At 37.4% G+C, this 72,089-nt stretch overlaps 2 protein-coding genes and 1 pseudogene across 2 annotated transcripts in view; 1 reads left to right on the top strand and 2 right to left on the bottom strand.

Moving 5' to 3' along the window:
• Window positions 1-2,610, bottom strand: part of LOC131904862 (E3 ubiquitin ligase TRAF3IP2-like) — a 4,749-nt pseudogene extending 2,139 nt beyond the window's left edge.
• An 11,152-nt stretch (window positions 2,611-13,762) lies between these two features.
• Window positions 13,763-58,133, top strand: LOC131904861 (selection and upkeep of intraepithelial T-cells protein 10-like). The gene is made up of 7 exons (XM_059255861.1): window positions 13,763-13,856; window positions 18,637-18,912; window positions 22,302-22,497; window positions 24,785-24,873; window positions 28,892-29,014; window positions 30,239-30,336; window positions 57,940-58,133. The coding sequence occupies exons 1-7, from the start codon at window positions 13,781-13,783 to the stop codon at window positions 58,087-58,089; spliced, it is 1,008 nt and encodes a 335-aa protein (XP_059111844.1). The 5' UTR covers window positions 13,763-13,780; the 3' UTR covers window positions 58,090-58,133.
• A 9,462-nt stretch (window positions 58,134-67,595) lies between these two features.
• LOC131904860 (putative selection and upkeep of intraepithelial T-cells protein 1 homolog) overlaps window positions 67,596-72,089 on the bottom strand; it is a 17,442-nt gene continuing 12,948 nt past the window's right edge. The window contains exons 7-8 of the mRNA XM_059255860.1: window positions 68,653-68,775; window positions 67,596-67,636 (exon numbers count right to left, since the gene is read on the bottom strand). Of these exons, the coding sequence (XP_059111843.1) occupies window positions 67,596-67,636; window positions 68,653-68,775 (164 nt within the window). The remainder of the gene's footprint in view (window positions 67,637-68,652; window positions 68,776-72,089) is intronic.

The following is a 72,089-nucleotide window of genomic DNA, read 5'->3' as shown; positions in this document are numbered from 1 at the left end:
AGATGTAATGTTCTAAGTATAGTACCCCAAACGAAATTTGTTTTGCTTCTTGTGTGTGTGTGTGTGTGTGTGTGTGTGTGTGTGTGTGTGTGTGTTCAGAAGCCAAAATCAATTATCTATCTCAATTACTTTCCACTTTATTTAGGGAGCAGCGTTTCTCACTGAACCCCGAATTCACTGATTTGGCTAGCCTGGCTGTCCAGCAAGCTTCTGAGATCCCCCTATCTCTGCTCCCACTCCTAACGCTGGGATTACAGGTTTTTGGCTCCACACTCTGCCTTTCATTTGCGTTCTGGGGATATGCACAGACCACTCTGTTGTGAAGGCTCCTCTAATATGTTATGACAGCCCATATATGACTGTTAGCATTTTTTCCTCATTTTTTTATGATAGATTTCTCCTCCCAGGATTTTATCAGAAGTGAAAACAGCCACAGGGTTTTTCTCATTTAAAAAAAAAAATCTCTCACTTTCCAGAATTCAGTTCATTAGTTCTTTATGTTTTTAGTTCTTTCATGGGTATTGCCAGCCCATTATCCTTTGGTTTACCACATTCTCACTTTCAGTATGGGAGTAACTATTTCTCAGAAGTTGAACTTTGGAACAATTTCCAATCATTCATTGTTGCTTCAAGTATTAATGCAAACTGTCTCATCTCTGAGAATAAGACACAATTTATTCTGCAGCCAAATATGAGTGGTCATGACCCAGGAATAAAAATTTAGGTGAAACTGCTGGGAACAGTTTCATGAAGTAACAGGACAAAGAAAATCATAAATCAAGATACTTTAAAAATACATTAGTGGGAATATCAGATAAGTGGGCTACAAGCAAACTGAGAAACTTCTCTAGCCCTCAGATGCTGCCTGATGAAATTCTTAGCCATTGAGTTGGTGGAAGCTAGAGGTCTGTTTGTATATTCTTAAATTTTTATTTTATTTTGTTGTATCTCTGTGTGGGTATGTGCATGTGAATACAGGTGCCTGCGGAAGTGGAACTGGAATTACAGGTGGTTGTGAGATGCCTGACATGTGTGCTGGGAGTTGAATTTGAGTCCTTTGCTAGAAGGTATGTGCTCTCAGCCACTGAACCATCTTTCTAATATCACTGTCAGCACATTTTTAAAAAAGGATTTTACTGATAGCCACAGAGTGTTAAGTCTAACACAGTCTGGGCAATAAATGCCTATTTAGATGGCTAAAGGAAGCTCAAGATAATTGGTTCTGGACCTGCAGCATGCCAGCTCTCTATAATCACAGAAATTTTAAGCAATCCACTTTGTAGATGTTTAACACAGGTGAGTTCCACCCCCCACTCCCGGGAATTTTAATTCACACAAAAATGGTACAAAAAGTCCAATCTATCCAGAGAATCCATTCCAGTCTTACTACTTATTCATGCAATGCTCTTTATAGTGAAATAAATCAATCAAGGATTATGCAAGGCACCCGTGATACAGATTTTTCAAGTCTTCTTAAATCTGGGAAAGTTTCTAAATCTTTCCTTAAAGGATTATAGGGCAAACATATTATAGAATACCTACCAGTTTGGTTTGTATGATTTTTTTTTTTGATTAGATGAACAATAATTATTTTAGCCTGGGCCATCAGATATGATTATCCCATGTTCTTACCCACCAGATATTAATATATTATTTAGAAACTTTTGATTGTTTGATTAAAATGGTGTCTACCATATATCTCCATTATTACCTCCCTACTACTTTTATTTGTAACTATGGTTTTTTTGGGAGGTTCTCCATTGTTACCACATAAAGTCTCATTTCACTTTTTAGTTTTATCTACTAGTTTTGTGCCTATTATATTTCTTGCTAAGTTAAGTATTAGCATCATAGGGGCAAATGGAGATTTCTAATATTATAAAACAATAATTTAAGGATATTTGTTAAGCAATGTCAGGGAAAACTTTATTCAGGACCCTCATGATAAAAAGACAACCTCATGATAATGGGGTTTTGAGGGAGGTGAGCATACACCCAACTGAATATAACAAGAACAAGTAGGGAGTTTATAGTCCAGGACAGACTGATGTAGGTGGATGGAGAATTTCTCAGAGTGAGCAGGCATGGGGAGAATTCTGGCTGAACTGTACTAACAGGATTGATTCTTGCTATCAGACATCACAGTGGATGGCATAAGAGGGACCAGAGCAGATATTGAAACTATCAAAGAGGGAAATTCCTGCTAGACTGGCCTGGAAGATTTCTTTTTCTAAAACTTTCATAAGAAAATGCACAGATGATAATAGGAGGCTTAGAAACCTGAGTGGATTTTTGTTAAGTGGATGGCCCTGTTCACTAATTTCAACATTTTTTATTCATCTATAAGTTGACATTCTACTCTAAGGAAATAATTTTTCTTTTCCCACTTATTTTTCTTCTGTTTATTTAAATCTGTCTGTTTATATCAATTTGAACTCATGGCTACTTTATTTAACAGATATAATCCATTGTTATGACATTTATTTCAAAACTCAAATTGTACCCTAATTTAGACAGAGTGAACCCCAAACTCGTGTCTCCCTCTTATTCTTACTTCACACTCTTCTTTTCATACTCTGGCCCTGGCATTAGTTGTTTGTCCAAAAACATGTGGGCCTTTGAGTGTAAGGGTATTTTGAGAACCTTTTGTGTGCTAAATGCCCTTAGTAATACTGAAATGTGTTGTTCCTAGGCTCTCTCAACAGATGTAACTATGTATGTATCTACCATCTATCTTCAGTCTATCTATCTATCTATCTATCTATCTATCTATCTATCTATCTATCTATCTATCTATCATCTTATATCTATCTGTATACCTAGATATTCATGTTGATTCCATATATACTTATACACATTGAAATCAATGACTTCATCAGTTGCTTTAATTCTAATTCAATGGCACAGAATTTATTTTTCTTTTGTATGTGTACCTTCTTTCTCAAATTATGAAGGATACTGGCTCCTCTTATTCCTCCAAATATTTGTTTAGTCCTTGTGTATGTAACCAAAATTCTGATATCCAAACCATTTACTGTGATGCCCTTCAATCCCCAGATCACCAAGTGCTTGTCCCTTGGTGGCTATTCTTCCTTTGGCCCCGTCCTCTTTGTCAAGTGCATGTTACTGAAACACTGTTGTTATCTTTCCTAATTGCTCTGTTGTTCTCTATTACTAAACACTCTTCATCCAATTGCACTGAATCATAATCCTTAGAAATATTTGAAAATTAACTTTTATCCATGCCTTCCCACATGTTTGATATTGTCAGTCATTTCAAGGTTAGCTGTTCTAACTCCTGCACCTAAGGCCGAGGGAATACTGCAGAAGAGAGGGCAGAAAGATTGTAAGAGCCGTAGGATCAAGGAGTTTGCTGTGAGACTGTGTCTCCTAGTATTGTCAGAAGCCACACCCATTGAATTTCATCAATATGACTGCCTAAGCATGAACTGGACAGCAACATTAGCCATGCCAAAGTGGTTGGGGGAAAGACGATGAGGCCTTAACTCTATACAAAAAACTATAGGCATCAAAGGAATGTTGGAAGTAGGAGAAATAGTCTTATCTGTCAGAATATATATGTACATACACATGCATACATACATATATCTATTGATCTATATTTATCTCTCTTTCTATTTGTCTATCATCTATCTATCTGTCTGTCTGTCTGTCTGTAACAACAATTAATGAAAATAGAGGCCATGGATTTGAAAGAGGGAAAAGAGAGGTATGTAGAAGTATCTGGAGGGAGTCAAGAGAAGAGAGAAATGATTTATGTTATAATTTCAAAATAAAATAAAAAATATTAGCTTTTTAGTGTATGATCATATATACATTCTGTTGTTTTTCTTTGTATTTCCTTGGTGACTGACAGTCATATTTATATGTCTCATTTTTCACTGACAAATCTTCATTCATAAAGTTAATATTAAAAAATTTCACCAGTGATTTGTAGCTGAACTTTCTTGTCAGGCTTTCTTTGGACCATCAACTCTCAAACAATGACATGGAGACTTATTATTAAATTATTAATTATGAAATCTTCATCTTTAGCTTAGGCTTGTTCCCAACTAGATCTTATAACTTAAATTAATCCATTTCTATTAATCTCTGTTCTGCCACATGTCTTTTTACCTCTCCTTTATCCTCTATATCTGACTTGCTCCACTTAATCCCTGCCTCTATGGTTCTTCCTCACCACCCTATTTCCTCCCTCTGCCTGGAAGTCATGCCTATCCTCTCCTGCCTAGCTATCAGCCATTCAGTTTTTTTTATTAAACCAGTCACAATGACACATCTTCACACAATATACAAATATCCCACAATAGTGATTAATATTGTCTATTAAAATTTGTCTATTATTAAATTGTAAGCTACATATATATGTACATACATATAATATATATGTCTATAAAAACCCCATGGCCACATACATATTGTTAATATTCTCTTCCACATGCCTATGCTTTTTTCTCTTTTTATTAAGAGATTTTCTATTTGTTTTACATATCAACCACAAATTCCCCTTTCCTCCCTCCTCCCACCGCCCAGCCTTTCCCCCCACAACCCACTCCCCATTCCAACCTCCTCCAAGGCAAGGTCTCCCCTGGGGAGTCAGCCCAGCCTGGTACATTCAGTTGAGGCAGGTCCAATCCCCTCCTCCCTGCACCAAGGCTGAACAAAGTGTCTCAGCATAGACACTAGGTTCCAAAAAGCCAGCTTATGCACTAAGGACAGGTCCCGGTCTCACTGCCTGGGGGCCCCCTAAACAGTTCAAGCTAAACAACTGTTTCACTTATCCAGGGGGCCTAGTCCAGTTCCATGGGTGCTCCTCAGCTATTGGTTCATAGTTCATGTGTTTCCACTAGTTTGACTAGTTGTCTCTGTACTTTTTCCAATCATGGTCTCTTGCTCATATAATCCCTCCTCTCTCTCGTCGATTGGACTCCTGGAGCTCCACCTGGGGCTTGGCCATGGATCTCTGCATCTGCACCTATTCTTTTTAAAACATTGAATAAAATCTATTTCTTAAATATACATAGGAAATCATATGAATTTATCTTAGCATTAATTTTCATTGATAACTTTTATTATTTTCATCTTTGTTAATGTCTTTTATTTTCAAATTGTCTTCTTAAAGGTTGTATAGTTATTCATTTTATATTTTATAATTATAACACATATAAAATTAGTTTTATTTCTACATTATCAAAGTTAAAGTTAATTTTTTATTTTAAATATTTTTGCATTTTGTTTTCTACTACTTGTAGTATTTTGAATGTTTATTAGTGAGAAATAATCATTTTTAGTACTTTAAATTCTTCTTAAGCTTCACAAAATTTAGTTTATTGTTTTCATGAATTAATAGAAGATGAACATTATAATCTGCAACCACAATTGTGGATTAGTCTATTTGTTTTTAGTCTGGGTAGTTTTTTGCTCTACATCTTTTGAATCTGAATAGGAGCAGACACATATATTGCGCTGGATTTTTATCATTGTTCAATTTTTCTCGATTTCAGTTGATATTATTTGTATTGAAGTCTTTATTGACATTAACATAATAATGTAGCAATACATTTACATAAAAATTTTCCATTTTCTTCTTTTAACTTTTCTGTGTATAATTAATATTTTTAATTCTTATCTCATTTCAATTTAACTTATTTTCTTAAATGTTATCATGTGTATACATTGTATATGGCACTATATTACATGAGTACATTTTCATAAAAGAATATATTATACATTGGGCATTTTTTCCACTTTCCATTTCTTCCCCCTTTCCTCCATCTGTTTTGTTCCCTTAGGGAATTTTACTTCTATTTTCATGTCATATATACATACATGATTTTATGTATCTATCTGGAATTTAGGAACCCAAAATGGAGACAATATATAATGTTTGTCTTTTTGAGACTGGCATAATTTGCTTAATATGATTATCTCTAGTTGAATCCATTTTTCTACAAAGAATATGGCTTTATTCTTCTTTGTGGCTGAGAAATCCTATTCTCTATACACAGTACATTTTCTTTATCCAGTCCTGTGCTGTTGTATAGCAGTGGCTGCTTCTGTAATTTAGTTATTGTGAATAGTGTTGCAATCAATGCTAATATATAGTTACCTTTGTGTTATGTTGAGGTTGAGTCCTACCAGTAAATTCTTATGAGTGTATAACTAGGTCATATGATAGAGCTACTTTTAGCTTTCTGAGAAACTTGTATATTTATTCCACAGTAGCCAGAGTGTTTTACATCCCCACCAGTAGTGGATAAATGATTTTTATCCCCATGTTCCTATCAACATTTGCTCATACTTTTTCCTTAGTGACTGTCACTCTGACTAGGGTGAGATGGAATCTCAATGAAGTTTTAGTTTTAGTTTGTGTCTCTCTGATTGACAGGGTTTAGTTATGTAGACCAGGGAAGTCTGTAGCCCAGCATGTGTCCCTGACTGAGCTGAAAATCTCTAGCCTCATCCATTTCTCTGTCATTGGGTGATCCCTGTATCTTTCTTAGGGGCCAGTTTTCTAGGTAGCCTCCCTGGAGTTGTGAGTAGCAGTCTAGTCATCTTTGTTTTACATCTAGTATCCTCCTATGAGTGAGTACATACCATGTTTGTCTTTCTGAGTCTGGGTTACCTCACTCAGGATGATTTTTTTCTAGATCCATCCATTTGCCTGCAAACCTCATGATGTCATTTTTCTGCTGAGTAGTATTCCATTGTGTATATGTACCACATTTTGTTTATCCATTCTTCAGTTGAAGGGCAGCTAGGTTGTTTCCAAGTTCTGGCTATTGCAAACAATGCTGATATGAATATAGCTGAGCAAGTGCCCTTGTGGTATGATTGAGCATTCCTTGGGTATATGCCCAAGAGTGGTATAGCTGGGTCTTGGGGGAGATTGCTTCCCAATTTTCTGAGAAAACGCCATATTGATTTCCAAAGTGGTTGTACAAGCTTGCATTCCCGCCAGTGGTGGAGGAGAGTTCCCCTAGCTCCACATCCTCTCCAGCATAAGCTGTCTTCAGTGTTTTTGATCTTAGCCATTCTGACAGGCGTAAGGTGGTATCTCAGAGTCATTTGATTTGCATTTCCCTGATGATTAGGGATGTTGAGTAGATCTACATGAATAACCTGGATGTGAGTGGTGGTAATGAAGTTTTGAGGGAAAGAGAGCTTAGGGGAGCGGGAGATCCCAGCTGGATGAAGAACAGAGAGGGAAAACAAGAAATAAGAGACCATGATAAATGAAGACCACATGAGAATAGGAAGAAGCAAAGTGCTAGAGAGGTCCCCAGAAATCCACAAAGATACCTCCACAGTAGACTACTGGCAATAGGTGAGAGAAAGCCCGAACTGACCTACTCTGGTAATGGGATGGCCAAACACTCTAACTGTCGTGATAGAAATCTCATCCAATGACTGAGGGAACCGGATGCTGAGATCCACGGCCAAGCCCCAGGTGGAGCTCCAGGAGTCCAATTGGCAAGAAAGAGGAGGGCTTGTATGAGCGAGAATTGTTGAGACCAAGATTGGAAAAAGCACAGGGACAAATAGCCAAACGAATGGAAACACATGAACTATGAACCAATAGCTGAGGAGCCCCTAAATGGATCAGGCCCTCTGGATAAGTGAGACAGTTGATTAGCTTGAACTGTTTGGGAGGCATCCAGGCAGTGGGACCACAACCTGTCATCAGTGCATGAGCTGGCTGTTTGGAACCTGGGGCTTATGCAGGGACACTTAGCTCAGCCTGAGTGGAGGGGACTGGACTTGCCTGAACTGAATCTACCAGGTTGAACTCAATCCCCAGGGGAATCTTTGCCCTGGAGGAGATGGGAATGGGGGGTGGGCTGGGGGAAGGGCAGGGAGGGCGGGAGGAGGGAAGACAGGGGAATCCGTGGCTGATATGTAAAATTAAATTAAATTATAAAATAAAATTAAAAAAAAAAGAAAATCTCTAGCCTCCTTCCTCAGCCCTCTGAGTGCTGAACTATCAGACATATACCATCATACCAGGCTTAGTAGGCAGTTGTTGTCTTGGTGTCTTACTTTGTGCCCCGTTTTGTGCTTGCTGAGTATCTTAGTATTCTTTCTCATTTTAGTAGTGTATTTAATTTATATCATTCTTTACATTTATTTATTTATGTGTGCACATATGTGTGCATGTACACACACACTCTCCTACACATGTTCATGTCATGTCGTGTCTGTGGTGGTCAGAGAACAACTTGAGGGATTCTGTTCTCTCCTTCTTCCATGTGGGTCCCTGGGATTGAACTTTTGTCATCAAGCTTTGCTGCAGCAACTTTACCCTCTAAGCCTTCTCATTTTGCCCATATATTTGTTTTAAGAACTATCTGTAGATTTACAATATTCAACTTTGTCAATTTCTAACTTAAAATTATATGATTTATTGTGTAACATAAAAGATGAATACATAGTGATATTTTTCCACCCCATTCTTGAAGTTACTGTAAAGGTAATTTTTACTTTTACATATGATGTCCATCCCTGCCTGTTACCTTCCTTTAGACAGTCAAAAGAAACCTGCCCTTTAAATCTACTTGGAAATATATGTATATCCTGACTTTCCTGAGTTCTGGGATTAAAGGTGTGCAGTACCATGCCTGACTACAAATTTATTATTTATAGAAATTTACTCCTTTAATCTAGACTTGAATTTACTGCTATTGTTCTCCGTTATTCTGTGATCTGTATTTTAATCCTTTGGTAGAGTACATCTGCAAGCAAAGAGTTCCCTCTTCTTCTATTTTTTGAAGATGTGCTCATTTGTCCTGTATATTTTTCAAATTTTACACTTTTGATTTTTTTTGGAAGATCTATTGCTCTCTATTTCAGTCTATACTTAAATACTAAAGTAATAGTTATGGTCATAATAATTATTCTGAAGCTAAAATGAGTTTCCTCTGGGATAGCATATTTTAATTTCAAATATATATATAAAATTTCTCATTAAGTCAGAACACAACTCACAATCTGAGCAGAAGTGTTCACATTTAAACTCAACACAGTGGTAAAATAAACATTTAGTATTAAAGTTACTTTTGCAAACAAATCTTTCATTTAAGTAGGTGGAAAATAACTTGTTTAAAAAGGAAAGAATACACGTTTTTTTTTTCCTATGAAGTCTTGACCAGAATTAATTAGTGAAGTACAAGATAACTATATTGTGACATAAACCACACTCTACTCATGGAAACATTTGTTAAGAGATTAGAATACAGATATGAACCAGTGTGGGAGTAATGAGAGAAAAGAGCTCACCATGGAGCAGGAAGCAATTTTTAAATAATAAAAAAAGATTGATTTATTTGTGTGCATATGTATCTGTGTTTGTGTATGCTATGCTGATGCTAATACTTTCATAAATCAGAAGAGGGATTTAGGTTCCCTGAGCTGGAGTTGTGAGCAGGTGGTTGTGAGCACTAGATATGGGTTATAGGAAGTGAACTCCCATCTTCTGGAAGAGCAGCAAATGCTCTTAACCACTGGATTATCTCTCCAGCCCCAGAAGATCATTGTAACTACTTCCTTGAAACCAGTGTTTAATGAAGACTGCCTTTTCTACTAGATAAACAGCTCCAATTGTATAATGCTAGAACATGAGAGGAAATTAAAAGGGAATGCGGTACTTTTTATAAACTCTTAATATATTGCATCTAATCGTGCTGGTCAGGTATGGAATGACTTCATTTTTATTCTTTGAAGACATTGAATTATTTTGTTGTTATTGTTTGAGACAGGCATTCACTACATAACCCAGGCTGCTTTGGAATTCACTATGTAACCCAGGACCAGCTCATACTCATAACAATTCTCCTTCCTCAATCTTCCACTCTAGGATTGCATGTGTGAGCCACCCTATTCAGCTTACAGCTCAACACCCTCCCCCTTCCCCTGCTCTTATCTTCCCTCTGTGTGCGTATTTCAGGTATGTTCCATGATCTGGTTCATACTTCTGGCTTGAAATATAAAGTCAGCTGAATAAATGTCAATAATTTTAAACTTGTTCATTCTCTCGTACTTTTTTTTTTCACAAATTCAATTTTTATGCCATCTTTCTGTCATATTTCTGGATCCTTCACCAATGTTCCATGAGGAAGAAACAAAAGCAAAACAAATGAAAAACTGAAATCAGAATCACTAAATGCTATCAAGGAAGGAAACAAATTAAAATCAAGAGCCATCAGCAAGAGTACAGCAATAAAAAAAAGTGAAAAGAAACCAAAGATTCCTAGAAAACTGTGTTGAGGCTCTTATATCAGCAGAACACTCCTTCATGGAGTGGAACAGAAACAGATCTTTTTCCTGCTAAGGTACTAGAAATACACATTCTTTTTGAGTGATGTGGAAAGGCAAATGTGTCTGTAATGGTAATTCTAATCAGCCGCTACAGAGTGACCCAGGAACACATTTGTGGATTTTGGAGATGACATACAATGTAATTCTTTGATTGGGATAGTGAGCACTCTAGAAAAAAGTGAACACAGAAGTAAAAGACAAAAGTGAATAAAACTTCTCTTATATCTTAGAAACATTTACATGGAATCAAATTTCAGTGCAGTCACTCTGCTTTGATGAGGCTTTGCTTCAGCTCCTGATCTCAATTGCTTGACCTAAGTATAATGTGAGGATACTTAGAAGGTGTCTTCTTGAACAGCAAACCTATTTTTAGTGATGGAGCTACTCTTTATAGTGTCTTCTTGGGATTGATAACTAATGGCTATCTTTGGAGAAAGTCCTAACTTTTCCTTGTATACCCTTTGTATGTGTGTGCCTGCTTCTCTGTTTTCACACTCAGGACTCCATAGTGGTATCTTATCACCATTAGCTCTGACATTAACAAGAGTTCCACATACATCATCACTAGAGACATCAGAAGATTCTCTAATAAGATACAGCATAGTCTAGCCCAAAGTGAGCAAACTCACTTCATCTCTGTGTTTGTTTCTCATTTTCCCACATAGGCATTTAATTACTAGACAGCTAGATAAGGTTGTATAGAGTCCCAAAGTCTTCCACAGTATCAAAATTAGAGATCAGTTGAAGGTTTGCTTGCTGATTTTTTATTTTTATCACTTTTAATTTATTTAAATATTTAATATGGTGCAACTTTCTGATTAGATTCTGTTTTTTCCTCTTCAGTCGGTGGGGAATTAGAGACAGGCATGGTTCCACAATTATCTTGGAGCAATGTCCCTTCTTTTTGTTTTAATTCTCTTTGTTTTTATCTTTATATCATTTCTAGATATACTCAAAAACCCCAAATCTCCTATCTTGAAACCATTATATCCTGAACCTTTTCTAGTTTATAACTTAAAAATATAAAAATGTAAAACTCCTGACATATATGTATATGCTGTATGTACTATCTATCTATGTAATGTGTTTGAAAACATTCTGAATTATTTATACAGGTTTTCAAGTGTTACTTGGTTCAAGAGAAGCTTCATTATAGGCTAGAAGGAGATATGTGGCATTGTTCCACTATAACTCAATACCTATGTCACCTTTTCATGCTGCAACTAAAAGTGTTTCAAAGTGCCCAGATAATATAATAAATAATAATATTGCTTCATGTTTTATTCTCAGGGAGAGTCAAGTCACCTTCAAACTCATACTTGAACATTATTGGTGGAACACTAATGTTAAAGGTGAGCTTAAACAAACAATCTTACCCAGGGGTGGGGTGCCGCCTTCAGCTTTCTCTTGAAATGGAATGTACATGTCAGAGTGGAAAAATAAGCTGCTGGGTGCATCCGTTCCCCAGAGTTCTCACAGAAAGCCCTACTGACTGTCATCTGTCCATAGCACATCTCATAGTGACCATTTTAATAAAAGGGACACAGCCGATTGATGCTCAGATACCTCATGTAGTCAGATGATATTCTTTCTACATTGGTTGTCTTTATTTATATGTCCTCTGCTTTCTTTGGTCAAGGATGTGAGAAACTTTAAAGCAGCTTTTAAATGGCCCATCATAGTCGTTGCTCATTTGCTTGGTCATATGCTCTGAGCAGTATGCTTCTCTTTATTCTTGACTTCAGAGTCATTTTATTCTGTCAAGATATTTTTGTTTTTACTTCTCTTTCATTTCTTTGCTATTTTTAAGTATTTAAGCAAAGAAATATACATTGTAGATCTTTATTACTTCAGACAGTATATTTCTTTTAACTTTTATTAGCTGAAAATTAGTAAAGGGAAACAAATAGAAGAGTACTGAGGAGCACTATGGCAAATGCACACTATTCATCATTTTGAGCGCCTGATTATAATGAAGAATGTGATTATGATAATAATGAAGAATGTAATTATTTTATTTTAAAGTATAGCTAAAATAAATGTAAGCTAATTGTTGCATTTCACAGGGAGTAAAAGCCAAGATTGTCCTCAATAACAAGGATAATTTAAAAGATCATGACATGTAACTTTGCTGGTTCTAAACACATGAATGTGTATGCTTGAAAATCAAGAGATTATATGATCCAGAGGAAGAAAAATCAATATGTTGAAGAGACACCTCCATTCAATGTTCATGCATCACTGTTCACAAGTTGACAAAAAATGGAAACCACCTATACATCTATTGAGGGTTGATAAATGAGGAAATATGGCATATATATGTACTGAAATAAAGTCCAATCTTTTTAAAAGCAGGAAATCCTAGCATTTGTGATGACTCTCATGAACCTGGATGACATTTTGTTAAGTAAAATAATTCAAACACAGAGCAACATACATGATATTTCTTATACACATAATGTATAAAAGTTGAACTCATATAGACAGAATGTCTAATAGTGTTTGCTAGATTCTAGTCATGTGGGCTGGACCATACTGGGCAAAGTAGAAACAAAGTTTCAGTTAGGATGAGTAAGTCCTGGAATCTGTTGCATAGCATTGTGACTATACTTAATAATAGTGTATAGAGTTCTTGACAATTTCTAAGACAGTAGATTTTAAATGTTCTTATCACCCACACAAAGGTAAATATTTTAGCTGATAGATATCTTAATAATTTGGCTATAGAAATCACTTCACAACATCAGGAGGTATCAGAACACTGTATTGCATACCATTACTATATATATATAGTCAGTAACATCTCAATAAATAAAAATGAAAAATGAATACATTAATAGAGTTGTACCAAACATTTTCTTTTGCTATTTTACTCATAAACTAATACATTTGTTCTTGTCCTAATTTCATAAAATGTGTCATTATAAAATAATCTAACGTCTCTATAGTCTTATCATTCACATTCATATTATTGATTTATATGGGTCATATTTACATATAATGTGAAGTGGTGATTGTGTGTCTCCAGTCTTCTGAGGGAATTACTTAGATTGACTTTGTTCTGAAGTAATTGTCTAGTTGGCTTTGGTTCCATACATGCACAATATAATTAGGTTTCTGTGTCTGACTTGTTTTGTGAAATATAATGTCCTCCAGTTCTATCCATTTTGCTACAAATGACAGAATTTCATTCTTCTTTATGGGTGAATAATGCTCCCTTTAGTGAAGTTAATCTCCCGAAGGCAAGGAGCCAAGTGCAAAACAAGATAGGATGCTAGAAGAGATTGTCTCAGGGGTTGGCAGCAGTCATTAAGACTTCCTTGCAAGGGGAATTTTCTCACAAGATAGAATTTTGGAATAGACTTTTGTTGCTTTTCTCTGTGTTGTCATGATTCTTACTGCCCCAAAATTGATACCGTGATTAAAATTTCATTTTCCAGGTGTGATGGAGCCTGCAGCTTTGTGTTTAGCTAGATTCTTCATGGCCTTTCTTCTTTTACAGATCACCGTACTCACCCAAGGTAGAGACATCCTTCCTATTTTAGTGACTAAATTTGTTCTTTGACAATTTCATACATGCTTACAAGGCATTCTGCGTACTCTCCTTCAACCCTCTCTTATTTCTGTTTCACCCTTGTCAACTCCTCTTTTCCTGACATGTCCCCTCCTCAGAATTGTGCTTTTTGCTTTGTTTTGTAAGCCACTGATTTTAATCAGGATTGTTTGTGTGCCCACAAATTTGGGACTATCTCTTGGGTCGTGGTGGGTTCACACAACAGAAGACAATGACTGTTTCTGCGTTAAAATCCACCAGTAGCCAATAGTTCAGCATGGAGGAGTAGGACCATTACTCTTGGAAATGAATAATTTTCTGAATGATGATGACAGTCTCAGTCTTTTTTTTAATTAAGAGATTTTTTTCATTCATTTTACACACCAATCAAAGATCTCCCTCTTCTCTCCTCTCACCACCCCAGCCTCTCCCTCCCAACCTATCCCATACTCCCCCCAACAAGAAGGCAAGGGCCTCCCATGGGGAGGCATATCCACTAGAGACAAGTCCAAGCCCTTCCCCTTGCCGCAAGGCTTCACAAGGTGTCCCATCATAGGTAGTGGGCTCCAAAAAGTCCACTCATGAAGCAGGGATGGATTCTGATCCTACTGTCAGAGGGTCCCCAAGCAGCTCAAGCTACACAACTATCTCGCCATGCAGAGGCCCTAGTTCAGTCCCATGCAGGTTCCACAGCCATTGATCCAACTGTCATGAGTTCCCACTAGTTGGCTTTGGTCATCTCTGCAAGTTTCCCCAACATGATCCTGATGCACTTGCTTATAGAATCCTTCTTCTCTCTTTTTGACTGGACTTCTGGAGTTCTACCTGGTGTTTGGTTGTGGATCACTGCATCTGCTTCCATCAGTCTTTGGAGAAAAACTCTGTGATGACAGTTGGGGTATTCACTGACAGTCTCAGTCTTATGAAGGTCCATGCAGGCTACTAAAGCTGCTGTGAGATCATGTTTTCAATGGCTGTGTTGTTCTTTAAGATAGCATTTTATAGCAGTTTTCCCTATCACCTGGCTGTTACATTTTCTCTGCTTCCTCTTTCCCAGTGTTCCCCGACCTTTAACTATCATTTATTCCAAGTATCTTGAGCACCCATGAGTCTCTGCATTCACCATCCAATAGCATAGGAAATAAGGCCAAGAATAGGCTAATGGTACTTCACGAAGTTAAATAGTTTGTTAGCAAAGAAATTGTCAATAAAGTGAAGATCCAGCCTTTAATCCTAAAGCTTGGGAGTCAGGGACAGGTGGATCTCTGTGAGTTAAAGGCCTCCTTGGTGTACATCAAGAGTTCCAGGCCACCAGAACAATGTAATGAGACCCTGTATCAAAAACAAAACAACCAAACCAAACCAAACAACATAAAAGAATGTATTTGTAACAATAATTCAAAAAAAGAGGTCATGAATTTAACTGAGAGAGCAAGGGGGTACATGAGAAGGGTTCAGGGAAGGGAGGAAAGGAAGGAAATTATGCAACTATAATTTCAAAAATGAGAAAATAATTATCTGCAAATATATTTTTAATTGAAATAGAATTACATCACCTTCTTCCATCCAGACACTCCCAGGTATCCTGCCTGCAATTCCTCTTATGTCATTCCACCAATCTCAAGTTGACAGCATTTTTTATTTAATTATTCCTGTCATACACAAATATATACAAATGTATCAATATAACTTGTTGAGTATTTTTGTGTTGTTTGTGTGTATACAGTCTCAGGGCTGATCACTCGGCATTGGAGAACCAATAAAGGTGCTCCTTCTCCCAGCAATCATTAGTTGCTTGTAGTTCTTTGTCTAGGGTAGAACCCTAATTTCCTCCTTCAACATTAATATGCCTGTTGATATTCTATTGTTCTAGTATTGTTTATTAGCCATTTCTTGGAGAGACTGACTGTCTCAGTGCAGACCTGGCATTCTGGCTCTTACAAAATTTCCATCCCCTTTTGTGCTATCTTCTCTGAGCTGTAGAAGTAGAAACTATAATGTAGATGTAGCTTGTGGGTTGGGCTTCCCACAATCTTTTGTTTCTGCATTGTGCCTAGTCACAGTTTCTGGGATGGTCTCCATTTTCTGAAGAGGGATATTTGCTAGATGAGGGGGTGGTAGCTTCACCTGAGGACATAAATAAAAGAATCTCGATCCAAGGTGAAATGTCATCCTTCACATAGTTATGAATTCATGAATTAATCTCCCAAGTAAAACTAATATAATTTTCTTCTTATATATCAATGCCTGAGATTATATGCATAGGAATACACACATATTTATACACCAAGTATAAAACAAACATGCACATATATGTATGTATGTATAGAAATGCATGTAGACATGTATACATGAAAAATACTTATATATCCATGTATTCTTTTTGATAATTTCAAATGAACTATGTACAAGTTTTGCAAATTGCTTTTAAAATATGAGTTTTAAGTAACTTTATAGCTGGGTGGTGGTGGCACATGCCTTTAATCCCGGCACTCAGGAGGCAGAGCCAGGTGGATCTCTATGAGTTCGAGGCCAGCCTGGACTACAGAGCAAGATCCACGACAGGCACCAAAACTACACAGAGAAACCCTGTCTTGAAAAACCAAAAAAAAGTAATTTTATATGAATGTTTTGCTATTCTTTTTACAGTTTTGGAGAATTTCATCTTGTGATCACTTAAAACCACTTTACTTGTGTTCTACTATATAGATCTACTGAACTATTATGCTGCACTATTAAAGAATAATGAAAGATATGTTAAAGAAACATACATCATTAAAATAAGAATGGAAGATTTATTATTATTTCAAGATATGATATACAAATTCAATGTTACCAATTTAAATTATTACATATAACACTTCACATATGTATAAATATATTTATGAAAATTTTAGTATTGATCTATCAAGTCACATGCAATTCTGCATCATCCCTTGTAATTTAGTTACACTTTCTTGAATGATTGAGCTTTTTAGAGAGTACTGACACCTCTGTGTGTACATAGAATAGATCCTTCTACTTTGGTGTGGCCATTACAGGAGCACAATCCATAGCATTCCCTTCTGTAGTGAGGGTTTTACATGGGCAGGTGATAAACTCAGTTCATGAAGAGCTTCCCTAGCTCCTACAGGCCTCCAAAATGCTCACTGTTTCTTTCCTCTCTTCTCGTATTCACCTGGATGTGGGATGGATAGACCCAACATCATCTTTACCTTCTTGGGTTGAGAATTCTGATCACCAATCATCACCTTAGATTCTTTGATTCCTTTCCCCAGTAAGTGTTACAGAAGCAGATACATTGAGCATCTCTCTGCACCTAGTTGTTTCCCTGTTTTGATCCTCCAGTGGATGCTTATTTTGTAGGGTTTTTAATTAATTTTGGGAAATAGTTTTATAGTTTATCAACTTTGTGAGTTTGTCTTCAGCAGGGAAGTTGTTTCAGTTTTCATATAATTCTTCCTTACTGCATCACGTAGAGTTTTGACAGCAAGAACTCTAAATGTATTAATATATTAATTTTTAAAATCTGTTTTAAAAACTGTGTTTATTTGCTATTTGCATAGTAGTCTAAATTTCTAAAGAACTCAATTCAGTGTCTATGCTCAAAATATGGTGATGTAAATGCCAAAGTAGCTAGTATAGAGATGGGAATACCTAGTTGAATTTGGTTTTGTCTTGGATTTATTGTTTAACTTTTTGTATTGAGATATATGTACATGCAGTAAAGCATATTAAGTGTACAACTCAGTGAAGTTTTGCTTATAGGGACATTCATGAATCCATTCTTCAGCTCCAGATACTGAACATTTGCAGCATCCCAAAATGTTGTCTTAACCTTTCCTAGGCAATACCATGCTCTTCTTGCCAAAGTGACCATTGTTCTCACTTCCATTGCCATTAACCACAAACGTTACTGTATTATTTCATTTATAACAATCTCTATAATAGCTAAAATTATTCATCATTAATCATTTATGATATGACAGGAGTTTGTTTGTTCTTTTGAATATGTTTTCAGTATTAGCATTTGGATTTGTTTGTATTATTTTTGTTGCTTTGAGTTTTAGGGTTATTAGGATTAACACTGTCATTAATAATTCTTAAAACATGTAAACATCTACTAAAAATTTCTGGGTTGTGAACAAAGGTATATGTATAACTTTAGTTGATACTGACACTTTTCCATATAAATAGGGTCCTGTGTCTTATGATCTGTGGCAATGTCAGTCAGTCCTTCTCCTGCTTCTTCAACATTGTAATGGGGATCAATTATGTTTCAATGAGGTTTTGCTTTGCATTTCCCTGATGCCTGATGATGTTGGACATCCTTTCATATACTTTTTGGTCATTAGGACATCTCTTTAAATTAAATATGTCTCTACTGTTTTTCCATTTTAGAAAATTAGCTTGAATTTTTATAAAATAAGCACCTACTATCTATTTTGAACACAGTTTGTTTCTCAGATAGAGTATAGCTATCTTCTAGTCTGTGACTTTCTCTTTTTATCCATATTCTGATGTACAGAAATTACTAAATTTCATGAAATCTGATTTATCAGCTTTTCTCTGATTGTGTTTTGTCTCTCTTCAGCTTGTGTTTACATAGAAGTATTGCTTTTGCCCTAATTGTGTCTACGCACATATAGGACACAGGTAGCATCCATTTGAGAATGAGCATTTCCACAAACTTTTCATATCTTGAATCCACACTACCAATCATAACATCATCTTTCTCCTCTTCCTAGCTATGAGCTTGGATATACAGATTAACATTCAGGTTCCAGATGCAGAAGGGGTACTGGTGGAGTGTACTTCAGGAAGTTTGATCCCACCTGCTGAGATGACATGGAGAGACAGCAAGGGGAATATAATTCCACATTCATCAAAATTTGACTCTCAGAATGGATTATTGTACTTGAAGAGCAGCATTCTTCTGAAGAACAGAACACATGGTCCTGTTACTTGTTCCATTTACAATGTAACTACAAATCAAGAGAAAAAGAGAAGCATTGTCCTACCAGGTATGTTCTTATGCCTTGGTTCTATCAAAGATGAATTGTTTTGATCAAGGATTCAAATTGAGGAGAGAATTAAGTGAAATAATAAATGTGAAGTTATATTACAAGTTACAAAGTGCTGTAGAGCTGCACTATTTAAGTTGCTGGAAATCAGAAAAATACTGGATGCTATGAACAATGTTTTAAAGAAAGATATTGGGGCTGGAAAGAAGTCTCAGAGGTTAAGAGCACTTGTTCTTTATGAGGGCCTGTTTGGTTCCTAGCACCCATATTGGATGGCTCGCAACCATCTGTAACTCTAGCTCAAGGGGATCCAGTGCCCTCTTCTGGACACCACATGCTCCTGCAGAAATGTGCACATGCATCCACTCTCACACATATATAGAAAATAAATCTTAAAGAAGCTATTGAAATAATTGGACAACGATCTCTCATTCTGTGTTGCATGTTAAGGATTCAAAAGCTGTGACTTCCACATAAATTTCTAGAAATTTCTATTTCTAGTTTGGGCCCTTGAATATTGTTTCTCCTTTAAAATTATTGTTTGGTCTCCTCTGGAAAATAGCATATATATCTTCTGAGGTAAAAGGAAGATTAGAATCTTTCTGTATGTGCCTTTGTAGATAATAGGAGTCAAGACAACAGGGGAAAGGACATATTATAAATACAAAAATAAAGCACCAGGAAGCATGAAAGAGATGATGGGGGGATGAAAGGCATAGGAACAAGAAGATTACATAGAGAGAACCAGGAAATAGCCTCCAGTCCTATCCCAGATTCTGGAGGGAGAAGTAAAGACAAAGCTTCAACCACAATCAAGCCTGGCAGTGTTACGACAGTCTGGTGATTCTTGCCATAGAATATGCCTGTAGTTCTCATGAGTCCAATTGCAGGGGATTTGATGTAATAGTGACTCCTCTTGCATGACAAGACAGTATTGGTGAAAAATTCATTTTTCTGCTCTCTGTGTCTCAGAGCAATGTACATGGACTCTGAGCTAGCAGTTCTACCCTTCCTGTGTTACCCTCCATGGTATTTGCCTTATCAGTGGCTCAGAAACCAAGGAGCAAGGCAACCTTGGAATAAACTATCTGAAATTATGAGCCTAAATAAGGCATTCCTCCTTTAAACCTTTTAAAAAACATTTTGTTACAGTGATAAAAGTTTCTAATACAACATGTAAGTAAACAGGCAGGATTATCAAACTCAACTATCCATGCAAGAGTGTTGTTGATGAAGGAAATGTATGCTTAACAGCCTTACTTAATTCTGTACTTTGTATTGTATATGTAGATGAGGGCTGTTAGTTAATGAAACTAGACTCAGAGGAAAAACAATATTTGGAAGTTATTAGTCCCATAATAGGACAGAAATAGATGAAAGAAGATATTTTACCTTGTTAGCAAGGGAAGGCAAGGTGGATAAGCCGTTAGAAAACCTTTGGACATTAGTTCAGTTCTTGGGGCCCATATGGTGGAAGGTGAGGACCTGATACTAAAATTGTTTCCAAAGTCTGTGCCAAGGAACCACTTAAAATAGCTAAGTTAATAGGGAAAACAGAAAAGATAGATTTATTCAATGGGGCTACTTTGGGTAGAGGGGAAAAGAGATCCAGTGATTTCCCAAGTCCATCTTCAGGAACACTAAGTGAGATAAAGGTTTAAGGAGATAACTAAGGATATGTTCATTCAGTTTTGGTGAGTTTCTTTGTGTGAGGGTTCCTGGTATGTAATTTGTACCCTGCAAAATGAATATCTTGCAAATTGTCCCATGTACAGTTTTTGGAATTAAAATGAGCTACTGTGCACAAAATTTCCAGTTGGCAATTTCTTCCGTGCCAATATGAACCTGAAGTAAGAGCAGACCCAACTGGCTAAACTAAGGCCCAGGTAAAAGCTAAGAAGTCCTGGTGTAGGTGTGGCACCACCACCATTGACCCATCATTGTTTGGGTTTCAGTTTCATCCTACAAGGGAGTCTGACAAGTTGTTAGATCTGTGTGAAATGTCTATTCAGGGGAGACAAGTTTCCCCTTGTACTACAGCCTTTTCCTTCTCCCAGTATGAGATTCCTGGGGACATTATCATTTCTTTGGGGTCACATTGTTTCAATAGCCTGAAAGTCAGATTGAGAGACACAACTGTCTCCAGAATATAAGGATATTTAGGAGAAAAAGGTGATTGACTGTCTTAACCACATGTGAATCCTGTGAACTTCAATAAAGACCAGCAGGGCATGATATCCCATGGGTATAATAGTAGCATGAATGTTATGGGGAAAATCAACCACTTTCTAATTGGATTTAAAGCTTGCTCCAGAGGAAGAAACACATACCTGGTATTTATAAATCATATAGGCCCCAGGATTGAAACCACTATTATTTTGCTAAATGAATATAGTGTCAAATTGCCTTTTAAATTGGAATCTCTCTACCCAGAGATTAGTGCAGCTTTAAGATCATTTCAGGGAAGTTTTTGTGCATTGGATATTGATTAACACAGAAACTCACAATTGGTCGAAATATAAAGAATAGGTGTTTGTGGAGTGCTCAACCACAAATGGTGCATCCAAGCCAAATAGTATTACTCAAATATTTGGGAATTGGTAGACATAAACAGAGCACTGGAACCTGAACTAGACAGGGAGAATAGAGTGAACCTAGCACTCTGCATGCTGGTCCTGGTATTCTCAGGCCCTGCTCAAGTGACCCACTTTGCAGAAAAGGGGCTGCAGGAAACAAGCAATCCACTACACTATGTCTCCGGGATTTCTTTCTCTTCCTCCTTTCCAGCAATAAACCACATATGGAGGAAAGACAGGTCCAGATACTGAGAAACTAACTTATTGCAATCCTCAGGTCCTACTCTTGGCCACCATGAATGGAGCTCTGACCATCATGATGCTCACAGTCAGAATTCCCTTCTGCCAAAACTTCTCAGTGTTTCCATATCTGACCCCCCTCTTCTTCACAGCTGCCTCAGTGGCCCTCTTCCAGGCACTGTGGCAAGGTTCCCTAGACTCCCTGAGTATTTAATCATCCTTCTCTTCAGGTACTTAGATTATCTCAGTTTCAAATAATAACCAACTCTCAAGATGACCAAGAAAGAACAATTGGAAGTGGGACATGGGCAAGATATATCCTTCAAAAGCATGTACTTTTTTACCTACTTTATCCACTCAATCCCATTGACTAACATTTTTGCCATTTTCAAAAAATCCCATCAAATTATGAATCCATCAATGGATTAATCCACTGACAAAGTCGGAGCCCTCATGATCCAGACACTTCCCAGTGATTGGATCTGCCAACTGAGGACTAAACCTCAGTTGTGAATCTTTTCATTGGAAATGTATATCCAATTCATAACACCAAGTCCTTCTATTCTCTTTCAGATGTCCTCTTCAAACCAGAGTATATGTCATTGATGTCAAACAGACCTTCATGTCCTGTAATATATTTGATCATTATACTTGTTTTATATTGTCTCAGAGGAATACTTGTTTTTTGTTGTCTCAAATGGAAAACATGTGCATTCATGAGAGGTAAAGAGTTCCAAAACTATTTCTTCTTGAAACACAATACTCAAATGTGATATATACAAAATTATTTACCCCAGAACTTTAGTGTATCCCAATACTCTTTGTCAAAGAGGGTCTCAAAATCTTCAGAGATCCTCAAGCTAAGCTGCCACCTTTCTTCCTTGTGTGGTTCTTCAGGGCTAGCATGTAGCTATCATCACAATTGCTTGCAAGGTCTCAGGATTCCTTTAGAGGTATCATTACTAATTTCTGTTCACTTTTGGTGTTTGTGGAATCTGTTTCATAATAGACCTTTTCTCTTCTATAGGTACTTGTTAGATTTTAGAGTTATTGCTGAAAATTTCTAGGCTTTCTTACATTGTTAGAAAGAGAAAGAGAAGCATACAGCAACAAATAGCTGGATTATTCATCTTTCCTAATATTTTCCCAAGTTTTCCTTTGTTCTCGTGAGACTAACCTGAATACTATATACATTAGGGGTGATCTTAATTTAAGGGAGCTAAGACCGATGGTATAGCAGGCACAGGATATGTTTTGAACAGGAGTGCTGGACATCAGGACATGATGAGTAAACACTTTAGACCGTTAAAATACTCAGATAAACCAGCATGCTTTAAGTCTGTCTCCAGGTAGGTTACATTCTGCACAATGTGGAGGAGAATAGGAAGGGGTTCTTCATTCTAGCCTTTATTTGCTCAAAACCCAAATGACCATAAAATTTTAGCTTCAGAAACTTTAGACTTCATAAGAGAAAAGAACTTTTGTATATTCTAGGTTATTAAGGGTGAAGGATGATATTAACTAGGGGACTTTGAAGATAATTTCATCTAACTCAAAGGATGAAGTCCATTTGAGAGTTACTGTGAAAATGAGTCCTAGCTTCATTAAAAAAAGCATGAGCACACATGATACAGTGTGGGCAGTCATGTACACAATGCATAAAGACATCTAACATCCTGAATGTATATTCATAATATGACGGGGAATAGAATAAATAGCTTGTAATCAACATCTTACTAATTTTTCCAAACAACCTCATGAAGTTCTACTTATTATTTCTAGATGAACAAGTTATTAAGGACCCAAGTTTTAGGTAAATTGTTTAAGCTGAATAAATCTGTAAATGTAGATCATAAATTGAAATGAAAGTGTTTCAAATCCCAGACACTTTGCTCCAACCATGATACTCTTCATCAAGATGTGGACTAGCAAAACCTTCCTTGTACTTTCAATGGTAGAGTGGCTACTACTTCACTAGCCAACTTGACTTATTTATTCATTTATTCAACATTTATATATTGGATAGTTCTTAAATATTGGAGCTGTTATAGACATTGACAATAAAATAAAAGAATGAAAAAGAGCTTATTTTGAATAAGAAAACTTTTTTCTTTAATGTTCTTGTTGGTAATTGCTGATATTTATGATCAAATATAGTGAAAAAAAAACACCAACCAAAAATACAACAAGAAAACTCATATATACATAAAGTGAACAAAGCCATTATTCAACACAAACCGAAACAAACAGGCATCAACAAAACAAACTTTTTTAGATCTTTTCACCCTTAGTGTTCATAGTTATTGGTTTATTGCATGGTATGGTTCAGAATAACCCAACTATCTTGCTATTTACTTTCTTCTCTAAATGTTCAGCCAATCAGTCATTTTTCTAATATATGGTTTGGTAAGCAGCAGCCATCTGCCGTGAAGCAATCTTTCTCACGCTGTAGTAAGCTTCCTAGAATATACACAGATCAAGCTAAGAAGGAATGAACGGCCAAGCAGCAAGGATGCTACAGAGATATTATTGGGTGCGTGGAAGTCATTACAACTGCTGAAGTCTTGGCTTCCAAGGCAGCTTTTCCCCCTTTTAGCTAGTTTTGAGTTTCAAAGAAACCCTACTCTATGAATCCTACAACCTTTGTGCACTTAAGCATTGAGACAAGGCTATAGTGAACAGGGTCCCATGGCATCCAAATTATATTTTCAGGCTAATTACATGCTGCACACTCACAAGAAAAGTGAGAAGATATTTATTATTTGATTTTATTTTTAAGCCTGCTCTGTCTTCATCCTAAATGGCCAATAATCTTAGCTTCACCCAATTCTAAGTTTTATCTTCACTAAAAATTCCTAACAATAACCCTAACCCTAACCCTAAAAACCTTGCTTATGAGGCTTTAGCCCTGACATAGGTTAAATAAACAATGGATACAGCACTGAGACCTTCAAGAAACTACCTATATTCAGCATTTCTCTTGCTATTCCAATGTATTCCCAAAGTCCTAGCCCCCTAAATCTTCTTACTTACTCTTTTCCAGGTTCGAATAAAAGGAAGCTTTGCTATGAGCTTACCTGGGAGTGTCTACTATTAATTTTGTATATCAGCTTCCTCCCTTTCTATTTGAATTTCAGGAGCAGAGGTGAGTGCAACTAGACTGGGATCTGTCATTTCACCTTGCCTTTGTCCAATGCCTTCTCATCTTGGAACTATGTAGACAAAGTTGAGTAGTCTTTGTTGCAGAAGTAGCAGGCAGAGTTTCAGTGACATCCCAGTGGCTTCCTGTGCTTCCTTGTAACTATATATTTTCCAAAGTTTTAGGCTTCTATTATGGCTGTTTGTATTTTCATACTCACAGTTACAGCTGCTTGTATAGCAATGAAAAGATTTATTTCTTCAGGTCTGGCCTCCACTTAATCCCACATGTATAAGCCTTCTTTTACAAAGTACAATTTTTATGTCACCAACATTTATCCTAAGCCAAGAATTCATAAACATTAAAAAAACTTTTGGATTAGAGGCCCCCTATGTTAATTAGTGAATAAAATATAATTTTTCTTACTTGATTTCATTTTCATTTCCTGAGAATGCTGAAAGCTGATGTTTGATCCTCTTGGGTGTGTATTTATAGGGTATTTGGAAGTCTGGTCATGTTACAACATATACTGTTTATAGGATAGTATCTGAGAGTTTAGAAAAACTTTTCATTTCATTGTGGATATTAGGAGGAAGTATTTTATAAAAAATAACTATCAAAATAAACCAAAAGATCAAATTACTATTTGTAAGGTGTTTGCACTCATCCATAAGATAGAATTACATCAGATGTTAGATACAGATATACCCTTTTCTGATTTAACATATATTTCAGAATGGCTGTCAATAAAACTCATTCCATCTATTTTCACTACAAATCATAAAAACAAGCCTCAAATCCTAAGAAAAATGAACTCAAAGGAACTATCTTAAAGAGTCAATGGAAAAATAGCAAAAGTGTATAAAGATATGAAGGTATAACTTCCAGCACTATGGTCTTGTGTGATATTTTGTTTGTCTTCTGACAAATAAAGCTTGCTTAAAGTCAGAGGGTGGAGTTAGCCACTAGTTAACTATAGAGGTGTAGAGGACTGTAGAGAGAGGTACAGGAAGTGGTAAGGCAGGGCTGAGACTGGATCTCAGCCCTTTTGCTCAGCGGAACAGAAGAGGTAGGAAGTCACTGATGGCTGCTCCCTTGCTTCTCTGATCTTTCATGTTTTTACCCCAAATATCTGACTCCTGGTTTTTATTGATAAGATTAATGATAAGATTATTGATAAGATTAAGATGGAATTAATTAATTCCATCACTATGGAATACACTAAATGTCCTAAACCAGTCTTTCTGGTTACAATACATCTTCCTATCCATCTAACACTTATACAACTACGTAATTTTAAAGTTATTTTGGCCACCAAGAAAGCAAAAATAGTATTTTACATAACAGAAAATATAAATATATATGAATCTTTTCTCCCTATCTCCCCTCTTCCATTCATTTTATGTTTTTGTTGGAATCCTTATACCCTGATTTTAAAGTCCATATCATGATTAAATGGACTAATTCTAATTCTCAGAACCCTCATAAGGAGGAATATAATAGAAATATCCACATTCATCTAAGGAGCCCAAAGTAGTGAACACTGAAATAGTCTGTAAAAAAAATTACCAAGTAAAACAGTACATCTCACCATCTCATGCACTCAGGACAGGTCCTGGTCCCACTGCCTGGGGGGCCTCCCAAACAGTTCAAGCTAATCAACTGTCTCACTTATCCAGAGGGCCTGATCCATTTGGGGGCTCCTCAGCTCTTGGTTCATAGTTCATGTGTTTCCACTAGTTTGGTTTATTTGTCCCTGTGCTTTTTCCAACCATGGTCTCAACAACTCTTGCTGCTCATACAATCCCTTCTCTTTCTCGCTGATTGAACTCCCTGAGCTCCACCTGGCTGAGCTGAATCCCTAGGGGAGTCCTTGCCCTGGAGGAGATGGGAATGGAGGGTGGGTTGGGGGGAGGGCAGGGGGAGGGGTGGGAAGAGGGCGGACAGGGGAATCCGTGGCTGATATATAAAATTAAATTAAATTATAAAGTAAAAAAAGAAAAAAAAAGTACATCTCATGGAATACTAAGAAGAATAGAATTTATGGGCTGGAGAGATGGCTCACTGGTTAACGCCACTTGTTGCTCTTGAAGAGGATCTGTATTCTGCTCCAGCATCTATGTGGCAGCCCACAACTCACTATTACAATTTTATGTGTTTAAAGACCTCTTCTGGCCTCTAACATTCATACACATAAAATAAAAAATAGGTAAATTTTTGCAAGAAGGAATAGAATTTAGAAATTATTTTTCCTTAGCAAGATTGCAGCTATTAACTTGTATGAATTCCTTGCAAAATTTGAAGACAAAGACAATTAATTGATGGGCTCTCCCATGGCATATTGAGGGGTAGTTGTCAAAGAGGGTTAGATTTTCAAAATTAGCAATGATGGTCTGGACTTCCTATGTATTAAGCATATGAAATATATCTTTTGTATAAAAATGAAGAGTATTTTTGTATTTAAAAATGAAAAGTATTCATTAAAATATTAACAATGAAAAACCTTAATAAAAATATGATATTTCAAAAGTAGAATGTCTATATAGATTCAATTATAGTAACTGAAATTTAAAACAACAACTCAGTGGCAACATTAAACAGGAGATCAAACACAATGGAAAAAGAACTGGACTTCAGATATTAGGTAAGATGCAGTGTGTATATAGTTACCACATAAGACATGGACCCCAGATTATGCATTAGTTGGCTCTCATCAGAGAAGCTCATGTTTTTAGTAGATGACAATCAACACAGAGATCAAGGTGCAGAGCATAAAAGACATTTGGATGGTCATTCTTAACCAGATTATTTATATCTCGCCTTCCTCCGAAGGCTCATGGATCATTGCAGAAGACAAGAAAAAGGGTGGTGGATGACTACGAGGAAACAGTGTTTTCCTTATGCAGTAGGGCAATTACACAAATGAACTCATAGCAATTGAGATGACACACACAAGACCTGTTCAGACTCGGGCCAGACAACTCCAGCATGGAGAGGTGGGTTGTGCATGAAGTCACACCCCTAGTTATAGAGGTATTGGCAGCTGATAACTGCTGGGAGAGGGAGAGTCAATTTTCTTTGAGGCTGTGGCTTCTAGTGTGCTGACTGCCCTCCAGTGAAGGACACACGTCCAATATTACAAAAGGCAGCACAAACTACTTGGGGTGTGTGTGTGTGTTCATTCACATGTGTGCATACATCTCTCTGTGAGAGTACTTTTGTTTTTCATAGTAAGTATCTGTTGGGCATCACAGTTTCCTCTGTTAGAACGTTCCTTAAGGCCTGAAAGATTCTTACCATTGCATCGACTGCTTCTTTCTCTCCTTTGTTTAACTCTTCTTTTATATCTCTGGATGACTACTGATCTCAGCTTTCTACTTGATTCTATTTCTTACTATATTTTCCACCTTGGTTTGTTAACAATTTCCAACTTAAATTCAAACGTAGCAATTACAATTATAATAACCCCTCCCTTGCATTCTTAATTTCATGTATCACATTTCAGTATACCTATCCACTTATTCCTTCATGGATTGACTTGGAGCTCTCAAATGTTACAATCACATTCTTAGTATGCTGCATATTTGAATCTGCTAGTCTACTATGCTGCAATGGCAGACCATGTTGGCTTATCCAACTGCTCAATGGACCAATGTATTTCCTCTGTGCTTTTCCTGCAACATCTTGCTTTGGCAACTCCTAAACCAGAGAATAAAATTAAACAAGAGGATGCTCTCAACTACCCGTGGATAAATGAGTAAAAATAACAACATCTTACAACTTATATGCATGGCTCAAGCTGAACTGCACAAACTCTTTGACTTCCTCAAACTGTAAAGTTATGTCATAAAACTTTGGATTGGTGGCCTACCCTTTGCCCCTCAAATGAAGGCTACTCAAAACCCCCTCCTCTTTCTTGTTGACTAGGATTCTCTGATTTGGCTTCTTAATTTATGCATATTTGTCTGTCTCTATTTTAATTATTTTAAAATATGCTTAACATTTCTTTCTGTTTTTTTTCCAGCTTCTATTTTGGACAATGCATACCCACTGTACAGTAATTGGCTGTGGGATGTATGCATAATCTTGGTTGTAATGATGCTATTTTTCACTGGACTCATTTTGCTTCTATTTGTGACTCTAAACAGTAAGTGATGCAGCGGGAGTGGGAACTCCAAGGATGAGTCTCCTGTCTCTCTACCTGAATCCCCATGAATCTAATCTTCACTTGGTAAAACTAGAGGAAAATAGAGGCCTGGGTTATTGCTTTCTTTCTTTACTTCCATAAGCAGATTGGGAGATATTGTGGGATTCCTTTAGACCTTGCTAAGTGTTCAGGTAGGCTTGCCTTTGGGAAACTATTTTATTAGGTTAGTTGAGATGGGAAAATTGAGATCTTAACTGAGGACTTTCTTATAACATTCACTGTTCTTCCTTTAAGTACTTTCTGTGATGCTAACCTCAACTATGGGGAGTTCTATCAGCCATCTCCTCCACAGTGCTGTTACCATGTTGAGCTTTGCCCACTGAGAAAGTTTAATTTCCCATCTTTAATGCTGGATTCTCACCGAATGCTGTTTTAAGGAAGCATCTTCTATAACTTACCAAGACTAAACTAACTCCACGGATTTTCATTTATCCATCTCCTGTATCAAACTCTCTTTGAACTCTTACAAAGCCATTCAATAAAGCAGACTCAGCAAAGGTCTCCAGGGGCACCCAGAGAGAAAATAGACCCCCCCAGAGCTATTTAAACCTATTAAAATAGAGAGAATCTTGCTTTTCTTCTTTGAGTTCTTAGTTTCATTAATAAAATAATTTAAAGACAGACATGAAGGGAAACTGTGGTACAGTTTTATTAGTGTAAGAGAAAATCATCAGGACCCTCAAACTGTAAATCTTAGCATCTGCTGGCATGGGGAGATGAGGAAGAGGAAGAGAGACAGTCATATGTTTTGGAGACTGGCAAGTACTCACACCCAGAAGGGAAGACTTGTTTCACAGAGTGAATGAGAAAGCCCAGTGTGTGTGAAATCATGTTTAGACATTTAGCCAGTATCAAAGAAAAAGATAGAAGAAAAAGGGAAAAGGTATAAACACCTAAAACACTAAGAAAAGTACATTTTTCTTTTCTTAAAACAATATTGTTTGGCATCATAAGGTAAAAATTTTTGTCATCACAACATTTTATAATGGCTACATAAATTTTAATACAGGTTTTCTTCCAACACATATTCTAAAAAGAAACAATGTATACTTGAGATTCTTTTATTGATTAATTGCTATGGATTTCTTTTTTCAGGAATATTCTTTCCTTTTGGTTTAATGCAATCCCCAAATATGATTTATTCCACTCTTTCCTTTCCATTAGCCAAAGAACAGAAAGCACAGTGCCAGCCACTGGAGGATGAAATCCTACCCTTATACCAGCTTTCACAGGAGTTCACAGAACAAAGGTCACCATTTCCGGTAACTCTTTCGTATGTATGTATGTATGTATGTATGTATGTATGTATGTATGTATCCATCTATCCATTCATTCATTTTGCATCTTGGCCACAGTTTCCCCTCCCTCCTCTCCTTCCAGTCCCTCTGCCCCATCCCACCTCTGCTTCTATCCCCCACCCCATCCACTCCTACATTTATGTTTAAGAAAGGGCAGGTCTCCCATTAGTATCAACAAAACATGGCATACCAAGTTGCAGTAAGACTAAGTGCCTCCAAATGTATTAAGGCTGGATGAGGTGAACCAGCATGAAGAGTAGATGCTCAAAAGCCTGTAAAAGGATTGGAGACAGCCCCTCTTCCCACCATTAGGAATCCCACAGGAGGACCACAATACACAACTGTAACATATACGCTGAGTGCCTAGGTCAGTCCCATGTAGGCTCCATGGTTGTTGGTTCAATATCTGTGAGCCCCTATAAACCTAGGTTAGTTGATTCTCTGAGTTTTCTTGTGGTGCCCTTGACCCCTCTGGCTCTTTCACTCTTCTCCTCTTCTTCTGCAAGATTCCTGAAACTCCACCTAATGTTTAGTTGTGGGTCTGTCCTGTTTCCATCAGTTACTGGATAATGCTTCTCTGATGACAATTGGGCTACGCACCAATCTGGTCACAGGAGACAGCCAATTTGGCATATGTATATGCTATTGCTATAAGCTGGGGTCTTCCTTGTAGATTCCTGGGAGATTCCCTTGCGCAAGGTTTTTACCTGATCTCAAAATACTCCTCCCTTTCCAGTAGTCTTTTTCATTACTCTCCTTCATCCCTCCACCCCCCACCCCCCACATCCTGATCATTCATGTTCCCATCCTTACCTGCCCTCTGTCCACTCATGAAATCTCTTCTATTTCCCCTTCCAAGGGAGATCTGGGTGTTCCTCCCATGAACCCTCTTTGTTATCTAGTCTCTCTGGATCTGTGGATTGTAGCATAGTTCTTTATTTTACAGCAATATCTACTTATTAGTGAGTACATACCATGTTTGTCTTTACTGGTATGGGTTAGTCCACTCAGGATGATTTTTTTCTAGTTACACCCATTTGCCTTAAAATTTCCTGGTGTCCTTGTTTTTAAAAGTTTAGTAATATGCGGGCCAGTGGTGGCACACGCCTCTAATCCCAGCACTTGGGAGGCAGAGGCAGGAGGATCTCTATGAGTTTGAGTCCAGCCTGGGCTACAGAGTGAGTTCTAGGAAAGGCACAAAGCTACACAGAGAAATGCTGTCTCCAAAACAAAACAAAACAAAACAAAACAAAACAAAACAAAAGTTGAGTAATACTCCATTGTTTAAATATACCACATTTTCTTTATCCATCCCTCTGCTGAGGGACATCTAGGTTGTTTCCAGGTTCTGTTTATTACAAATAAAGCTGATATGAACGTATTTGAGTAAGTGTCTTGTGGTATGATTGAGTATCTTTGGGTATATGCCCAAGAGCAATATAAGTGGATCTTGTGGTAGGTTGATTCCCAGTTTTCTGAGAAACCACCACTGACCTCCAAAGTGGCTGTACAAGTTTGCACTCCCACCAGCAATGGAGGAGTGCTGCCCTTGATTCACATTCTATCCATCATGAGCTGTCACTTGTGGTTTTGATCTTAGCCATTCTGACAGGTGTAAGATGGCATGTCAGAGTCATTTTGGTTTGCATTTCCATGATGGCTAACGATGTTGAACATCTCCTTAAGTGTTTCTCATCCATTTGAAATTCTTCTGTTGAGAAATCTCTGTTTAGATCTATACTGCATTTTTAATTAGATTATTTGGTTTGTTGATATCTAGTTTACTGAGTTCTTTATGTATTTGGGAAATCATCCCTCTGTCAGATATGGGTATGGTGAAGATCTTTTTCCTTTCTGTATGCTACTGTTTTACCTCTTGTCAGTCTTCTTTTCCTTACAGAAACTTTTCAACTTCATGAGGTCCCATTTATTAATTGTTGGTCTTAGTGCCTGTGCGATTGGTGTTCTGTTGAGGAAGTTGTCTCCTGTGTCTATTCCCCACTTATTCTTGTATCAGGTTTATTATTATCTGATTTTATGTTGAGGTCTTTGATCCATGTGGACCTGAATTCTGTGCAGGGAGGTAGATATGGATCAATTTACATTCTTCTACATGCTGACATCCACTTAGACCAGCACCATTTGTTGAAGATGTTTTCTCTTTTTCCATTGTATATTTTGGCCTCTTTGTTGAAAATCAAGTGTCCGTAAGTGTGTGGATTTAATTCAATTCCATTGATCCACCTGTCTGTTTTCATGCCAATACCATGCAGTTTTTATTACTTTAGCTCTGTAGTAGAGCTTGAAATCAGGGATGGTGATACCTCTAGAAGTACTTTTATTGTACAGGATTGTTTTAGCTATCCTGGATTTTTTTGCTTTCCCATATGAAGTTGAGTATTGTCTTTTCAATACTATAAAGAACTGTGTGTTTTTTAATGGGGATTGCATTGAATCTGTAGATTGTTTTTGGTAAAATGGCTATTTATACTATGATAGTCCTACCAATCCATGAGCATGGGAGATCTTCCTGTTTTCTGATATCTTCTCCAATTTCTTTCTTCAAAGACTTGAAATTCTTGTCATACAAGTCTTTTGCCTTCTTGGTTAGAGTTACCCCAAGATACATTATATTATTTGAGGCTATTGTAAAGGGTGTTGTTTTTCTGATTTCTTTCCCAGCCTGATTATCCTTTGTATATAGGAGGGCTACTGATTTTTTAAATTTAGTCTTGTATCCAGCCACTTGACTAAAGGTGTTTATCAGATGTAGGAGTTCCCTGGTAGAGTTTTTGGGATCGCTTATGTATACTATCATATCATGTACAAATAATGATACTTGGACTTCTTCCTTTCAAATTTGTATCCATTTGATTTCCTTTAGCTGTTTTATTGCTCTAGCTGGAACTTCAGGTATTGTATTGAATAGGTATGGAGAAAGTGGATAGCCTTGTCTTTTTCCTGATTTTAGTGGAATTGCTTTGAATTTCTCTCCATTTAATTTGATGTTGGCAATCAGCTTGCTGTATATTGCTTTTATTATGTTTAGGTATGTCTCTTGTATCCCTCATCTCTCCAAGACTTTTATCATTGAGGGTTGTTGGATTTTGTCAAAGGCTTGTTCAGCATCTAACAAGATAATCATGTGTTTTTTTTTTCTTTCAGTTTGTATGGTGCATTACATTAAAAGTTTTTCATATGTTGAACCATCCCTGCATTTCTGCGATGAAACCAACTTGATCATAGTGAATGATCTTTTTGGTGTGTTCTTGGATACGGTTTTTCAGTATTTTATTGAGTATTTTTGCATCGATGTTCAGAGTGAAATTGGACCGTAACTCTTTCTTTGTTGAGTCTTTGTGTGGTTTGGGGGTCAGGGTGACTGTGGCCTCACAGAAAGAATTTAGCAATGTTCCTTCTGTTTCTATTTTGTGGAATAATTTGAAGAGTATTGGTATTAGCACTTCTTTGAAAGTCTGGTAGAGTTGTGTATTAAAACCCTCTTGCCCTGTTTTGTTTTTCTGTTTTTTGTTTTGCTTTAGAAGAATTTTAATGACTGCTTCTATTTCCTTAGGGGGATATTGGTCTATTTAAATTGTTTATCTTATCTTGATTTAACTTAGGTAAGTGCTATCTATCAAGAAATTTGTTCATTTCTTTTAGATTTTGCACTTTTGTGGAGTACAGGTTTTTGAAGTATGGCCTAATGTTTCTCTGGATTTCTTGGAGTCTGTTGTTTTTGTCCCCCTTTTTGTTCAACTTCATTGATTCAAATATTCTCTCTCTGCCTTTTAGTTAGTTTGGATGAGGGTTTATCTATTTTATTTATTTTCTTGAAGAACCATCTCTTTGTTTCATTGATTCTTTGTATTGTTCTGTTTGTTTCTATTTTATTGATTTCAGCCCTCAGTTTGATCATTTTCGAGCATCTACTCCTTTTAGATATATCTGATTCTTTTTGTTCTGGAGCTTTCAGGTGAGCTCTTAAATCGCTAGTATAAGATAGCGCCAAATTCTTCATGAAGGCCCTTAGTGCTATGAACTTTCCTCTTAGTAGTGCTTTCATTGTTTCTTATAATTTTGGGTATCTTGTGCATTAATTTCAATTGAATTCTAGAATGTCTTTAACTTCTTCCTTTATTTCTTCCTTGACCTAGTGGTAACTCAGTAGAGAGTTGTTCAGTTTTCATTAATTTGTAGACTTTCTGTTGTTGTTGAAATTCAGCTTTAATCCATGGTGGTCTGATAAGATACAGAGGGTTATATCACATTTTTGTATCTGTTGAGATTTGCTTTGTGGCCAAGTATATGGTTAATTTTAAAGAAGATTCCATGTGGTGCTGAGAAGGAGGTAAATACTTTTGTGTTTGGGTGAAATGTTCCATAGATATCTATTAGGTACTTTTGAGTCATAATGTCTGTTAGTTCTGTTATTTCTCTGTTTAATTTCTGTCTGGATGACCTGTCTAAAGGGGAGAGTGGGGTTTTAAAGTCTCCATTTTTTCCAACCCTTTATTCTGAGGTAATATCTGTCTTTGATGTTGGGGTATGCTTCTTGTATACAGCAGACTGATGAAACTTGTTTTTCACATCCTATCTGTTAGCTTGTCTTTTTATTGATGAATTGAGTCCATTGATATTGAGGCATATTAATGACCAATGATTGTTAATTCCTGTCATTTTGTTATTGTTGATGGTAGTGTGTGTGTGTTTCCCTTCTTTGGGTTACGCTGCTGTGAGATTATCTATTGCCCATGTTTTTGTGGGTGTAGTTAACTTCCTGGGGTTGGAATTTTCCTTCTAGTACCTTCTTTAAGGCTAGGTTTGTGAACAGATATTGTTTAAATTTAACATTGTTGTTCAATATCTTGTTTTCTCCATCTATGGTGATTGACAGTTTTGCTGGGTATAGTAGTCAGAGCTAGTATCTGTGGTCTCTTAGAGTCTGTAAGACATCAGTCTAGGCCCTTCTGGATTTTATGGTCTCTGTTAAGAAGTTGGGCATGATTCTAATAAGTCTGCCCTTACATGCTACTTTTCCCCTTGTTGCTTTTAATATTCTTTCTTTGTTATGTATGTCTAGTATTTTGATTATTATGTGGTGAGGGGATTTTCTCTTCTGATCCAATATATTTTGTAATTTTTAAGCTTCTTGTACCTTAACAGGCATGTTCTTATTTAGGTTGGGAAAATTTTCTTCTATGATTTTTTAAATATATTTTCTGGGTCTTTGAGCTGGTTTACTTCTTGTGCTTCTATTCCTATTATACTTATTTTTGGTTATTTCATAGTGTCCTAGATTTTCTGGATGTTTTGTGTTAGAATTTTTTTCGATTTAACATTTTCTTTGACTGATGAATATATTTGCTCTATCATGTCTTTAACACCTGAGATTCTGTCTTCCATCTCTTATATGCTATTGGTGATGCTTGCATCTGTAGCTCCTGTTTGCTTTCTCAGATTTTCCATTTCCATCATTCACTCAGTTTGTATTTTCTTTATTTCTTCTATTTCCATTTTCAGGTTTTGAACAGTTTTCTTTGTCTGTTTGTTTGTGCTTTCTTAGTTTTCATTTAGAAGTTTATTGATTTTTTTCCAATATTTTATTTGTCTTTTTCTCACTTTCTTTAAGGGATTTGTTCATATCCTTTTTAAGAACCTCTATCACCTTTATAGAGTAATTTTGAGGTTATTTTCTTGTGCTTCAGCTGTGTTTATATGTTTAGCATATAAAGGCAGACCTATTAGAATCACATCTGACTTATTTTTTTTTATTTTTTTTTATTTTTTATTTTTTATTTATTTTTTTATTTTTTTATTTTTTTTTTAATTTTTATTTTGCAATACAATTAAGTTCTACATACAGGCACAGATTCCCTTGTTCTCTCCCCTCATGCCCCCCTCACCTTCCCCCCAGCCTGCCTCCCATTCCAATCTCCTCCAGGGCAAAGCCTTCCCCACAGACTGAGATCAACCTGGTGGACTCAGTCCAGGCAGGTCCAGTCCCCTCCTCCCAGGCCGAGCCAAGCGACCCTGCATAGGCCCCAGGTTTCAAATAGCCGACTCATGCAATGAGCACAGGACCCAGTGCCAGTGCCTGGATGCCTCCCAAACAGATCAGGCCAATCAACTGTCTCACCCACTCAGAGGGCCTGATCCAGTTGGTGACCCCTCAGCCATTGGTTCATATTTCATGTGTTTCCGTTTGTTTGGCTATTTGTCTCTGTGCTTTTATCCGGGCCTTGGTCTCAACAATTCTCTCTCATATAAACTCTCCTCATTCTCGCTAATTGGACTCCCAGAGATCCACCTGGGGCCTAGTCATGATCTCTGCATCCAGATCCCTCAGTAGTTGGATGAGGTTTCTAGCACGGACAATTAGGGTGTTTGGTCATCCCATCACCAGAGTAGGTCAATTCGGACTGTCCTCTCGACCATTGCCAGCAGTCCTGTTGTGGGGGTATCTTTGTGGATTTCTGTGGGCCTCTCTAGCACTTTGTTTCTTCCCTATTCTCATGTGGTCTTCATTTACCATGGTCTCCTATTCCTTGTTCTCCCTCTCTGTTGTTGATCCAGCTGGAATCTCCCATTCACCCAAGCTCTCTTTCCCTCGACCCTCGCCCTTCACTACCCCCACTCCTGTCCAGGCTGTTCATGTAGATCTCATTCCATTTCTCTGTCATTGGGCGATCCCTGTGTCTTTCTTGGGGTCCTGATTTCCAGGTAGCCCTCCCTGGTGATGTGAGTAGCAGTCCAGTCATCCTTGTTCCACATCTAGTATCCTGTTATGAGTGCGTACATACCATGTTTGTCTTTCTGAGTCTGGGATACCTCACTCAGGATGATTTTTTCTAGGTCCATCCATTTGTCCTGCAAACCTCATGATGTCATTGTTTTTTCTCTGCTGAGTAGTATTCCATTGTGTATATGTACCACATTTTGTTTATCCATTCTTCAGTTGAAGGGCATCTAGGTTGTTTTCCATGTTCTGGCTATTACAAACAATGCTGATATGAACATAGCTGAACAAGTGCTCTTGTGGTGTGGTTGAGCATTCCTTGGGTATATGCCTAAGAGTGGATAGCTGGATCTTGGGGGAGATGGATTCCCAATTTTTCTAAGACAGCGCCATATTGATTTCCAAAGTGGTTGTACAAGCTTGCATTCCCACCAGCAGTGGAGGAGAGTTCCCCTAGCTCCACATCCTCTCCAGCATAAGGTGTCTTCAGTGTTTTTGATCTTAGCCATTCTGACAGGCGTAAGGTGGTATCTCAGAGTTGTTTTGATTTGCATTTCCCTGATGATTAGGGGATGTTGAGCAATTCCTTAAATGTCTTTCAGCCATTTGGGTTTCCTCTGTTGAGAATTCTCTGTTTAGTTCTATAGCCCATTTCTTAATTGGGACTGTTGGGCATTTTGATGTCTAATTTCTTGAGTTCCTTATATATTCTGGATATCAGTCCTCTGTCAGATGTGGGATTGGTGAATATCTTTTCCCATTCTGTAGGCTGTCGCTTTGCCTTGTTGACCGTATCCTTTGCCCTACAAAAGCTTCTCAGTTTTCAAGAGGTCCCATTGATTGATTGTTTTCTCTCAGTGTCTGTGCTACTGGTGTTCTATTTAGAAAGTGTTTCTCCTATGCCAATGCATTCAAGACTACTTCCTACTTTTCTCTTCTAGCAGGTTCAGAGTAGCTGGATTTATGTTGAGGTCCTTGATCCACTTGGACTTAAGTTTTGTGCACGGTGATAGATATGGATCTATTTGCATCCTTCTACATGTTGATATCCAGTTTTGCCAGCACCATTTGTTGAAGATGCTTTCTTTTTTCCATTGTGCACTTTTGGCTTCTTTGTCAAAAATTATTTGTTCATAGGTGTGCGGATTAATGTCAGGGTCTTCAATTCGATTCCATTGGTCCACATGTCGGTTTTTATGCCAGTACCAAGCTGTTTTTATTATTGTAGCTCTATAGTAGAGCTTGAAGTCAGGGATCGTGATGCCTCCAGAGGTTGTTTTATTGTACAGGATTCTTTTGGCTATCCTGGGTTTTTTGTTTTTCCATATGAAGTTGAGTATTATTCTTTCCAGGTCTGTAAAGAATTGTGTTGGTATTTTAATGGGGATTACATTGAATCTGTAGATTGCTTTTGGTAAGATTGCCATTTTTACTATGTTAGTTCTGCCTATCCATGAGCATGGGAGATCTTTCCATTTTCTGACATCTTCTTCAATTTCTTTTTTCAGGGACTTAAAGTTCTTGTCATATAGGTCCTTCACTTGCTTGGTTAGTGTTACCCCAAGGTATTTTATGTCATTTGTGGCTATAGTAAAGGGTGATGTATCTCTGATTTCCTTCTCCGCTTTTTTGTCCATTGTATATAGGAGGGCTACTGATTTTTTTGAGTTGATCTTGTATCCTGCTATGTTGCTGAAGGTGTTTATAAGTTGTATCAGTTCCTTGGTGGAATCTTTGGGGTTGCTCAAGTATACTATCATGTCATCTGCAAATAGGGAAAGCTTGACTTCTTCCTTTCCAATTTGTATCCCCTTAATCTCCTTATGTTGTCTTATTGCTCTGGCTAGAACTTCAAGTACTATATTGAATAAGTAAGGGGAGAGCGGACAGCCTTGCCTCGTTCCTGATTTTAGTGGAATTGCTTTGAGTTTCTCTCCATTTAATTTGATGTTGGCTGTTGGCTTGCTGTTAATTGCCTTTATTATGTTTAGGTATGTTCCCTGTATTCCTGATCGCTCCAAGACCTTTATCATGAAGGGGTGTTGGATTTTGTCAAATGCCTTTTCAGCATCTAGTGAGATGATCATGTGGTTTTTTTCTTTGAGTTTGTTTATATGGTGTATCACATTGACAGACTTTCGTATGTTGAACCATCCTTGCATCCCTGGAATGAATCCTACTTGATCATGGTGGATAATTGTTTTGATGTGTTCTTGGAGTCTGTTTGCCAGTATTTTATTGAGTATTTTTGCATCAATGTTCATGAGGGAGATCGGTCTGTAGTTCTCTTTCTTTGTTGTATCCTTGTTTGGTTTGGGAATCAGGGTAATTGTAGCCTCATAGAAGGAGTTTGGTAATGTTCCTTCTGTTTCTATTGTATGGAACAATTTAGAGAGTATTGGTATTAACTCTTCTTTGAAGATCTGGTAGAATTCTGCACTGAAACCATCTGGTCCTGGGCTTTTTTTGGTTGGGAGACTTTTAATGACTGTTTCTATTTCGTTAGGGGTTATTGGACTATTTAAATAGTTTATCTGGTCTTGATTTAATTTAGGTATGTGGTACCTATCCAGAAAATTATCCATTTCTTTTAGGTTTTCCAGTTTTGTGGAATAGAGGTTTTTGAAGTATGACCTGATGATTCTCTGGATTTCCTCAATGTCTGTTGTTATATCCCCCTTTTCATTTCTGATTTTGTTGATTTGGATGCTCTCTCTCTGTCTTTTGGTTAGTTTGGATAAGGGCTTGTCTATCTTGTTGATTTTCTCAAAGAACCAACTCTTTGTTTCATTATTTTTTTGTATTGTTCTCTTTGTTTCTATTTTATTGATTTCAGCTCTCACTTTGATAATTTCCTGGCATCTATTTTTCCTGGGAGACTTTGCTTCTTCCTGTTCTAGAACTTTCAGGTGTGCTGTTAAGTTACTAGTGTGAGATTTCTCCAGTTTATTTATGTGGGCGTTTAGTGCTATGAATTTCCCTCTTAGTACTGCTTTCATAGTGTCCCATAGGTTTGGATATGTGGTGTCTTCATTTTCGTTGATCTCTAGGAAGTCTTTAATTTCTTTCTTTATTTCTTCCTTAACCCATTGGTGATTCAGGTGGGTATTGTTCAGTTTCCATGAGATTGTAGGTTTTCTGTAGTTTTTGTTGTTGTTGAAATCCAACTTTAGACCGTGGTGGTCTGATAGAACACAGGAGGTTATTCCAATTGTTTTGTATCTGTTTAGATTTGTTTTGTGACCAAGTATGTGGTCGATTTTAGAGAAGGTTCCATGGGGTGCTGAGAAGAAGGTATATTCTTTTTTGTTAGGATGGAATGTTCTGTAGATGTCGATTAAGTCCATTTGAGTCATGACATCAATTAAGTCCTTTATTTCTCTGTTAAGTTTCGATTTGGGGGATCTGTCCAGTGGTGAAAGTGGGGTGTTGAGGTCTCCCACTATTAATGTGTGGGGTTTTATATGTGATTTAAGCTTTAATAATGTTTCTTTTACATATGTGGGTGCCCTTGTGTTTGGGGCATAAATGTTCAGAATTGAGACTTCATCTTGGTGGATCTTTCCTGTGATGAGTATGTAATGCCCTTCTTGATCTCTTTTGATTGATTTTAGTTTGAAGTCTATTTTGCTGGATATCAGGATGGCTACACCCGCTTGTTTCTTAAGACCGTTTGATTGGAAAGTCTTTTCCCAGCCTTTTATTTTTAGGTAGTGTCTATCTTTGAATTTGAGATGTGTTTCTTGTATGCAGCAGAAAGATGGGTCCTGCTTTCGTATCCATTCTGTAAGCCTATGTCTTTTTATAGGTGAGTTAAGTCCATTGATATTGAGGGATATTAATGTCCAGTGATTGTTCATTCCTGTTATTTTTTGGTGGTGATGTGTGTGTACTTTTCTTTGTTGGGGTTTACTGCTGTGGCTTTATCTATTGCCTGCGTTTTCGAGGGTGTATCTGACTTCCTTAGGTTGGAATTTTCCTTCTAGTGCTTTCTGTAGGGCTGGGTTTGTGGATAAATATTGTTTAAATCTGGCTTTGTCATGGAATGTCTTGTTCACTCCATCTATGTTGATTGAAAGTTTTGCTGGGTATATTAGTCTAGGCTGACATCCATGGTCTCTTAGTGTCTGCATTACATCTGTCCAGGACCTTCTGGCTTTCAAAGTCTCCATTGAGAAATCGCGTGTTATTCTGATAGGTTTGCCTTTATATGTCACTTGGCCTTTTTCCTTTGCTGCTCTTAATATTCTTTCTTTATTCTGTACGTTTAATTGTCTAATTATTATGTGGCGAGGGGACTTTTTTGGGGGGTCTAGTCTGTTTGGTGTTCTATAGGCTTCTTGTATCTTCATAGGCATTTCCTTCTTTAAGTTGGGAAAGTTTTCTTCTATGATCTTGTTGAATATATTTTCTGTGCCCTTGAGTTGGTATTCTTCTCCTTCTTCTACCCCTATTATTCGTAGGTTTGGTCTTTTCATGGTGTCCCAAATTTCTTGGACATTTTGGTTCATGACTTTGTTGACTTTAGTGTTTTCTTTGACTGATGAATCTATTTCTTCTATTGTGTCTTCAACGCTAGAGATTCTCTCTTCCATCTCTTGCATTCTGTTGATTATACTTGCATCTGAAGTTCCCAATCGTTTTCTCAGATTTTCTATTTCCAGCATTCCCTCTGTTTGTGTCTTCTTCATTTTTTCTATTTCCCTTTTCAGGTCTTGGACTGTTTCCTTCATTTGTTTCATTGATTTTTCTTGATTTTCTTTCAGTACTTTATTGTTTTCTTCCAGGACTTTATTGATTTCTTCTAATTTGTTTGCCCTTTCCTCTAGTTGTTTACAGCGTTCTTCACATTTCTTTGTCTTTTCCTCTACACGAGCCTCTAGCTTCTTCATGATGACATTCATAAGGCTATTTTCTTCTGCTTCTTCCAATTTCTGATGTTCAGGTCTAGGTGTTGGAGGAGGGCTAGGGCCTGGTGATGGTGTATTGCTATTCATTTTGTTGTATGTGTTTCTGCCTTGACGTCTGCCCATCTCCTTGTGGTTCGTTCTTGGCCTTATCCGCACACTTGGTTCAGACAGAGCTGACAGATTCAGGAAGTCTTTCTCTCTTGTCCAGATGGGAGCTCTCTGTGCTGTGCTGTGCTGTGCTGTGCTTCAGAAGGGAAGTCCGGGGCCAGATGGGAGCTGGGGGCCGGCCTCTAAGTCTCAGGAAGAGGCTTGGGGCTCAGGCGGTTGGGCGTGGGGGCAGGGCGTGGAGACTGCAGGGTCTGCCAGGGGTCTTAGAGAAGGGGATCCTTCCTGGTGGGGCTGTGCTTCAGAAGGGAAGTCCGGGGCCAGATGGGAGCTGGGGGCCGGCCTCTAAGTCTCAGGAAGAGGCTTGGGGCTCAGGCGGATGGGCGTGGGGGCAGGGCGTGGAGACTGCAGGGTCTGCCAGGGGTCTTAGAGAAGGGGATCCTTCCCGGTGGGGCTAGAAGGGCACCTGCCCTGTGACCAGAACCTGGGGCCAAGTTGGGCAGGTCTTCCCCGGAGTGGCTGGTGCCCAGGAATCCACATCTGACTTCTTAGTGGAGACTCTAAAATCCAGAAGGGCCTAGATTGATGTCTTGTAGACTCTAAGAGATTACAGATGCCAGCACAGAATACTTTACCCAACAAAACTGTTAATTGCCATGGATGGAGAAAACAGGTCTTACTGCTATAGAATAGCTGGGCTCTGGTGGTACCATATTGCCTATTCTGTTATTGGTTGTGTTCTTACACTGGCATTTAGGCATCTGGATTTTGGATGATTATAGGTCTAGGTTATTTCTGCTCTGGGGAACCAGCCCCTAAGGCAGCATAGGGTTTGAAAGGAATCCACAGCGTTTTCTATCTGAGGGGTTAGAGAAAATGAGCACACTCACACACTCTCTTGATGGTTTCTTCTTTTATTCTCTCATGATGTTCTCACTCATATTGTTCTCCCTTGTTGCTCTCTCCTCTCATGTCTTTTTACAGCTTACATATCCCCAAAAACTCTTTTAGGCAAAACAGGAGTCACAAAAAAGTCTCATGCTATAGGTAAAAATATAATTAGAAACAGACATCTCAATAACTCTTATGCAATATATCTAAGTAGAACGCAAGGAGCTTATTTTCTTAGCCAACCCTTTTATTGACAGGCTGTAAATTGTAGTTATAAAGAAAGAATCAATTACTTTATTATCTATCTTGAGAGGTAACCTTATAAGGAATTTTAAATGAATAGTACACCTAAAACTGTTGAAGAGACCAAGAAAATGAGAAAATCGTGTACTTGCAACCTATCTGAGTGTATATTTATTTCGACCTTTTGCCCCTGCATTCTTTCAAGCAGGCAAATTAAACTAACTCACAACCACATAAACATTTTTAACCAACACTCTGCAATCAGGAATCATAAATTCTGAATTCTCTTTAGATTTCCAAGCTGCCTAGTGAGTGCCAGGTTTGTGTCACAGATTCTCTAGTTCAGGCTCAGGTACCATGTATCTTTTAGTATCAGTTCAGCAGGCACTTTCTAGGATATTATGGTACCATAATGCATAAATCTTAAAATGCACTTTTTATCCTGTGTGAGATTCCTGACTATCAAAAGAAACCTATAATCTTTATTGGGGCTACAGAGTCAAATTATTTTTTTTGTAGCCTTGACTAGTCAGAATTTATTTTCACAAATTGAGGTCAGGAATGGGTGCAAGGAATTAATCATTTGCCAGCTAGCAATAACTGGGCTATTTTGTATTTATGACCTAGCCAGATTGCTCAGCTATGCCCTTGTGAACTACAGATAGTTTTTCTGGGAATGTTTATCTTAAAAACTATTAGCAAGGCATGTTGTCTAATCTAAATCTATTTTGAAGCTTTGTATCAGATAGTGGTGCTCAGCAATAAAATTAAAGAAATTTCAGCCATTCTGGCTCACGTCAATCATTAATTTGAGCTGTGATCAGAATTAGATCCTTAGGGAGAACTAATGGGCCCTGATTGTGTAGGCTATCCTTGAATTCATTTTTATTCATGAAAATTATACAACTTAAGGATGAATCATCTTCCTGACAATCCACAGATATAAATGCTCAGTAGATCAGGATTTATTCATGAGATAAACACACCATAATACAGGCAGTGGTAGACTCCCCACATCTAAATATACCATGTCAGATACCAGAGAAAAGATTGTAGCAGCAACATGTAAAGGCACAACAGAAGCAAAAGACATTCTGGAGTCTCTATTTTGGCAAGCCTTGCATAAATGAGATACATTCATCAGAGAGTTTTTCTTCTGGTGGGCTGACACCCTGAACCCCAATTGCAACCTGCTGTTCCTCTGACATGGCTACTAGCTACCAGCAGTAGGTGTTGACTCCTGAGTTTGTCTTTGTTAGATGTGTGTTTTGTTCTTTAGTTTCTCTTTCCTCTCAGGTCTTCTGGCCTAAATAAGCAAGGGTTTTGGTGACTAGCAAGTCTTCAGGTCTAGTAGGGTGTCCCTTCTGGGGTTTTGGCATCTAGGGGTCCCTAGATGTGGCCTGGCCTCTGGTAAAGCCAGATTCTTCTTCTGAAGTCATCAACTATGATATGGAGCCAAGTGGAAGGGGTGCAGACAGGGATCCCTAGATCTGATCTGGTCTCTTGGGTCTCTAGGATCAGACTGGCCCCCAGCACAGCTGTCAGCATGGGGTCCCTAGATCTGCCATGTGCTCCAGTAAAACTGAAGGCCTGTGCTCCAATAAAGCTGAAATCTTCTTTTGAAGTTGTAGACATGGGGTCCCTAGATCCAGTCTGGCCTGAGGTGAAGCAGAAGTCTTCTTTTGAAGTTGTAGACAAGAATATGGAACCAGGGGTGGGGGGCAAAGGGGGATGGTTGTGCGTGCAGTCTGTAGTTGTTATGCAGGCTTTAAGGGATTTGGTATTCACCAATCTGATTACCAGGGTAGGCCAGATCAGGCACCCTCACCACTATTGCTAGTAGTCTAATCTAGAGTTATCCTTGTGGATTCCTGGGGATTTTCCTAGCACCTGGTTTCTCCTTATCACCATGATGTCTCCCTCTATCATGGTATCTCTTTCATTGCTCTCCCACTCGTCCCTCTCCCAGCTCAACCATCCTATTCCCTCATGTTCTAATCCTCTATCCTCTCCTCTCTATTGCCCCCTCCATCCCCAGTTTACTCATGGAGATCTCCTCTGTTTCTCCTTCCCAAGGTGATCCACATATCTTTCTTAGGGTCCTCCTTGTTTCCTAGCTTCTCTGGAACTGTGAGTTGTAGTCTGGTTATCATTTGCTTTATATCTAGTATCCACTTATGAGTGAATACGTACCATGTTTGTCTTTCTGAGTCTGGGTTACCTCACTCAGGATGATATTTTCTAGTTCCATCTATTTGCCTGCAAATTTCATGATGTCATTTTTTTTTTACACCTGAGTAATAGTCCATTGTGTATATGTACCACATTTTTTTAATCCATTCTTTGGTTGAAAGGAATCTAGGTTGCTTCCAGGTTCTGGCTATTATGAATAGTGGTGCTATGAACACAGTTGAACAAATGTCCTTGTGGTATAATTGAGCCTCCCTTGGGTATATAAGAGTTGTATCATTGGGTCTTGAGGTAGATTGATTCCCATTTTCCTGAGAAGTCACAATACTGATTTCCAGAGTGGCTGTACAAGTTCACAGTCCTACCAACAGTGGAGGAGTATTCCCCTTGTTCCACATCCTCTCCAACAGAAGCTGTCTGCAATGCTTTTGATCTTAGCCATTCTGACAGGTGTAAGATCTCAGAGTTGTTTTGATTTACATTTCCCTGATGACTAAGGATGTTGAGCAGTTCCTTAAATGTCTTTCGGCCATTTGGGATTCTTCTTTTGAGAATTCTCTGTTTATATCTGTAGTTTATTTTTAAAATTGGATTGTTTGGTATTTTGCTGTCTAGTTTCTTGAGTCTTTACATATTTTGTATGCCTTTGAGTTGGTATTCTCCTTCCTCTATCCCTATTATTCATAGGTTTGGTCTTTTCATAGTGTCCCAAATTTCTTGGACATTTTGGGTCATGGCTTTGTTGGCTTTAGTGTTTTCTTTGACTGATGAATCTATTTCTTCTACCATATCTTCAATGCCAGAGATTCTCTCTTCCATCTCTTGCATTCTGTTGGTTATACTTGCATCTGAAGTTCCTGTTCATTTACTCAGATTTTCTATTTCCAGCATTCCCTCTGTTTGTGTCTTCTTCATTTTTTCTCTTTCCCTTTTCAGGTCTTGGACTGTTTCCTTCATCTGTTTCATTGCTTTTTCATGATTTTCTTTCAGGGATTTATTGTTTTCTTCTGCTTTATTTGTCCTTTCCTCTAGTTTTTTTTTTTATAGTGTTCTTCCTATTTTTTTTTGTTTGCCTTTTCCTCAATTTCATTATTCAACAAGATCATAGAGGAAAACTTTCCCAACTTAAAGAAGGAAATGCCTATGAAGATACAAGAAGCCTATAGAACACCAAACAGACTAGACCCCCCCACAAAAAAGTCCCCTTGCCACATAATAATTAAACAACTAAATGTACAGAATAAAGAAAGAATATTAAGAGCAGCAAAGGAAAAAGGCCAAGTGACTTATAAAGGCAAACCCATCAGAATAACATCCAATTTCTCAATGGAGACTCTGAAAGCCAGAAGGACCTGGACAGATGTAATGCAGACACTAAGAGACCATGGATGCCAGCCTAGACTAATGTACCCAGCAAAACTTTCAATCATAGACGGAGTGAACAAGACATTCCATGACAAAGCCAGATTTAAACAATACTTATCCACAAACCCAGCCCTACAGAAAGCACTAGAAGGAAAATTCCAACCTAAGGAAGTCAGATACACCCTGAAAACATAGGCAATAGATAATGCCACAGCAATAAACCCCAAAGAAGAGAAGTACACACACACACTACCACCAAAAAATAACAGGAACGAACAATCACTGGTCATTAATATCCTTTAATATCAATGGACTTAATTCACCTATAAAAAGACACAGGCTTACAGAATGGATATGAAAGCAGGACCCATCTTTCTGCTGCATACAAGAAACACACCTCAAATTCAAAGATAGACACTACCTAAGAATAAAAGGCTGGGAAAAGACTTTTCAATCAAATGGTCTTAAGAAGCAAGCAGGTATAGCCATACTAATATCCAGCAAAATAGACTTCAAACTAAAATCAATCAAAAGAGATCAAGAAGGGCATTACATACTCATCACAAGAAAGATCTACCAAGATGAAGTTTCAATTCTGAACATTTGTGCCCCAAACACAAGGGCACCCATATATGTAAAAGAAACATTACTAAAGCTTAAACCACATATTAAAACCCCACACGTTAATAGTGGGAGACTTCAACATCCCACTTTCACCACTGGACAGATCTGCCAAATCGAAACTTAACAGAGAAATAAAGGACTTAACTAATGTTATGACTCAAATGGACTTAATCGATATCTACAGAACATTCCATCCTAACAAAAAAGAATATACCTTCTTCTCAGCACCCCATGGAACCTTCTCTAAAATCGACCACATATTTTGGAGAACATTCCTCTGTCGGATGTGGGGTTGGTGAAGATCTTTTCCCATTCTGTAGGCTGTTGTTTTGTCTTGTTGACCATGTCCTTTGCCCTACAAAAGCTTCTCAGTTTCAAGAGGTCTCATTTATTAATTGTTTCTCTCAGTGTCTGTGCTACTGGTGTTATATTTAGGAAGTAATCTCTGGTGCCAATGTGTTCAAGACTACTTCCTACTTTCTCTTCTATCAGGTTCAGAGTAACTGGATTTATGTTGAGGTCTTTGATCCACTTGGACTTAAGTTTTGTGCACGGTAACAGATATGGATCTATTTGCAGCCTTCTACATGTTGACATCCAGTTATGCCAGCACCATTTGTTTAAGATGCTTTCTTTTTTCAATTGCACAGTTTTAGCTTCTTTGTCAAAAAATCAGGTGTTCATAGGTGTGTAGATTAATGTCAGGATCTTCCATTTGATTCCATTGTTGGACATGTCAGTTTTTATTCCAAGACCAAACCATTTTCATTAATATAGCTCTATAGTAGAGCTTGAAGTCAGGGATGGTGATGCCTCCAGAAGTTGCTTTATTGTAAAGAATTGTTTTAGATATCCTAGGTTTTCTGTTTTCCCATATGAAGTTGAGTATTGTTCTTTTGAGGTCTGTGAAAAATTGTGATGGGAGTTTGATGGGGATTGCATTGAATCTGTAGATTGCTTTTGGTAAGATTGCCGTTTTTATTATGTTGGTTCTACCTATCCTTGAGCATGGATGGGAGAGCTTTCCATTTTTTGATATCTTCTTCAATTTCTTTCTTCATGGACTTAAAGTTCTTGTCATATAGGTCTTTCACTTGTTTGGTTAGAGTTACCCCAAGGTATTTTATATTATTTGTGGCTATTGTAAAGGGTGATGTTTCTCCGATTTCTTTTTTGGCCCATCTATCATTTGTATATAGGAGGGATACTGATTTTTTTGAGTTAATCTTGTATCCTGCCACAGTACTGAAGGTGTTTGTCAGTTGTAGGAGTTCTCTAGTAGAATTTTGGGGTTCACTTAAGTAGACTATCATATCATCTGCAAATAGCAAAAGTTTAACTTCTTCCTTTCCAGTTTGTATCCCATTGATCTCCTTTTGTTGTCTCATTGCTCCAGCTAGAACTTTGAGTACTATATTGAATAGATGTGGTGAGAGTGGATAGCCTTGTATTGTTCCTGGTTTTAGTGGAATTGCTTTGAGTTTCTCTCCTTTAGTTTGATGTTGGCTATTGGCTTGCTGTAAATTGCCTTTATTATGGTTAGGTATTTTGCTTGTATTCCTGATCTCCCCAGGACCTTTGTCATGAAAGGGTGCTGGACTTTTGTCAAAGGCTTTTTTCAGCATCTAATGAGATGATCATGTGTTTTTTTCTTTCAGTTTGTTTATATAATGGATTACATTGACAGATTTTTTTGTATGCTGAACCATCCCTGCATCTCTGGGATGAAGCCTACTTGATCATGTTGTATAAGTTTTTTGATATGTTCTTGGATTTGATTTGCCAGTAGTTTTTTGTTTTGTTTTGTTTTGTTTTTTGTTTTTTGTTTTTCGAGATAGGGTTTCTCTGTGTAGCTTTGCGCCTTTTCCTAGAACTCACTTGGTAGCCCAGGCTGGCCTCAAACTCACACCTGGCTCTGCCTCCTGAGTGCTGGGATTAAAGGCGTGTACCACCACCGCCCGGCAACCAGTAGTTTTTTGAGTATTTTTGCATCAATGTTCATGAGGAAGATTGATCTGTCTGTAATTCTCTTTCTTTGTTACATCTTTGTGTGGTTTGGTAAATATAGCCTCATGGAAAGAGTTTGGGAATATTCCTTCTGTTTCTATTGTGTGGAACAATTTGAGAAATATTGGTATTAGCTCTCCTTTGAAATTCTGGTAGAATTCTGCACTGAAACCATCTGGCCATGGGCCTTTTTTAGTTGGGAAACTTTTAATGACTGCTTCTACTTCCATAGGAGTTATGGGTCTATTTAAATTGTTTATCTGGTCTTGATTTAATTTGGGTATATGGTATCTATCCAGAAAATTGTCCATTACTTTTAGATTTTCCAATTTTGTGCAGTACAGGTTTTTGAAGTATGACCTGATGATTTGCTGTATTTCCTCATTGTCAGTTGTTATGTCTCCCTTTTCATTTCTGATTTTGTTAATTTGGATGCGCTCTCTCTGCCTTTTGGTTAGTTTGGATAAGGGTTAGTCTATCTTGTTTATTTTCTCAAAGAACCAACTCTTTGTTTTGTTGCTTCTTTGTACTGTTCTCTTTGTTTCTATTTTATTCATTCCAGCCTTCAATTTGATTATTTCCTGGTGTCTACTCCTTCTGGGTGAGTTTGCTTCTTTTTCTTCTAGAGCTTTCAGGTGTGCTGTTAAGTTGCTAGTGTGAGAGTTCTCCAATTTTTTTATGAAGGCATTTAGAGCTATGAACTTTCCTCTTAGTATTGCTTTCATAGTGTCCTACAAATTTGGGTATGTTGTACATTCATTTTCATTGAATTTTAGGAAGTCTTTAATTTCTTCCTTGACCCATTGGTGATTCACTTAGGCATTATTCTGTTTCCACGAGTCTATAGGTTTTCTGTAAATTGTTTTGCTGTTGAATTCTAACTTTAAGCCATGGTGGTCCAATAAAATACAATTGGTTATTCCAATTTTTTTTTGTATTTGTTGAGATTTGCTTTGGAGAAGGTTCTGTGGGGTGCTGAGAAGGTATATTCTCTTGTTTTTTGGTGGAATGTTCTGTAGATGTCTATGAAGTCCATTTGAATCATAATGACTATTAGTTCCCTTATTTCTCTGTTAAGTTTCTGTCTAACAGCCCTGTTTGTAAGATGAAATGTTAAATGGTCTTATAAATGAAATAACCAGAGCTAGGTATTGTGGTGAACACTGAAAGGTCAGAGATACAGAACAAGCCACATCCAACCTCACCTTGCCAATTCCTCAGCTGATCTTTTTTCCTCAGACTTTAAGTCTCTGAATCCTCATCCAAATGGATCTCAGCTGAACTGCTGCTAAAAGCTAAAAGCTAAAAAAGGCTCTAGTTCCTGGTCCTCATGCCTTATATACCTTTCTGCTTCCTGACATCACTTCCTGGGATTAAAGGCATGTGTCACCAGGCCTGACTGTTTCCAGTGTGGCTTTGAACTCACAGAGATCCAGACAGATCTCTGTCTCCTGAATGCTAGGATTAAAGGTGTGTGCTACCACTGCCTAAAACTATGTTTAATATAGTGGCTGTTCTGTTCTCTGACCACCAGATAAATTTATTGGGGTGCACAATGTATCAACCACGCCTGTTCATTGGTGAGAGTAGGATGTTGAAGTCTCTTACTATTAGTGTTGGTCTGATGTTGATTTAAACTTTTGTAATGTTTCTTTTACATATGTGGGTACCCTTTTATTTGGGGGCATAAACATTCAGAATTGAGACTTTGTCTTCATGGATTTTTCCTGTGAAGAATAAGTAATGTCCTTCTCAATCTCTTTTGATTAATTTTAGTTGAAAGTCTATTTTGTTAGATACTAGAATAGCTACACCAGCTTGCTTATTAAGCCCATTTAACTGGAAAGACTTTTGCCAGCCCTTTGAGTTGGTGTCTGTCTTTTAGGCTTAGGTGTGTTTCTTGTATGCAACAGAAGGATGGATCCTGTTTTTGTATCCATTCTGTTAGTCTGTGTCTTTTTATAGGCGAAACGAGTCCATTGATATGAAGGGATATTAATGGCCAGTGATTGTGAATTCCTGTTATTTTTTGGTGGTAGTGTTGTGTGTTTCCCTTCTTTGGGATGTGTTGGTGTGGGATTATCTACTCCCTGTATTTTCATGGGTGCATCTAACTTACTTAGGTTGGATTTTTCCTTCTAGTGCTTTCTGTCAGGCTGGATTTGTGGACTGTAACTGGAGAGTTTCTCTCTAGCTCCCACCAAGCCCCAGCAGTCCCACAACCCACTTATAAAATAAACACACAGACTCTTATATTATTTAAACTGTTTGGCCTAATGGTTCAGGCTTTTAGCTATCTAGTTCTTACATCTTAAATTAACCCATTTCTATAAATCTATACCTTGCCACATGGCTCATGGCTTACCAGTATCTTACATGTTGGTACTCATGGCAGTGGCTGGCAGTGTGTCCTGACTCAGCCTTCCTGTTCCCAGAATTCTCTTCTCTGCTTGTCCCGCCTATACTTCTTGCCTGGCTACTGGCCAATCAGCATTTTATTTATACAGAGCGATATCCACAGCAGTTTAAATCTGGTTTTATCACGGAATATCGTATTTACTCCATCTATGGCAATTGAGAATTTTTAAATCTGGTTTTATCACGGAATATCGTATTTACTCCATCTATGGCAATTGAGAATTTTACTGGGTATAATATTCTGGACTGGCACTTATGGTCTCTTAGTCTTCATATGTCTGTTCAGAACCTTCTGTCTTTCAGAGTATCCATTGAGAAGTCAGGTGTTATTCTCATGGTCAGCCTTTATGTTACTTGACCTTTTTCCTTTGCACTTCTTAGTATTTTTTCTTTATTCTGTATGTTTAGTGGTTTGAATATTATGTGGCAAGGAGAGTATTTTTGGTCCAGTCTATTTGGTGTTCTGTAAGCTTCTTGTATCTTCATAGAATTTCCTTCTTTAGGTTGGAAAAGTTTTCTTATATGATTTTGTTGAATATATTCTGTGTGCCTTTGAGCTGGTATTCTTCTCTTTCTTCTATCCCTATTATTCTTAGGTTTGGTTTTTTCATGGTGTCCCAGATATCCTGGATGTTTTGTGTTATGATTTTGTAGTCTTAAAGTTCTCTTTGACTGATGAATCTATTTCCTCTATTGTACCTTCAATACTGGAGATTCTCTCCTCTATCTCTTGCATTCTATTGGTTATACTTGCATGTGGAGTTCCTGTTCATTACTCAGGCTTTCCATTTCCAGTATTCCCTCCATTTGTGTCTTCTTTATCACCTCTATTTCAGTTTTCAAGTCTTGAACTGTTTCCTCCATTTGTTTGATTGCTTTTCCTTGTTTTTCTCGACTTTTTTTTTAAAGGATTTATTGATTTCTTCCAGTTTTTTGTTTGTCTTTTCCTCAGCTTCTTTAAGGGGATTTTTCATTTCCTCTTTAAAGACCTTTATCATCTTCTTAAAGTCATTTTAAGGTCATTTTCTTCTGCTTCTTCTACATTGGGATGTTCAGGTCTTGCTGATGTAGACCCACTAGGTTCTGGTGGTGCTATATTTCTCTTTATGCTATTGAATATATTCTTGCACTGGCATCTAACCATCTCTTCCTCCAATTGGTGTTAATGGTGTCTGTGTCTCAGGGAAACTCTCTTGGTCCAATTGACACTCTTGGTCCAATCAGAGTTCTTTGTCAATTGGAGCTGGTGGAGTCTGTGTCTCAGGGAGAGGCTGCAGTCTCAAGGATGGGTGGGTTTGGGGGGGGGTAGAGTGGGGCTTGTAAGTTACAGGTTCTAATGGGTGGTAGTCAAGCCTGCCTGCAGGAGTCCTGCCTACTGGCCTGTAATTGGGGCTGCAATGGGTGGGGGTATGGTGGCACAGGTTGTGCCCTTGGGCCTAAAGCCTTGAGCGATTGAGAAACTTTTAATGACTTCTTTTATATCCTTAGGGGTTATAGGTCTGTTTAAAGTGTTTATCTGTCCTTGATGTAACTTTGGTAAGTGGCATCTATCAAGAAAATTATCTATCAAGAAATCCACTGCTTTTAAGGTTTTCCAATTTTGTGGAGTACAGGTTTTTAAAGTATAACCTAATGATTATTTGGATTTCTTCAGAATCTGTTTTTATGTCCCTTTATTGTTTCTGATTTTGTAAATTTGGATATTATCTCTGTGTCTTTTAGTTAGTTTGGATAAAGATTTGTCTATCTTGCTGATTTTTCTCAAAGAACCAACTCTTTGTTTCATTGATTCTTTGTATTGTTCTCTTTGTTTATATCTTATAGTTTTCAACCCTCAGTTTCATAAGTTATTTCCTGGCATCTACTCCTCTTAGGTATGCCTACTTCTTTTTTATCTAGAGCTTTCAGGTGTGCTGTTAAGTTGTTAATATGAGATCTCACAAAATTTCTTTTTAATGTACCACTTAGTGCTATAAACTTTCCTCTTAGCACTACTTTCATCATGTCCCATAAGCTTTGCTATGTTGTGTATTCATTTTCATTGAATTCTTGAAAGTCTTTAATTTCTTTATTTCTGTCCTGACTCACTTTTCATTCAGTAGAGAGTTTATCAGTTTCCATGAGTTTGTAGGCTTTCTGTTGTTGAAATCCAGCTTCAATCCATGGCAGTCTGATAGGATGCGGGGTATTATTTCAAAATTTCTAGTAGATGTTTCTAGTAGAAATTTGTTTGGTGACTGTGTATATGGTCAATTTTGGAGAAAGTTTGGAGAGGCACTGAAAAAAGGTATATTCTTTTGTGTTTGGGTAAAATTTTCTGTAGATATCTGTTAGATCCATTTGGTTTATAACATCTGTTAGCTCCAGTATATCTATTGAGTTTTGTCTAGATGACCTGTCCGTTGGTGAGCACGGGGTACTAAAGTCTCTCACTATCAATGTGTGAGGGTCAATGTGTGATTTAAGTTTTAGTAATGTTTCTTTTACAAGGGTATGTATGCTTGCATTTGAGGCATAGATGTAAACTCTTGGAGAGATCAGGGATACAAGAAACATACCTCAACATAATAATGCAATGTACAGCAAGCTGATAGCCAACATCAAATTAAATGGAGAGAAACACAAAGAAATTTCACTAAAATCAGGAACACAAAAAGGATGTCCATTCTTTCCATATCTACTCAATATAGTTCTTGAAGTTCTAGCTAAAGTGATAAGAAAGCTGAAGGAGATCAAGAGGACACAAAGAAAGAAAGAAGTCAAACCATTGCTATTCACAAATGATATGTTATTATACATAAACAACCCCCAAAATTCTAGCAGGGAACTGCTGATAACACCTTTAGCAAAGTGGCTGGATACAAGATTAACTCTAAAAAATAATAATCAGTAGCCTTCTTACATACAAATAACAAATGGAGTGAGGAAGAAATCAGAGAAACAATATCCTCTCAATATCCTCAAATAATATAAATTATTCTGAGGTAACACTAACCAAGCAAGCAAAAGACTTGTATGATAAAAAACTTCAAGTTTTTGATTGAAGAAAGAAATTGAAGAGGATATCAAAAGATAGAAAAATCTCCCATGTTCAAGGATCAGTAGTATCAACATCATAAAAGAACTTCTGGAGGTATCACCAGCCCTGATTTCTACTGTACTACAGAGCAAGAGAAATAAAACCCACATGGCATTGGCATAAAAACAGAAAGGTGATTAATGGAATTTAACTGAAGACTTAGACATAACTTCACATACCTATGGATGCTTCATATTTGACAAGGAAGCCAATAGTGTACAATGGAAAAAAGAAAGCATCTACAACAAGTAGTGCTAGTCTAACTGGATGCCTGCATGTAGAAGAATACAAATAGATCCATTTTTATCACCCTACACAAAACTCAAATCCAAGTGGACCAAAGACCTCAACATAAAATCAAATATACTGAACCTGATAGAAGAGAAAGTGGGGAATAGACTTGAACACATTGTCACAGGAGACAGCTTCCTGAACAGAAAATGAATAGCACAGGCACTAAGATCAACAATTAATAAATGGAACCTCATGAAACTGAAAAGCTTCTGTAAGGCAAAGGACACTGTCAATAGGACAAAACAACAGCCTATGAAACAGGAAAAGGTTTTCATCAACTATACATCTAACAGGGGACTAATATCCAAAATATATAAAGAACTAAAGAAACTAGATATCAACAAACCAAATAATCCAATAAAAATGGTATACAGAGCTAAACAGAGAAATCTCAAAAGAGAAATCTCAAATTGCTGAGAAATAGTTAAAGAAATGTTCAACATCCTTAGCCATCAGGGAAAAGCAAATCAAGACAACTCTGAAATTCCAACTTACACCTGTCAGAATAGCTAAGATCAAAAGCACAAGCAACAGCTCTAGCTGAAGAGGATATGGAGCAAGGGGAACCACCTTCCAATGCTGGTAGGATTGCAAATTCATACAACCACTATGGAAATCCATATGGCAGTTCCACAGAAAACTGGGAATTGACCTACCTCAAGACCCAGCTATGCTATTACTGGGCATATACCTGAAGGATGCTCCATCTTACCACAAAGACACTTGCTCAACTAACTTTGTAGTGACTTTATTCATAATAATCTGAAACTGGAAACAATCTAGATGTCCCTTATCCAAAGAATGAGTAAAGGAAATATGGTACACTTACACAGGGGAGTATTACTCAGCTGTTAAAAAAATGACATCATGAAATTTGCATGCAAATGGATGGATCTAGGAAAAAAATAATCCCGAGTGAGATAACACAGACCCAGAAAGATGAACATAGTGTATACTCACTTATAAGTGGATATTAGCTGTTAAGTAAATGATAATCATGGTACAATTCCACAGACCCAGAAAGACTAAGTATTAAGGAGGCCTCTAAGGGGGACACATGGATCTCCCTGGGAAGGGGAAATTGAATAGATTTTTGTGAGTGTTCTGGGAGCAAGTGACAATGGGAACAGAAGGGGACAGTTAAGCAGAGGGATGGAGGGAAATAGCACTGGGAAGGATAAGTGGATATAGTGTTTGGGGGTCATGTGGCAACCTAGTTTACTAGAAACTCCCAGGATTCTATGAGGGTGACCTTATCAAGGACTTGTAGTAATGGAGGATACAGATCATGAACTGGCCATCTTCTGTAACCAGGCAAGTCCTCCAGTGGTGGGACTGGACCAACCCAGACACAAAACCTTTGACCTACAATCTATCCTGCCTGTGAGGTGTGCTGGGGCAACTGAGGGGCAGAACTTGTGGAGTGGCCATTCAATGACTGCTTTAATTTGAGGCCCATCCCAGGAGAGGGAGCCAATGCCTGACATTGTTTAGATGACCACGAACTGGAGACTAGACAACCCAGAGACCTAAGATAGAAAAAAATCAACAAAATGATTCCTAATGATATTCTGTTAAACTCATAGATCATTGCCTAGCCCAACTGTCACCAGAGAGGCATCCTCTGACAGCTTATGGGATCAGATACAGAGACCCATAGCCAAACATTGGGTAAAGGGAGCCCAAATTGGAGGACTTCCTTAGGTCTCTCCCCTTAGAGCTTGGGGAATCCCACAGAAAGTGGGGGTGGAGATGGACGAGAATTGTAAGAGCCAGAGGGATCAAGGACACCACAAGAACATGGCCCACAGAATCTACTAAGTACATGGCCCACAGAAGCTACTAAACGGTGTTCATAGGGGCTTACAGAGAGTGAAGTGATAATTGCAGAGCCTGCATGGGTCTGTGTTAGATCCTCTGCAAATGTCATGGTTGTTAGCTTGGCATTTTTGTGGGACTCCTAATGGTGGGGGAGGGGATATTTCTGACTCTTTCACCTGCTCTTCACACTTTTTCCCTCCTACTGGGTTGCCGTGTCTAGCCTTGATACGAGGGTATGTGCCTAGTCTTATTTCACCTTGTTATGCCACATTTAGTTGATATCCCTGTGAGGCTTGATCTTTTCTGAAACAGAGGAGGGGTGGATCTGTGGGAGAGGAGAGGTGGTGGAGGGAACTGGGAGGAGTGGAGGGAGGGAAAACTGTAGTCAGGATGTATTGTATGAGAGAAGAACAAATAAAATAAAGAGAGACTTCACAGTTCATGTTCCTTTATAAAAATGAACTGTCTTAGTCACTTCTGCTTTAAATAATCTATAAAGATAACAGTTCCAGAGACCTCATTTCTAAACTCAAAAGTTAAGATGTTGAGGACAGCCATCTTAAGAGATCTGTATATATACACCAAACAACTGAAACAAAATGTCATCATCTGCCATGATTTACATTGTCAGATTCTGCCTTAAGTCTAATTACTTCCTAACACTGTGGTTCTTGAGTAACTTATGGTAGAAGAAGACCTTTTATTAACATTAATATGAAGATTGTGAATAACAAGTTGCTAAATGATACAGTGTGTGTGTGTGTGTGTGTGTGTGTGTGTGTGTATGTGTCAGATTATACTATAAGATGACCCCACAACCTTCCATGAATATGGAGTTTCCCAGACCCCTCTCAAACTAAAATATCTATGTATTTGCTCAGTTCCTCAGAGATTGCAGAGAGGAAACGGTCCAGCTCCAAGGAAGTATTGTAGAGGAGATCTTCAATCAGCCCCAAGGAAGCTGTGAAGAGGAGATCTTCAATCCTCTTCAGCCCTTAAGATTGAATTGCAGTCTCAATTCGGGAACCTGAGACAGTAAAGAAAGAGAAAAGGATTCTGATTTGAACTATAAAATTTATATCTGCAAAATATACAATTGAGAGGTTCTTTGATCAAATTTTGTTCTGTCTAAAAAGTGTAGATTTTTAAAAATACATTTTTAAATTAAAATACAATTACATTGCATCTCCCTTCTCTTTATTCTCTATCTCCTTTAAGGTACCCTCCTTCCAAGCCTTCTCATGCCCTCATGTGGGATGTATGGAAATGGATTAATTTAAGCTGTAAGAACAGTTAGCAAGAAGCCTGCCACGGCCATACAGTTTGTAAACAATATAAGTCTCTGTGTTTACTTGGTTGGGTCTGAGCAGCTGTGGGACTGGCAGGTGAGAGAGATTTGTCCTGACTGTGGGCCAGGCAGGAAAACTCTAGTTACAATGCCCCCTCAAAATGATAGTCTCTTTTTCTTTATTTTTGTTAAACACACATATATGTATATGTATGCACAGATATATAAATACAATGTGCTGAGACTGTTTTTGTTGTTTGTATATGTATTTTCAGGGCAAAAAATGACATTTTTATTTTGAGCTTTGTCATCATATAGATGCCAATGAGTGTCCATGTGGCCTGTGATGCATATTCTCCTCCACAAAATAAACTCAGTAAGGACTGAATCAACATGGATTTGTTTAAAATGATTCTTTGACAAATTTTCTTCAAATGTGAACATAGGATTTCACTTTTGAAGAAAGGATCACTTAGGCAGTGAAAACAATGATACAAAACTTTAGGGAAATGTATTTTAAACCAAATAATATACTTTTATATAAAGCCAATATTTAGCAGCAAAATGAAATATTTTCCTAGTCTTCAAAAATTCAAAAATATATTACCTATGTATTATCTTTGCAATTTTCATATAATAGTATCAAAATAAATATATTAGTATCATAAATAATAACTCCTGGGTATGAGAATACCTACACATATAGAAAGGTAACTAATAAACACAAAATGAATCAAAAAGTCTAAATATTTCCTGAAAGAATTAAAATACATCAGTGAGAGGGGCTGGAGAGATGGCTCAGTGATTAAGAGTATTTGTTGCTCTTTCAGAGGACCAGAGTTTGGATCCCAGTACCCTTATTAGATGGCTTATAAGCACATGTAACTCCAGTTCCAAAGAATCCAAAACTCTTTCAAAGCTTAATTTTTGCATATGTACTCTCATGTACATACCCCCACACAGTCACAGACAAACATGATTAAAAGTGAAAAAAATCCTTAAAATACACTGATCAGAAATATAAATGGACCCAAATCTCTGCTTTTTCGAGATGATGATGAAACTAAGTGAAAAAAAAAAATGGGTGTTTGGATTTTTTAGAATATATTCTTAAAAAATGATTTAAAAAAACAGTTTCAATGTAAAGAAATAGAAAAAGAAATCACTGAAGGTAGGCCTTAGTCTTTAAAGACCAAGCCATCTTTCCAGCTCAGATCTGAAAGCTCCATCAATATTAGCTAGCTTTCATAGTTCTGGAAGGTACTATGTATGCTACCAGAGGATAAAAGTAATCATTAATTATACACAGCTGTGAACCCTGCCAGCCTGCTGCTGTAATAGTGACACAGACATCAAAAGATTAACCAACCACTTTTTCATTGGATTTAAGTTCCAATCCACAAGATGAATCTCATATCTGGCTCCATTATCAGGCAAAGAACCCGTGGCTAAACAGGACATAGGCTGTAAGTGGGGGGAGGGACCTACTACCATAATCCTGACTAATGAACATAGCATTAAACCAATTCCTAATGACTTGTTATTATATTCACAGATCACTGCATCTCTGAAAACTCACCCGAGAAGCTTACATTTGCAGTAGACAATAATTAACACAGAGACTCACAACTGGCCAAGGTACAGGCACTAAACAACTGCAGGATGCTCAGCTCTAAAGTGGGCATATATACTGCAACCCTCTCTCAGGACTCAAGGATCATTGTAGGAGCATGTAAGAGCCAGAGGTGGGGAATAACTATAAGTGAGCAGTAGATTCTGCTACAACACAGAAGCTATACATTAACTCACAATATTTGTAACAGCATGCAAAAGACCTGTGCAAGCCTAAACCAGACCAAACCACAGCAAGTAATAAGAATTGAACATGAAATTTCATCCCTAGCTTTGGAGTTATTGTCAATTGTTAGCTTTTAGGAGAGGGAGAGACAATTTTCTAAAATTATATACTCTTGAAATTTCCTACGCCAAAGAGATGAGTCCATTACTTTTAAGTTCAGCAAATTGGCAATACACGGACAGAAGATAGCCAGATTTTTTTTTCCAAAATACCCTTTGAATGGCCTTTAGTCCAGTTGTTTACAGAGACTTTATTTCCCTTGGAAGCTCTTGAGCTGTGTCTATCTAGTCCACTCTATTCTCAGTACTGTTTTCCAGGCTCCTAGTAGAATTGCCTGTTAAGTTATTTGTGTAAACTTTGACTGACTTTCTAGTCCAAAGTTCCAAAGTCGTCTACGTTTCTCCAAAAGCCATCAGGGTAGGAGTCTTCTTAGCAACACCTCACTCTTTGCTAATCAACACCTTTATTAATTACTGGCAAGAAGAGGAAGTTTCAGCCCCACTTTGGGGACTTTGCAGCCGAGAAGAAGAACCAGTTGGAGCTACTTTGAGTCATGAACAGCAAGAAGCCTCAGCTGGAAGCAGATGAGGGAGGAGGACCAAGAAGAGGCTGCTAAGGGGAGGAAAATGGGCCAGAAGGGCAAGAGAAAGGGGGGCCGGCAGGGACCTTTGAGCAAGAGAAAAGGTGGACCGCCGGGCCAGGGAGAGAAGAGGAAAGGAGGCTTGGGAGGCAAGAAGCATTCCAGGCCTCCCTCTTTCGGTGGCAAGAAGAAAGGAGTGCCGCACCAAGGTAGGAAGAAGAGGAAGTAGTGTTCTCCCCCACTGGACCTGTTCTGCAAAGCAAGGACTGTCTGAGCTAAGGGTTAAATTGTGCGCACTACCGCAGGCTGGTGCATGGGGTGGCTGCTGCCCCCATTGAGCTCGAGATTAAAGGGACCGGTTTGCCTCCCCTCAGGAGAGTCGGTGCTGGACTACGAATAATCATTTCCCCACAACAGAGACATTGGCTGGAAATTAAGGGCATATTTTGAGAACATGAGAATTAGAAAAATAATGTGGTCAGAACCAGGAGTAAGTTAACCACCTGCTTTTTTTTTTTTTTTTATCTTGACTGGATACTCGGTAAGAGTTGATCAGATTTCTGGGGCATAGTAGATTGGTGTCAACATTTTTGCATTATTTTTGTAACAGAGCTTGTGTATTTATCAAAGCAGGGAGAATGGGAAAAACCAAGTCTACCTGTGGTTTACAAGTGTTGTAAAGGTTACTTAATAAAAATATGTCTGTAAAAATAATGCCACAATTTAAATTGACTTGTCAAAGAAAGTTTATCTTTGACTATAGTTTCAGGGGTGGATGGGGTCCCTGATGACTAGAGAGAGAGAGGTATGACAGCAGGTGGCTGTGTCAGGAAACTGGGAGATCCCATCAGGACAATACAGAGGTAGCAAAATCTGTGCTACTGGTAATGATGTTGTTGAAGGAGGACGAGGAGGGTCTTAGACTTATCATCTGAGATTGTAGCCATGACTCCTTCCTTCCTACCACACCCTTGCTACAAATAATCTTGGAAGATTCTAGAATGTATAAGAAGGGGAAAGTTAACTGAACAGCAGCTAATTGAAGAAATGCTTATGAAGTTGTCATTAATGATGGAAATAATTTGCTATGATGAAGCTGTCTAGGAACCACTCATGCTCCTGCGTGTAGCCCACCACTCATGTTCCCCAAGTAAGCCCAATAATCTCAGTGGCTCACCAAATTGGACTTTGGTGGAATTTTTATTTGACCTGTTCCTGGTGCTCAATATAGTGTGAATAGACGTTCATGTCTCCCCAGGAAAACTTAATGTAACTGTGCCCCAAACAGCATCATATGTATGACACCAAAGAATGTTGCTAGCTCAAATGATAAGTACATCCTCTTGGACCATGGCTGCAGTTGTCTCTGTGTGCCTGGAAGAAAGAATGTAAGGATGTTTCTTTTGGTGACCCTGTGTTCGCAGACTTCTAAAAACTTCCAAAAGTTAATAACCTCAGCTTGTGATGTGTGGGATCTGGCCAGTTACTGTGATGCATTCAAGGCAATTCCCCATTGTCTAATGGCCCCTACACCTTCAGGGCCATGGTGTCTTTGGAAAAAACTTTACAGGTTCCTTTTCCTTTTTGGATAAATGGCAAATTTTCAAAGCTTTTGCTCTGCTTTGTGTTCACAGTTCTATTTGTAAATGACAAAAAACCAAAACCAAATACAATAAAAAAGGTATCTATCTGTACTATAGCTAAATGCTGCAATGACATTTCCTCTGCAAAAGTAATTAGTTCACCAATAGTCAATTGATAAAATGTCAACAAATTCTTTGTCAGAATGTAACATGAATTCTCTCTTGTCCATTTATCAAAAAAGTTCTTGTTCTCTTCTGAGAGCTCATGAGCACAGTTTTACTACCCCCATTGCAATAAGAATTTGTTCTTTTATTCCAATGTCCCACCTGAATCACCCTAGAAATGTTTTAAAGATTCTTGAACCTGTACCTCCAAACTTTTCCAGGTTGTACTCACAAATCACTTCCAAAGAATGCCACACAACTCATAGACATTGTTGCACAACAATGATCTTGCTTTTTTGTTTAAATTTTCTGTTATTGGGCTTTTCATCATTGTAAAAAATACCCAAGTTAATCAACTTAAAGGAGAAATACTTTTTATAGATTGTTGAGGGCCATGCTAGAGGAATAGAAAGCAGCTTTGGAACTCATGGAAAACAGCCTAGCAGTTAGCATAACCACATTGGGTGAGGCTTGGAGAGACAGAGCACAGAGGACTAGTTTTGTGAGGACCTTATGCTGTTACTGAGCATAGCTCTGCTTGTTGTCCTTGAGGTCACCATGTTTCTCACAATCTATGAGTTGGATGAAAACTCTAAGGGGGTTTCTAGCCCATCACTGGGCAGTGTCACTGGTATTTACAATAATAGTGATTGACTTTTTCTAAGCATTGTTGATTGAGCAGATTAATGATTCAACCACCACCCTTTGAAAGAATTTAGAGATGTAGATCATTAGTAAAGTTAGGTTAAGATATCTTTGTTAATGGCTTTGATGTAGACAATCTTGGGGAACAATTTAAAGTTAGGAAGGCACACTGTTAATTATTGAACAAGTAATTCTTTGAGATCAAGGAACAAGAACAAAGGCAGCCTAGTTATTACTAGCTGATGTGCCTTTCTTGCTAAAGATGGGTTGGTGACCAAAGGTGATGATTAATTTCTTGTATCCATTTTTACCCTTGGCTTCCTAGTGTGATTTAATAAAAAATGTAGATGAGTGGATGTGTACTCTGAGGATCTAAAGTAGAAATAACTGATTGTTCGTATATTTAAAAGTTTAGATTTGTGATTCTTTTAAGGTCTCTTGTCAGATAAATAATAATATGATTGATCCTTTCTTTGTAACCACAAACAGCTGCCTGTCAGTACAAAGTAAGTGGCTGAAATATCCTTGGCTTTCTTAAAATTTTGTTAATCAATTTATAAAAGAATCATTGCTTTGGGGTGAAAATTCTATGGTGGGAAAATTAATACAAAGAAAAATACTTAACTACTTGTGGGCTTCTGAGAAAAACATGTAACTTGTGATCATAATGTAATTTCTTCCTGTGTAAAGATTTCAATTTGTTTCTGGAAAACATGTAACTTGTGGTTGTGAGGTAATCTTTTCTGGTGTAGAAATTTTTGTCTTAGGTGGTATAAAAGGGATAGAAAAAATAAGAGAAGTAGAAGGAAAACATCAGGGAAGATGGAGGAGAACATCAAGGAAGATGGAGGAGGAGAACATCAGGGAAGATGGAGGAGAAAAACAACTGGGAAGAAGAAGGAAAACAATGGGGTAGAAGAACAGAATAGAGAAAACAGTAGGAGCAGCAGAAAGAAAAAAATAAAATGAACATCTAAGGTTTGATCCTCAGATAAAGTTCTCATGTGTGTCTCTGCATTTGTCCACAGTTCCTTGACTCCACATCTCCTCTTCAGTACCTGACCTGCTGAGGGCTGGTTCCCTCGACAATAATAATTTCAGAGAGTTTAAATCATTGTTATCTGGTTGTGTTGTTTGGGTGAGGTGAGGGTTTTTACATCCTGCCTAGGGAGACAGAAAGGTATAGAGTGAGGGAGGGAGATAGAGAAAGAAAGAAGGAGGGGGAAGACAAAGAAGGAAGAGGAAAAGGGGAGGAGAAGGAAGATGTAGAGGTCAGTGGTAAATGCATAGCACATATGAATATCCCTCCAGTGATCTATTTCCTTCATCTAGGCTCCACCACCTGATATTTCTACCACACCCTAAAACCATGAGACAAGGAACAATCTTGTACTGCAGGAGCTTTTAGGAGATATCATATACCAAACCATTCAATGTAAAATTCAAATTCTAGTAATTGACTCAGGGTAATAAGCATCTCTATCTTCCAATCTTTTATCATTTTGATGTGTTGGGGTATTTGAATTGTATTTAGAAATTTTTTTGAACTGTCATAGTTTTTTTAAATGTAGCTACTCTACTATGTTCTAGAAGAACCAGAAGTAATTTTACTTCATGTCTTGGGACATTCCATTGTGCCTTTGTTCATAAATCCTCTCCAGGACCTTCCCTAACTCCAGTGACTATTAATTCATTCTGTTCTATCAGATTGGCAGCAAATTTTCAAAAATAAGTGAGAACATATAGTATGTGCCTTTTTTCAGCTTAATAATTATGATCAATGAATTAAGATGCTTAATCACTACAAATATTTATGATTACTTAGCGTAATTAAACACAAATGCAACATTTCACTGCTAATAAAAATTCTTTTTATTTTCTGAAAATTACCACCATTTCCACCATTTGGATTATTGGTTTTTATCCTTGTTATTACTGTACCACCTACTCTGATTTATTTCCAACTTTTAGTAGGTTACTGTTCACAGGAACCACAAATATTTGAACTTGAATAGCCAGATACATCTTCACACTCATAATGTCAAATACTTGGTCATATTCAAAATTCTGTGATCACATAGTTATTTTCTTCTGTGATAAAACAGCACATAGTTGCACTGTAGATTCTCTATCCTTGGTACTGTGCGTGGTCCTGTGCTCCTGTAAGATGGACAGTTAAAGAAATACAATTTACTGGTTATTGTGATTTCACCTCTTACTAAAGGCAAGAGGTTTAGTTGAGATGGGAACACTATTGAGAATATATTAATTTCCTTTGAGATGCTGTGATATTATTGAAAAGCATTATGAAGAAAAACATTAGTTTACAAATTGGTTAACTTGAATTATCCAGTTTAAATTAATGAGAGTATAAAGTCTTCTGGGAGGAATCTTGCAAGGAATAAATCACTCCAGAAGATAGGCTAAATTACTCTACACAGAGCATCTTTATAACTGAAATATGGATTGTAATTGTAATAAAAGGTATTTTTTGACTTCTGAATAAAATGGTAGATTATAAGTTATCTATGAATGACCTTATAAATAAGAAATGCCAGGATGTTCTGAAGAAAAAGAGGAGGGATAATTAAAGAGTTGATAAGACAGAGGAAAAGCACAGAGACACAAAAAGGGAATCCAAAATAAAAGAGGGGAAACAGGAAATAGTCCAAAACTCTAGACTCAGCTCTCTCACAGCAGTGAAAGAAAGACAAAACCACACCCACAGGTTAAGTCATATATTCTTGGGGATATATGCCAATCAAAACTGCCAATCAAACTCACAAACCAAGCCAACCTTTCTCAAAGTCTTAATTCCAGTGGGGACACTTAATTTGACAGTGAATCTGTATAATGCCTTAGAATTGGAGAAGAAATCCATTGCATTATTCTCCAGATCTTGGAGAGTTACAGGCAGGCAGTATCTCAAGGGAGAGGTTTATTGCTTCCTCTATATGTCTTTGTATTTTATTTTCTGTGATCACTGGTGATTCAGCAGTTGATTTTAACATATTTAAATACATATTGTATTCCTTTTATTTGGTTTAGTTTGGCCATTGTTGTTGTTGCATGATTTATTTTCTCCTCACTAAGTGATACTAGGGATTGAGCCTTCAAGAAAATCCCCTAGTAAGAAAATCCTGAAGTAAATGGTGAGAGCTATCCAACAGATATGCAAGTCACAATGCAGTAACACAAGAAAGGAAAAAAGGCAACATTTCAGTGTCAACTGCCTAATCATAAGATAAAAATATACTGAAGTAGTTGAAATGTCAAATGAAGAATTTCAAAGTCTAGCAATAACAAAAAGAATGAACTCAAGGGGGATAAAGCATGTCATTGAGTGAAGTTTGCACAAACTAGGCATGGGATGAAATTCACAATATGAGACATAACAGAGCACATTTGGTGACAAGTAGAATGGTATGTTCTTTGATGCATTGTGTAATCTGTTGGTCAAATCAGTTAACATATTATTTTCACAGAGTTTTGGGAAAATGAAAAATATAAATTAATAAAATATTTAAATAGCTGAATCAGCTCTGTGGTTGTTCTTCATGGGACACAGAGAAGCAATAGCAATAAGCAATCTTCAGTTCCATGTAGCTGAAAGGAGAGTTCATGTTTGCTTCACTGAGAGACAGTAATACATCCTGCCTTCAACCCTGCTGTTAATACCATCAGGTTAACAGGTAAATGGCACTTGCACTAAAAAATATTTGGTACAGGAGCTGAACTACTTTTTATCTATAATTAACCCATCCTTGTGACTGTAAAAAATGACTAGGTTGTTTTTCGTAGTGGCAGAAACTAAGCACAGGAAGCACAAATATCAAGCAAGATACAAACAATGTGATGAGATGAGAGAAGTCTGGCTCCTGACCAGTATTCTAGATGTGACCTTTATGCCCCAACAGGAAATTCCAAAGGTTTTGCCCATATGTTGGGAAAGCTATACTCCCCGTGCCATTCTTGATGCAAAGGTATTGCCTTCACATATCTTGAGTCAAAAAAGTTCAGACCCTCAGGCAGCGATGTTCCTTTGCATATCTGGTTCAAGAGCCTCCTTTTGGGACCTCTTTCTTTAGTGCCTCAGCTAGTAATCTGAAAGATCCGATTACTTCTGCTGTATTTTTTAATGTGAGGGAGCCTCCAATTATTCTACAAGCAGAATCAGTGCATTTCTAACCCTATGTCTTCCCTGTGGCCTCTTTCCTTTTTACTTCATAAACTGACAGAACCCTTGGTGATGAGATGATTTCCTTAACTTGAGCCACATTTCATCTGATTATTTCTCAAGTATGGTTCCATAACAAAATTGGAACAGTGTGAAGCTAGACACAATTTTCCTCTTGGCTCTTGTTAACTACTGCAATAAATGAATAAAAGCTTGATAGGTGCTTGCATATGGGTTTGTCTTACAGAATGACTCGATACTTGGCAATTTTCAACAGAAGGTCTAGGGAAAGCCAAGAGAAAGTATAATGATGAAGGCACAATGTACACTGTTCTTTTCTGAGTCTAGGTTATACACTGTTTTGCTTAAGGAAAAAAATCACCAGGCTGGAGAGATTGCTCAATGGTTAGGAGCACTGATTGCTTTTCTAGAGGATCTGAGTTAGATTCCTAGCACCTTCATGACAGCATGCAGCCAGCTGTAACTATAATCTTAGGGAATACAGTGCCCTCTTCTAGTCCCTGTGGACACTATATATACATGATGTATAGACATACATATATGCAAAGTGCCCATACACATAAAGTAAAATAAAATAGATTTATTGTCCATAATAACTCACCAGGAATTTGTATATTAGGGAGAAAATGTACTGTTAATAAAAGGTACATATTGGGTTAATCATAAACACAGTTTTAGATAGGTCTTAAGGTTTGTCAGATTATAGAATATTGGTCAAGTACAATAATCAAGCATTAAATTTTCTTTCCTGGGTTACTGCTCTATAGTCTCTTCATTTTTTTTCACATGGAATTTATACTTGTACAACAAAACAAGAACTTTTAACCTTGGGTACAATGTTAGCAGATGCTTCAGTGATATTCCAGTGAATAAAGATTCAGAAGTATTTCTAGTTGAAACTCCTGTGAATACATATGTGCTTCTGGTAGAGTAGCTCAAACTTTGAAATCAAATGTGGAGAGATTTTTAAATATGGCAAATAGGCCAGTGTTTAGAAGCTTTAGAGAATTTCTAGATGAAACATAGTGGGCTTTCCATGTTTACTAGGACAGTTGTCAGAAAGTGAAGTCAGATCTGAGGCTGTCATTGGCACTGAAAGTATTAACACAGGTGCTAATAGAGGTTCTAGGAATCCCAAGAAGGTTATGTGTTAGAAGTCTTTAGATAACTCTGTTTTCTTTCTTAACACAGGTATTAAAACACAAGGAACAGAAAGTCAACTTTCTGGATGTCTGCACATCCATCATTTGAGTTTCCACCTTCCCCACACGGTTTACCTCTCAGTATGAAGTAAATAAAAGTAATGAGCATGACCACGAACACCATCAGCATGCTCAGGATCATAGTCATGTCATCCAGCCACATGCCATCCAAGTCAAATTGTGCATCTGAAACAAAGATTGGGCAGAGATACAAGAATTAGGGTATTCAAAGCATAGAAAGGAAGGCTTTATTAAGATTTCTGATAGATTCACCTGTCTGCTTCCAATTGTTCCATATTTCTGGATATATGAGGTTGGGGAAGAAATAGTTTGGGTCATATGGATGAATCTAAAAATGAGTATGTTTGGCATAAGCCTGGAAGAAGCTGTGAGAAAACAGATATACATTGTCTTATTCAAAGGAGCATGATACATGCTCTGGATAGCCAGAGTCTGAAGGACTCATGTATATATATTACACCTTTATCTCCTTTATGAAGTGATGAGAGGCCTCAAGGATTCAGGGTTTCTTTCTAAGGGGTATGGTGAAATAGAGTGCTCTTAGAATAAATAGACTCTCTGAAGTTGATATCTTACATGTTTCAAAAGTAGTATGCTAATGTATAGCATAAACAGCCATTAAAAGTGTATTTCCTAGGTGAAGTAGAAAACATTTTCAGATCTTCATTGTCAACATAATAGGGTTACTTGTTTCAGTACTACATAATTATGTTGATTAGAAACCACTTCCCTAAATTAACTGTAGTTATTAAGATATCTAATGGCATGATAGTTACTCAAAATAAAAGTATTCAGAAGATTCAAATTTTACATTTTTAATAATTAATAATTAATAAATCCACCAAAGAGTTGAAAGTGGGATCTAGAAGAGATATTTGTATGTCTATGTTCATAGTAGCATTATATGTAGCACCTAAAAAATATAGATATCACAAGTGCCCGTCACTGGATGCATGGATAAGCAAAATGTCTAATATCAATACAATGTTTTTTTTTTCAAACTTGTGTAGGAAAGAAATTCTCATGAATAAACTTTTGAAATCATTATACTGAATTAAAAAAATCAGTTCCAAAAATACAACTATTAAAAGAGTCCACCTATATAAAGCACTTAGTCTAATTAAGAGTATACAGGCAGAAAATAGGATGGTAGTTTCCAGGGACTGGAGGTAGGCATAGTCACTGTCAGGGAGTTACTAAAGGTTTGGGAAGACCAAAGTACTTTGGAAATAGATGATGATGATGTTTGTGCAGAAATGAAAACATACTAAATGTCATGGAAAGATAATGCTAAAATTATTAATTTTATGTTATGTATATTTAATTTGAATAAAATAGGTTTTTTCTCTTCAAGACTAATTGTTATGAAAATTCAACAGCTTCCATAGAATGGAAAATTATTTATAAAATGTATGTTGACATATGATTTGATTCTGCCCTACAAATATAAGAATGTGTGCTCTGATCACTTCTTATCACAGAGGTGCAAACAGACAGACTCATGACCTTCTGTTAAAAAAACTCTTACCACCTCCCCATTGAAATGATCACTATGGATTGAAGCTGCTATCCTTTTGTCTCTCTTCATCACACAAAAGTATGTGATACTGACATGAAGATAGACATAGGGGCCAGATGAATGGCTCTGAGAACCTATATATCACAGAACAAAAATAAGTTTTGTTAAGGGTACTAATATTTTTCAACAAGTGATGAAAAATATTTTCAAGAAACAGTGCAGGAAAATTGGATACCCTTATTTGTCCATACATAACACAGTGCCCAAATGGTTTGATTATTATAACACTTGGAGGCAAACATAGGGGGAAAGTTTTGCATTTATTTTGGTATTGATTTCTTGGATGTAACATCAAGGACACAGACAACAAAAGAAACAGGAGAAAAACTGGACTGTATTCTTTTAAATTGTGTATCCAAAGGCATAACTGATAAAATATAAAGGCAACCTATGGAATGGGTAACAAGGATTAATAGCTATTGATAAAACAAAATTTCTGAAACTCAACAGTCAAACCAATCAACACTAACTAATTATGAGCAAATGACTTGAATAAACATTTCTTCAAAAAAGATATATGAATGGACAATATGCACACAAAAATGCCCAATATCATCAGGAAAAAACCCTATAATGAGCTATTGTTCATTTGGACGTCTGATACATAAATAGGTTAAAAACCATTAAACATGTGCAAATAGAGGTATTATAGGATGCTGAAGTTCCTCTTTTTAGTGTACACTTTTGAAGAATTAAAATCAGAGTCTTGAAGAAATACTTGTATTCTCATGGTCACAGTAGCATTATGCATAATGTTAGTATGCAACACGCATTACAACCCCTCAGGGCCGTGTTCCATTAATATAAATACACAATTCTTTCACAAAAATAGTAGAAAAGATAACAGACGTTTAATATTAGCTTTCTTGTGAAAAAATGAAAGAAATATCTCACATTTAAATTATTTGTTAATATCTTTCTAAAAATCTTTTCTAGCAGTCAATAACTTCTTTTTTTTTTTTTTTTTTTTTTTTGGTTTTTCAAGACAGGGTTTCTCTGTGTAGCTTTGCGCCTTTCCTGGAACTCACTTGGTAGCCCAGGCTGGCCTCGAACTCACAGAGATCCGCCTGCCTCTGCCTCCCGAGTGCTGGGATTAAAGGCATGCGCCACCACCGCCCGGCTCAATAACTTCTTTTAATGTTTTTAAATGATATTAACTAGCATTAATTTTTTTTGCTATTATGGTAAAATGGATATGCATAATTTTTATTATGATAGTTATTTTTAATTTCCCCATTTGAATAGTGAATGTGTTTACCCTTTTGTGTAACCACTAGTACCATCGATTTCCAGAATGATTTTTTATCTCACAAGCTGAAATTTTAATTCATCAAACAATTTCCCGACTTGCAACTCCAGAAGTCACAACTCTATTTTAGGCCTGCATGGTGTTCACTACTAGAAGTGCCTGATATAAATGGAATGGGAGAGCGTTTGTCTTTTTATGACTAACTGGTTTATCATGATGTCTTAAATGTTTGCCTATGTGTGGACATAGCAGACCATAGTGTAGGATAATTTCAAAATCCTTTCTTTCAACTTAAGGCCATTTGTGTCTTCCATCCAACTACTCAATATAAAAAGTCTTCTAATTTAAGACTTCTGCATTGGGACTTTTAATGCATAGTTGTACTTATTTTAATTAATTATCTTGTTGATTAAAGGTAAAGTAGAGGACACATTTTTAAATATGTTACATTCAGCTAATCCTGAACTTTCATAATTACCATTTCAATTTTCTTCTCAAAGAGAAGAAGAATGCATTGCGGATGTTTATATCCATCATAAAATTGAGAAAAAATTCTGTAGTGTGGATAATTTTGAGAAGCAGGTCATCTTTTGGACATCAATTGCAAGAAATCTCTCACTTAAGATATTTAAGGTCTATCTGATTATTATCTCCTCTAGCCTA

This window comes from Peromyscus eremicus, chromosome 2 (assembly GCF_949786415.1).
Source record: "Peromyscus eremicus chromosome 2, PerEre_H2_v1, whole genome shotgun sequence".
In the NCBI taxonomy this organism is placed as follows: domain Eukaryota; kingdom Metazoa; phylum Chordata; class Mammalia; order Rodentia; family Cricetidae; genus Peromyscus; species Peromyscus eremicus.
This window is presented reverse-complemented; position numbering and strand designations above follow the sequence as displayed.

Excerpts from the sequence above, each read along its gene's own strand:
- LOC131904861 (XM_059255861.1), top strand. The coding sequence starts at position 13,781 with ATGGAGCCTGCAGCTTTGTGTTTAGCTAGATTCTTCATGGCCTTTCTT. Across the intron at positions 18,913-22,301 it reads GAGAAGCATTGTCCTACCAG|ATGTCCTCTTCAAACCAGAG; the intron begins GTATGTTCTTAT and ends ATTCTCTTTCAG. Across the intron at positions 24,874-28,891 it reads TTTGAATTTCAGGAGCAGAG|CTTCTATTTTGGACAATGCA; the intron begins GTGAGTGCAACT and ends TTTTTTTTCCAG.